The 70104-nt window shown below is 47.6% G+C and overlaps 5 protein-coding genes and 1 long non-coding RNA gene across 10 annotated transcripts; 2 read left to right on the forward strand and 4 right to left on the reverse strand.

The window, feature by feature from the left end:
* Positions 1–14133: 14133 nt before the first annotated feature.
* LOC112897260 (type IV inositol polyphosphate 5-phosphatase 9-like) lies at positions 14134–16246 on the reverse strand. Of its 2 annotated transcripts, XM_025965527.1 has the most exons (7): positions 16120–16246; positions 15914–16032; positions 15708–15815; positions 15302–15605; positions 15009–15205; positions 14628–14903; positions 14134–14541 (listed from the first exon to the last, which is right to left on the reverse strand). In XM_025965527.1, the coding sequence occupies exons 2-7, from the start codon at positions 16030–16032 to the stop codon at positions 14400–14402; spliced, it is 1146 nt and encodes a 381-aa protein (XP_025821312.1). In that variant the 5' UTR covers positions 16120–16246; the 3' UTR covers positions 14134–14399. The 2 variants fall into 2 exon arrangements, with proteins under 2 accessions (XP_025821312.1, XP_025821311.1); XM_025965526.1 differs by having other exon boundaries at positions 15914–16194.
* A 10472-nt stretch (positions 16247–26718) lies between these two features.
* On the reverse strand, positions 26719–28663 carry LOC112898472 (type IV inositol polyphosphate 5-phosphatase 9-like). Its single transcript, XM_025966805.1, has 7 exons — positions 28572–28663; positions 28370–28488; positions 28181–28288; positions 27776–28073; positions 27479–27681; positions 27056–27331; positions 26719–26934 (listed from the first exon to the last, which is right to left on the reverse strand). Exons 1-7 carry the CDS (start codon positions 28599–28601, stop codon positions 26748–26750), a joined length of 1221 nt encoding a protein of 406 aa, XP_025822590.1. The 5' UTR covers positions 28602–28663; the 3' UTR covers positions 26719–26747.
* Positions 28664–34547: 5884 nt separating this feature from the next.
* On the reverse strand, positions 34548–38359 carry LOC112896965 (heat shock protein 81-1-like). Its single transcript, XM_025965105.1, has 3 exons — positions 38097–38359; positions 36858–37280; positions 34548–36303 (listed from the first exon to the last, which is right to left on the reverse strand). Exons 1-3 carry the CDS (start codon positions 38220–38222, stop codon positions 34756–34758), a joined length of 2097 nt encoding a protein of 698 aa, XP_025820890.1. The 5' UTR covers positions 38223–38359; the 3' UTR covers positions 34548–34755.
* A 183-nt stretch (positions 38360–38542) lies between these two features.
* Positions 38543–40354, forward strand: LOC112896966 (annexin D5-like). The gene is made up of 3 exons (XM_025965106.1): positions 38543–38984; positions 39119–39789; positions 39908–40354. Exons 1-3 carry the CDS (start codon positions 38909–38911, stop codon positions 40118–40120), a joined length of 960 nt encoding a protein of 319 aa, XP_025820891.1. The 5' UTR covers positions 38543–38908; the 3' UTR covers positions 40121–40354.
* Positions 40355–40428: 74 nt separating this feature from the next.
* Positions 40429–43844, reverse strand: LOC112896967. The gene is made up of 3 exons (XM_025965107.1): positions 43462–43844; positions 42509–42746; positions 40429–40915 (listed from the first exon to the last, which is right to left on the reverse strand). The coding sequence occupies exons 1-3, from the start codon at positions 43762–43764 to the stop codon at positions 40776–40778; spliced, it is 681 nt and encodes a 226-aa protein (XP_025820892.1). The 5' UTR covers positions 43765–43844; the 3' UTR covers positions 40429–40775.
* Positions 43845–65492: 21648 nt separating this feature from the next.
* Positions 65493–69610, forward strand: LOC112897317. Of its 4 annotated transcripts, none has more exons than XR_003229635.1 (7): positions 65493–66162; positions 66289–66506; positions 67113–67216; positions 67308–67357; positions 67440–67533; positions 68853–69227; positions 69383–69610. It is a non-coding gene; the product is annotated as an uncharacterized LOC112897317 (long non-coding RNA). The 4 variants fall into 4 exon arrangements; XR_003229633.1 differs by having other exon boundaries at positions 67113–67169; positions 67256–67357; XR_003229634.1 differs by lacking the exon at positions 67113–67216 and adding an exon at positions 68430–68459 and having other exon boundaries at positions 67256–67357.
* Positions 69611–70104: the final 494 nt, after the last annotated feature.

Genomic DNA, 70104 nt, shown 5'->3' on the forward strand with positions numbered 1-70104 from the left:
ACTTGATTCCCTATCCCTATATCCCAAATCCACCCCTCACCCCTTCTCCCACGGGTGGCTAGGGAGGCCCTACTTTTCTTTTCTTCTACTACTGTTTCTCTCCCTCGCCTCGTGCGTTCACGAAGCTGCCGCACCAGTCCCCAAGCTCGAGCACCCCGCTACCTCCCGAGCCGCGGCACCAGCACCGTTGCCGACCCCCGAGCTGTGGCACCCGCGCCGCTGCCGTCCCCGAGCTCCGGCACCCCGCCACGCCCACGAGCTACGGCACCCCCTTCACTGCTGCCGCCCCCAAGCTCCAGCACTCGCTCCCCTGCGCTCCCACCCCGGAGCTGCAACACCTCGTCACCACCCTCGAGCTCGAGCTCCTTCGCCAAATTGAGAAGAGGCACAGTGCTTGTACTCTGAGCATCGTTTGAGCTGGGCCATGGAGCCACCGGCCGGCCTCAACTAGCTCTGGCCTGGAGATCCACTAGAGAGAGACGCGAGGTAGAGAGAGGAGAGATGCGTTGGGAAAGAGAGAAATGCCGATGCATTGATGTCTCGGGGGAGGGAGAGATGCGTTAGGGAGAGAGAGGGAGAGGGGAGAGAGAGGGAGAGACGTCAGGGAGAGGGATGCTCAGGAGAAAACAAAACAGAGATGCATCATGGAAGAGACGCATTAGGGAGAGAGATGCTCGGGAGAAAAAAATAAAAAAATCCTGACCGGTGGGTCCCAATTGTCATAAGAGAGTAGGGCTAAGATAAGGGCTGTCGTTGGAGTTGAGCATCAAAATCACAGTCTAGAAAAGCTATCGCTGGAGATGCTCTTACAGAAATGGCCTCGCGGTCTTGCCTGTGGGCCTTCAAGGCCCTGCTCGTGCAGCACCGGGCCGAGCCCGCTCGCATCCTGTCTGAATTCGGCCTCTCTGACGATTGCGGGTGTTAAGTGTAATAGCATCTCCGAACGTGCGGCTGACATCACCGTTGTCTTGGCGGAGATATGATTACTAGATTAGCCATCGAACTATTTGGCAGTTTCCGCTTAATTAGTGGATTGAAAATTCAGTTTGTTTGTAGCCCTGAAGCTGAACTCTGAAGACAAGTTGGGTAATTTATGCTCTGACTCTCTGAATTCAAGCATGCTGTCACGAGTTGAAGAATTGTTCTCTGAACTCCGAACTCTAGTGCAAGCTTTTCTTCTACTTCCTTCTTTTGTTTGAGACCCTTCCGTAGAAGATTGTATGCCTTTGTTACGGGAACCACGTGCTGCTGATGGATTCGGCTATTCTGGATGTTGATGTCGGGGTGCTCGCCGTCTGTTCTTGACGCACGGCCAGCACGCGGCCAGGTTTGCACACACCCACCCCAACACTTTGGGAGTGTGAAATTTCGCATGCCACGTTTGCGACAGGTACTGATGATTAAATGAAGAGGTTTGTTCCCAACAATTGATTCTCGGCATTTGCGCGACGAGCTAAAATTGAATGCTAAATTTTAGTATATATTAGCACTTGCACATATGCTAAAGTTTTTAATCTTGATTAAAGTTTAGCCCATCCCATCAGCACTTCCGTTTGGATGAGCTAGTGCTAACGTTTAGCACTTTTACTCTATTATCGAAAGTGCTAAATTTTAGCACTGGTCCATCCAAACAGAAGTGCTAATAGGATAGGTTAAACTTTAGTCAAGACTCAAAGAGCTTTTTACGGCTCGCGGTATATAGTACAGAGAAGATCTAATCTTTCATTAGCAAAGGTAATTTAGTAATTAACACCAAATTATAATTAGAAGGGAATTTTTTTCGTGCGGCACCCTACCCTCCTCCGAGCGCCCTTTTCTCTGCGTCGGGATGCCGACGGCCGGCCTCCTCCGCATGCATTTGATCAGCGATTGGCTCGTCTCCTCCTCCGCATGCAATTTGCTATTGGTCCATCGCCCAGGCTGCCTCCTCCCTGTGCTCGGAGTCGCGGACGGCGGCGTGCTGCCGTCAAAATCGCGGGAGGATAAAAAGAAATATGGATACTAATCTTTCCTATATTATCTTTATACGTAGCTATACTATTCTATAACACTAGTCAACGTTTTAGTAGTATAGAATAAATCTCGACCGTACGATGTTTATATACGAGTCATTTTCAGACAGCAGTATATGGTAGTATTATGCGCCGTAAAAGTTCTCGATTAAAAACTTTAGCATGGATCAGTGCTAATATGAGCTAAAGTTTAGCAATCAATTTTAGCTCCTTAAAACAGATCCAGTGGCTAGCGATGATGATAAGGGTACATGACTACTGCCATCTCCGTTCCGTCTCCGTTCCATCGACCCATGGCCGGCTCGAGGGGTGGGTGGGTGGGGCGGGGGGGGGGGGGGGGTTAAGGGGAAGCCAGTGCGACCGCTGGAGGCCTATGAAGTTGGGAGTCCAAGATCATATAGGTAATTAGTACGTATAATTTTCTACTTGGCATAATAAGTATTTGAAAGCCCGTCACAAACCTCATCATATCATAATAAGCCTTTGAAAGTCCATCACAAACCTTATGATGATTATTGTTTTTAGTTCTTTGTTACACTATTGTTATATATTTTATGAGCTATACATATATTGCAAAGTAATTTTTATTATTCGTACTGTATACTACAATTTTGTAACTAAAAATAAAAATTAATTCAACGAGCTCTTATCTTCTTGCTTGCCAAAAACCCTTAAAATTATAAAATTATAGAGCCGGCCCTGCATCGACCGGTCACCAGAGTCAGTCGGATCTCCATCAAGCACGCCAAGCTCCTTCTCCCTTCGATCCGCCGGCGCTCTACCAATTAAAACCAAGCACACCAGCAGCCCGTGACGCGAATCGATCGAGACAATGGAGGGATTCACATCCACACGCGCAAAATCAGCACCTGATGGCGGGCGCTGGATGCCTGGATCGTCGTTGCAATCAAGCAAGAAGCTCGTGGCTCGCGTCCCAGCACGGTGGCTCCACGCAGGACGCGGCGGCGTCGCCCGTCTGCCAACGCCAAGAGACGTTGCTTGGTTTCTTGGCTGCTGATGGGGCCTCCTCCAAGACGCGTGTCCGCAGCGCCTCGGTCTCGTCGACGGTCTCAGTGACCGGCCGGCGGCTGGCATGCATGGCGGTGCTCCGGCGGCGTTGCCGTGGTGGGGGCTCGATCTCCTCATGCATAATGCTTGATTGCCTCACTGTCCGGTTCCATGCCACGTAACGTACTAGCTACAATGTGCTGGTTGCTTGTGAAGCTCCTACTTCGATCTGAACGGAAACGTCTGGATGGAACAACCGAATCCCAGCCGGGTGGCCATGCCGGTCCTAAAGCTTCGAAGGTTTCCATCAAGCTTAGGGGTAGTAGTACCATTGACCTAACATCAGTAGACCCTGTACTGCAACAATTGGAACATCGTCAATTGCATGCCCACGAGACCCTAATAGAAAAGGCAGCCCTACTGTGCGAGCGAAAAGATGCCTCACAAGTCACACTGTATCAGTATCAGATCACATACTGCAACCACTGGTGGGTGCCCTAATAAGCGAGTGCTTGACAATTGGCATGTAAGCCTGCCATTGGACCGCCATCTACGCGCTGGCTCCACGGCACGTGTGTAGTCCATCCGGCATGTCAGTGGAGTCCGATGATTGTCGTCCCCGGCCCACCTCACGTACGGTCAGTGGTGGTCTCGTCGAGCAGCTTGTGCCTGACGGTTGCTGCAGGCACTATCTCAGCAGGGACAAACACGTGTCACCTCGAGATCAATCATCGCTGCCAATTCATCTCCGATAGATTGACATGGACATGGACAGAGCAACCATGGCAGGAGCATGACATCGTGGTCACTGGTCGTACAATGTGCGTGGCCTAGAAGTTGAGCCCACGCTTGATGGAACAGTGACAGTTACCTTGCTGCATCTCGGGCATGTAGCTGTTAGAATTAGAAATCGACTAAGTGTAAGCCGGTTCGGTGATTAGCTAAACACGACATTAGTTTAGGGGTAATCGAGAGAGTAACAGAGAGAAGAAGGGAGATGGATTAGATGTGCCATACCCTCAGTTGATGAGCCGGCTTCGCCGTTGTTAGCCATGGCGATGAAGAAGTTGAGCCGGAGTCGAGGATGAGGGTGAACGGGTGGCGGTGAAGTCGATCAGAGGCGGTGGCGCTTCCCGTCACTTCAGCGCCCCTTAGATCGGATCGGGTAGGGTTTTAGGTGGGCTACAGGCACGTCGGCGAACCTCGTGTCGCGTGCCCCGGCCCCCACCTCCTATTTATTTTGGCGCTGCGCGACGGGGGCCCACACGCCATTGACTTGGCTGTGCGCCCCCGATCGGGGCGCGTAACGGACTCCGGATCGGTCGTTGGACCGATCCGGGTCGAGATCAAGTTAATATTCTCCCCTTTGATCTCTACTAACGTACTCACTTCTTACGTCCGATTTCATTCAGATTAGTACATTGAGCATGTCTCGTCTCAACAGTTATTACTATTGGATTAACAGCCACAACACACCTTTCTGTTTGAAACAGAACCATACTTTTGGGCCCTTACTGTCCAGAAATCATAGACTTTCCCGTAAACCCATGCCGGCTAAGTGTTCTCTGAACACATTGGGCGGTAAGCCTTTTGTGAGCGGATCCGCTAACATCTTCTTTGTGCTCAAATACTCAAGACTGATTGTATGATCCTGGATTTGCTCTTTAACAACATAAAACTTTATGTCAATGTGTTTGGCAGCTCCACTTGACTTGTTATTGTGAGCGTAGAATACTGCTGGCTCATTGTCGCAGTACATCGTTAGTAGTTTTTCTATGCTGTCAACCACTCTTAATCCGGGTATGAATTTCTTTAGCCATTTAACCTGCCCCGATGCCTCGTAACAAGCTATAAATTCTGCATACATCGTAGACGATGCAGTGACTGTCTGTTTGGAGCTTTTCCACGATATAGCTCCACCTGCGAGAGTGAACACATAGCTGACGTGGATTTTCTATCATCCTTATCTCCCGCAAAGTCTGAGTCTGAATAACCCTCTATTACTAGAGATTCAGATCTCCTGTATGTTAGCATGAGGTCTTTTGTTCCTTGCACATAACGCAAGGCTTTCTTAACCATTTTCCAGTGTTCTATCATTGGATTACTCTGGAATCTGCCAAGTATCCCGGTGACAAAAGCTAAGTCAGGGCACGTACATACTTGAGCATACTGTAGGCTTCCGACAGCTGAAGCATATGGTTCCGCTTTCATCTGATCGATTTCATACTGATTTCTGGGACACTGAAATTTCCCATAACTATCGCCCTTGACTATAGGAGCAGGTGTTGGCTTACTCGCATGCATACCGTACTTCTTTAGTACCTTTTCTAGGTATGCTTTGTGCGATAATCCTAAAACCCCCTTGTTTCTCTCTCGGTGAATCTCAATTTCTAAAACGAATGAGGCTTCACCTAAATCTTTCATATCGAACTTTGAGGACAAGAATTTCTTTGTCTCTAATAGCAGATCAATATCACTGCTAGCAAGCAGAATATCATCCACATACAGAATAAGAAAAATGAATTTCCCATTCTTAAATTTTGCGTAAATGCAGTTGTCCTCCTCATTTTATTTGAAACCAAACTTTGTTACGGTTTCATCGAATTTCAAATACCACTGTCTGGAGGCTTGCTTTAATCCATAAATGGATTTCTTTAGACGACATCCCATCTTTTCTTTTCCTTCCACAACAAAACCTTTTGGCTATGCCATGTAAACATTCTCATAAAGGTCCCCATTTAGGAACGCTGTCTTTACATCCATCTGATGTAACTCTAAATTATAATGCGCCACTAACGCCATTATAATTCTGAAGGAGTCCTTGCATGAAACAGGAGAAAATGTCTCATTATAATCTATCCCTTCTCTTTGCGTAAAACCTTTCGCCACAAGTCGCGCTTTATATCTTTCTATATTCCCTTTGGAGTCACATTTTGTCTTGTAGACCCATTTACAGTCTACTGTTTTGGCTCCTTTAGAAATTTCTTTTAGATCCCAAACATCGTTGGTACTCATCGATTTCATTTCATCTTTCATGGCTTCCAACCATTCAGACGAATGAACGCTTCTCATGGCTTCTTCAAATGAAGTGGGGTCACCCTCCATCTGAATTTCCTCGCTATTATAGATTTGATAATCGCTTGAAATAGCGGGCTTTCTTGTTCTTTGAGACCTTCTCGGTGCCTCAGCTATCGGCACTTTTTCTACTTGGGGCTGCTGTTGCTCCCCTTGGTGTGCGGCTACCGGTTCTGTCGGATCCTGAAGGACAGGTTCCTGATTCTGACTCGTCGCCGCAGCTGGAGAACTAACAACAGGTGCTGGCACCGTAGGTGAAGCAGCAACTGGTGAAGAACTAACACCAGGTGCTGACACCGTAGGTGAAACAGCAATAGGCAACACGAAAAATGGATCTTGGATCATCGGAGTAGGTACGAAAACCCGCTTCTCCTCAAGGTCAATCTTTCGAGCTACCGTGCTCCCCCTCATCATCTGATCCTCCAAAAAGACAGCATGTCTCGTTTCTACGAATTTTGTATATCCATTAGGACAGTAGAAACGATAACCCTTCGACTTTTCTGGATAGCCAATAAAATGGCAACTTACTGTCTTAGGGTCTAACTTTCCGATATTTGGATTGAATACTTTCGCCTCAGCTGGACAGCCCCACACATGTAAATAATTTAGTGTGGGTTTTCTCCCTGTCCATAACTCATACGGTGTTTTAGGCACCGACTTACTTGGTACGCGATTAAGAATATAAATAGCGGTTTTTAACGCCTCCATCCATAGATTAACCGGTAATGTGGAGTAGCTTAACATACTTCTCACCATATCCATTAAGGTACGGTTACGTCTTTCAGCGACTCCATTTTGCTGAGGCTCGCCTAGTGTAGAGTACTGATCTACTATTCCATTTTCCTGTAGGAATCTTGCAAAGGGTCCAGGAATTTGGCCATACGGGGTGTGTCGACCGTAGTACTCACCTCCACCGTCAGATCTTACTATTTTTATCTTAAGATTTTGCTGATTTTCTACTTCAGCCTTAAAAATTTTGAATTTATCCAATGCTTCTGATCTTTTTTTAATTGGATAAATATAGCTATAACGCGAGTAATCATCTGTAAACGTTATGAACGAATCATAACCGTCTACAGACTTTATGGGAAATGGACCACAGATATCTGTGTGCACTATCTCCAAAACCCGTGAACTGTGTTTGGCTCCTTTCTTTATTTTCTTAACATACTTTCCTTTAACGCAATCGATGCAATATTCTTCATTTGAAAAATCTAACGGATGGAGAATATTTTCTTTAATTAATCTCTCAATTCTCCCCCTCGAAATATGGCCTAAACGACAGTGCCATAATTTCGCTGAATTTTCGTTGTCGCATCGTTTGCGCTTATTAATTGCGTCGTTAGTCGTGCGTTCAATACTCGTAGTATTGCTAACAGAATTCACAATCTCATGCATAGGCAACATATAAAGTTTGTCTTGTCGGATGGCAAGACCAACACACTGATTTTTAAAAATAATCTTACATTGTTCTTTGCCAAAATGACAATCATAACCATCATCTGCCAAACATGATACTGAAATTAAGTTTCTAGACAAAGAGGGTACATAAAGAACATTATGCAACTGGAGTCTAAAGCCGTTCTTTAATTCTAACGTGAATTGACAAACTACTTCAACGTCGGCTCTAACTCCATTGGCGACTTTCAGCCATCTATCCCCTCTTTGTAGCATCGTTCTTGTACTTATACCCTGCAAGGAATTAGCAACATGAACAGTCGCACCTGAGTCAATCCACCGAGTAGATTTAGAATAACTTACGTACAGGGTCTCATCTATAAATGTGATAACATCCTCACCTTTCTTAATTAAATGACTTAAAAAATCTGGGCAATCTTTCTTATAGTGTCCTGTCTTGTGACACCACATGCATTGATCTTTTTCAATGTGTGGTTGATCTTTCTTTGCACCCTTGCCTGGGTGAGTCGAAGAAGAAGAAGAAGTGGAACCTCGTTTGAACTGAGGTTTCCCTTGTGGCCTCGTGTATTTGTCAGAAGAGTTGTTTTGTTTGTTGTGCCTAACATAGTTGAGCGTGTCACCATGCGAGGCTTTAAGTCTTTCCTCTTCTTACACACACATCGCGATGAGCTTCTCTAGATCCCATGTCTCTGGGCTGATGTTGTAGTTAACAACAAAAGTCTCGAACTCTTTTGGCAGGGAAGCCAGAACCAAATGGACCACGAAAGCGTGAGGAAGCTCCATGTCCATAGGTTTGAGCTTAGATGCCATGTTGCTCATCTTCAGTATGTGCTCTCTCACACCACCGCCAGTGTACTTGTCATTTACTAACCTCTGGATCAGAGTTTGCGCATAAGCTTTTAAAGAGCCAACAAATTGACTCTCAACTTTCTTCAAGTACTCAACTGCGGTGGCGCAATCTGGGATTGCTCCCCTGATACTGTTTATAATGGAACTCTTGATGACCATCAAGCACTTTCTGTTGGAAGAGTTCCATTTTGCTCTCTCAAGATCATAGTTCATTTGAACATTTGCATGTTCTCTTTGACGAGCTTGCCAAGCGGCAGAGGTCTCTTCCGGGTCCCTCACCAGTTCCTCAGGACCAACGGGAAACGGTGAGGTGATGGCTAAGTCAATATCTGACAGTGCGAGAGCCACTTCTAGCTTCTGTGCCATATCCCATAGTTGGAACCATCCAACGGCGGTATAGCATTAATGAAGGTCATTGCGTTAGATCCTGAAATTTCAATCAAGAAAAGTGAGAACTGCTTTATAGAATGATGAGTGCATATCTTAATTCAACATTGGTCAATATTAAGACATACAAATATCTAGCTGCATTATTTCTAAAACACCGTTGGGCAGAATTAGAGCAAATGCATGGAAACTTACTTAAAAAATTATAATACTGTTATTATCAACGTTGGTCAGAAAATAATAATATTATAACAGAAGAAAAACTTAAAACTGACTCCTTTAATTATAATGTCTCGTTGGGTCTAAAATAATTAAAGGATATAACTTAATTAAATGTGCAGTGGAAAAAATAAACTGTGCTAACTTTCAGAAACATTCTAACTTACTGTCTCTCTATAGAAATTATCACGTTGGTGAAAATTAAAACAGAGATTAAACCATACATGAAATGTCGAAAAGTGTTTCTGAGAAAATACTAAAAGAGTTACTGTTTTTTTGGCCCAGAACGGCCCAAAACCGGCCCAGCCCAACGCGGCAACCGCGCGCGCAAGGCGCTGACCCGCGCACCAGGCCGCAACCTGGGCCTGGGCCAGGAAAGCGGCGTCCCGCCTGGGCCATAAGAGGCCCGCACGCCCGCGGATCGACCGCGACCGTCCAATCGTAATCGACGGTCGCGCGTCGATTTCGGCGGGTCAAAACCCCCGGGCGAGCGCGTCGCGCGAAACCCTAGCCCATTCACCTTCGCTCCCCTCAGCCGCTCCTCCTTCCTCCTCGCGACGGCAGCCGAGGCGATGGCGCCGCCGCGGGCCTCCTCGCCGGCGAGCGCGCTCGCCTGGACGTGAGCGCGCCGCCGTCGAGTGGGCTCGAGGTGGCTAGCTAGCCCGCGCACCACGGCACGGTGGAGATCTGGAGCTCGACGAGCTCGAGATGGCGCGGCTCGGGATGGAACCCGGAGCTGCTGAGCAAACGGCGTTGCTTCCCGTGGAGCAGGGGCTCCCGGCGGCGAGGTAAGTCTCCTCCTGTCTTGGCTGGTTAGGGTTAGGGTTAGGGTTAGGGTTAGGTTTTGCACGGGTTGGCTCGGGGTGCGTGGGTTCTTTCACCCCGAAGGGTTTGAATCGCTCTTTGCTTTCTTGCCTTGCAATTTCTCTCGGGTTGATTTGAAATCCTCTCCTTCTAATTGCTATTTCTTTCTTACCCGAGCCTAACTTCACTTAGTTAGGCTTACTGATACCATTGTTAGAATTAGAAATTGACTAAGTGTAAGCCGGCTCGGTGATTAGCTAAACACGACATTAGTTTAGGGGTAATCGAGAGAGTAACAGAGAGAAGAAGGGAGATGGATTAGATGTGCCATACCCCCAGTTGATGTGCCGGCTTCGCCGTTGTTAGCCATGGCGATGAAGAAGTTGAGCCGGAGTCGAGGACGAGGGTGAACGGGCGGCGGTGAAGTCGATCAGAGGCGGCGGCGCTTGGTGCAGAGGCGGCGGCGCTTCCCGTCACTTCAGCGCCCCCTTAGATCGGATCGGCTAGGGTTTTAGGTGGGCTACAGGCACGGCGGCGAACCTCGTGTCGCGTGCCCCGGCCCCCACCTCCTATTTATTTTGGCGCTGCGCGACGGGGGCCCACACGCCATTGACTTGACTGTGCGCCCCCGATCGGGGCGCGTAACGGACTCCGGATCGGTCGTTGGACCGATCCGGGTCGAGATCAAGTTAACAGTAGCTAGTGCCTAGTGGACTGTTTTAATTCTTCGAGATTTTATTTAGCAGTAAAATTCTCGATGGCCAACGCTCGGTGGACCAAGAAACCATGGGATCTGTTCATCAGGTCGGTAAGAAGAGAAAGGTTAATGCCTCACAGCATCTCATCTCTCACGAGTAAACGATTATTTCCATCGGTCACACTAGAACAGGTTTTGGAAACCAGCACAATCCTAACTTGTACATCGAGCAAAAGGGTTTTGAAAAGTTTGAGAGTTGGAATAGACGTAATGGCCAACTTGCAGAGTTGCGGTGTGGTACCACATTACCAGCAACTACTGTAGTTTGCTTCGAAAGCTTCTCGATCGATCTGAATGGAAGCGTCTAGAACCCAATCCCAGCACGGCGATCGATCATGCCAGCGGCCGGTCCCGGCCCAAATCTCTCAGCTGTTCCTCCTCGGACGGCGCCGATGACCTAAACCTAGCTAACACCAATGGGTGCGTAGGGCCCTGCACTGCACGAAACCATCGAGTGCACACTCATGAAACCCTAGAAATAAAGTAGCAGGCCCGGTGAATCGGGGAGGTGCCTCAACCCAAATAGAAGCTAGATAGCTACTGGCTGCTGTATCCACGAGCGCGCGATCGATACGTGGCGTGGCGTCGACGCCGATCGATGATTGCGCGGTCCCCTCTCCATGGACCATGGGAGAGCGAGCGAGGAAGGCACGCCATGGATCTGGTTGACGAGCAGCTAGCTAGCTTCTGAGGTGATGGCTGCAGCAGCAGCCCAACCGGGGTCCTGGGCTCACACGTGCCCTCCCGGCGTCTCCTTTCGTCGTACAGGCCGAATCATCTCAGGGACGATGGACCAACACGATGCGATCGATCTGACGTTGCACCGGTCCCTGGTGCGTACAATGCATCAAACGTGGCCACGAAACGAGCATGGTGTACTGTGACACCACGGCGCCATCGGCCGGTCGAACGGTGACCTAGCTAGCTACACGTCGTCGTCGTCAGTTGCACTTACTGATGAAACATACGTTCAGAACATGCAGTTTCACTTATAACGTGATCGAGTCTGATCGACTGTCTGCACAGGACAGGAGATGTGTTTTACACAAGATTCTGCGGCGTTAAAGTTTGATGGCGGAAGGTTGAGATCAAAACCATGCATGCTTATACACGGGTTCCATCATGAATGAGATGCGTCGACAGTATGTGCTCCATATTTCTGACTGTAGTTGTAGCAAAGCCAGCTACAATTTCTTTTGGGAGCCCTGTGTTTCTTTAAGTGGATCTTTTGCTCAATCAGCTGTGCATTTTCTTCTAATGTCTAGTCTTTTTTATTTGAAATATTATATTTCCATAGAAATTGCTAGTTCAAGTAGCAACCTGTAGGCATGTCGATGTCGTAAACAAAAACAACATGTATTCTTATCATTACAGTGCTCAACAATGTATCATAATACATATAAGTTGGGGTAGGCCATACACGCCCATAGATAAAAAGAAAATGATCCAGCTCTGTCGGTAGGGGTACCTCCTGCTAGTGTATCCAACCCGAGGGGCGCGAGATTATCCGTAACCTCGCACTAAGCCTTTAGGTGACGGGGCATACGGCCCGGACCTCACAGCTGGGGTCACGGTCTCCGGACCTCCCCCGTGCTCTAGCAGGTCCGGCGCCTCCACGTGCCCACGAGGACAAGACGCACAGGAACAGCTACCGCCGGCCTAGTCCACCGCGGGGTGGTCCGAGCCCCTACGTGTGGAAGCCGGACCCCAGGGGGCCTGCACACCTGCGCCAGATGGTGCGGCCCGGACCTCCCTTCCCATCGGGGAGGAGGAGGTCCGGTGCCGCCATGTGCCCCTGAGGAAGCAGCTGCTAAGCCAGTCCTGCCACATGTCCGGTGGCAGCCAGCCTTCTATGGGAAGCCAGCCCAACTACCGCATTAAATATGGGTAGGTGGGGTACGCGTGCCCGAGACAGGGCATGGGCTGCCCACTGATACATTGGGCAGGTATGCTGACACCATGGTAAGCCCGCCTGATACCGAGGCGGCGCGTCACATCACCACACTCTGTATGCAGACGGGGGGTGTGTAGTCACATCACAACGCCGCGCGCGTGAGCAAAGGGTAATTATGATCTGCTGCAGGAGGGCCACGGCGTACGCTGCTACAGTGCGCGCGGAGGCTACAGCACGGCAGGTCAACATAGTCCCTTCACTTGTCAGCGGGAACTGTGACCCAACAGTGTCAGCACGTCTCCCACTGTGCATGTCACTCGCACCAGGCTCTGTGCAGGCGAGACGGCACAAGACCAAATCCAGACGGAGGATACGCATGGGAGCCGAAGAGGAAGATTTCCGAATCTGTAGCATTTCAGACTCCAATATGTACGTTATTTAGTATATCGCCGGGTCCACCTATCGGGACCCCGCTCAGTGTACGCGCTCCCCTTGAGCCTGTAAAAGGGAGAACGCACACGTTAGGACACAAGCTTTCCAAAGTCCCAGAGACACTCAGACTCACAAGCAATACAACACACAGTGGACGTAGTATTTTACGCTCCAGTGGCCTGAACCACTCTAAATCCCTTGTGTGCTTTCCGAGTTCACACGCCTCTTAATCTAGCATTTCTTGGCTTCCCCCAAACTCATCCTAAACTAGGATTAGACGGGTACATTCCGCCACCTGGCTGGAGAATTCCTCCGACAAGCTCCTGATTAATGTTACGGTGCTCAACTACACTACAAATAGGGATGGTAAAGGGTCTTAAATTTTAGCTTAGACGAGGATCAAGTTAGATTGTGAAAAGAGCACTATGACCATGATCCATTACCATCCCCTAACCACAGATCCAACATGGAGCGCACATTCTCGCTCCATCATACACGCCATGGATGCCTTCGAAATTTTGTTCATTAGCCACACTGCTGGCATTTTTTCCATTGCCCATTCACTGATCAAACCAAATATGCTGTCAGTTTCTGTGTAGGACCTTACAGAATTATCAAATTAACAATATGTCAAAACATGATTAGTTTGCAGGTCGGCCAGGTCCTAAAACACATCGCAAGTGATGACAGATTAGTTAGAGCTAGCTGCCTGCTGCAGAAACATGTCAGCCAGCATGTGAACGCATGTTGCTATTCAATCATGCCTACTTGCACGGGCACGGCCCCATATGCTGAAACCTGAGGCCATGAATTGCTGCGCCTGAAAATATCTAGCAGCAGCTTCGTAACCACCAACAGTTTTGATGCGTGGCTGATGTTCCGTTAACATTGCTGATGCCGTAGGGCAGTTAGTATTCAGGGCAGTGCTTGTCTCTTATCTTCTGATTGATCTGTATATCTGAACACCCAAGACATCCAACAAGGTCAAGGCCAAGGCCAAGGCTAAGAAACGTCGTCATGGTTTCTGGATACATTTTAAAATGCATTGTCTGATGAGGGTTGACAAGTACCTAACGCCAATTGGAGCATTTAAAATCTGAAATATCTAACATTAACTTAAGTCGAGAATACTTCACAATATTATCATTGTATATCCTTTTTGTAGGTCTGATTAAACTTGAGCAGAGAAAGTGTGTCTTTAAGTTAATTCATGGTAACTGGCGTAACATTAAGAAAAAAATCATCGATTTAATCCGTAAAAGGTTGTATCCCATTGGTAAATGCATGAACCGAGTGGACAATGATCCTCGGATTCCATATCTTCAGCAGGGGAAAAGAACAGGAGATTTACATGAATTTTCCACCTGCAGATACAAAAAAAGGCGACAAGAGCCTTTCATCCTCAGGTAAATCATCGAGGGCCTATTTTGAAAGGGGACGCAGGAAACCAAGCTGTTGCGAAATTTCTCTGTTGTGAACACACTCTAAAATTTACAGTATCTCGTTTGTTAATTGTTTCAGAGGACAGAAGCCTGCAGCTAAGTTAATATTGCTTGCTTTCCACCACCTCACACACAGCGTGGAACACCGCCCTCACCGGCCGGTGATCGGAGAGCCGGTAGCCACCGCACCGCTCGTACCGGATCTGCCTCATCCCCTTCCCGCGCCAAAGGATCCGGTCGCACCTGCAAACAAATTGGCAGAAGCAAACAGCGTCAGAACGAAATCATCTGACTTGCAAGATCGATAGATTCAGTTGGGCGTGTCAGACCATGCCGGCGCGCGGTGCCGCTTCTTGTCGCGGCCGGCGATGGCGCTGCCGTCAGCGCACCAGCAGAACTGATCGGAGTTGCGGTGGTACTTGTAGGTCGGGGCGAAGGTGATGTGGCCCTCGCGCCAGCCGTCGAACTGCCGGCCCGCGGAGAGCTCGAGCAGCAGCTCGTCGCTCTCCAGCAGCATGCTCCATTTCCTGGCCCTCACCAGCTGCCGCGCCTCGGCGTCGTCCATGGCGATCCGGTAGTTGAGGTCGCCGAGCAGCACCACGCGGCTGCGAGTACACAGGAAAGGATTCGATCAGCGAGCTGTTGCCTGTTGTTTGTTGCCACTGGGAGGAGGTTCAGTGGTTCAGTGGTTCAGAGCTCTGGCAACCTACTCATGGTCAAGAATCTTCTTGGGCATTTCACCCGGTGCCCGCGCGCCGCCGGAGTAGAGGAAGCTCGTCCTCGAGAGGATGTCCGCCGCGTCGGCGTTCCGGCGTTGCGCGTCGCCGTCCTCGCCGCCGGAGGCCAGGTGGCAGCAGACGAAGCAGAAGCTCGTGTCGTGCAGCAAGAACCGGACCGACACCGCGCCCTGCGTAGGAGCGTACGCACGCCGTCAGGAGAGTGGCCTTGCTTCCTCTTCCTCCTCCGGTTTACCGTGCCCGTGCGTGGCGACTCCGCCGCTTACCTTGTTGCCGAGCCGGCCAAGGACGCCGGCGCCGACGGCGGAGACGCCGGGGTGGCGGACGTGCCGGCGGAGGCCGCTCCTCGCCCAGACGGAGACGAAGATGCCGACCATCTGCTTGCTCACGACGCACCTGAACACGCCCTGTCCGTGATCCATCGCTGCTCCTCGCGTCGCGTCTTCTCCATCCTGCACGCTCCTCCTGCTGTTCAGTGCGTCCTCGATGAGCCGCTGCCACTTCATGGCTGCCGATCTCTGCTTGGGGCCGAGCACGCTCCTCGCGTTCAGTGGCACGATCTCTTGGAACCTGCACCGTGCAGATCAGCGTCGCGAATCTTCACTGCAGCAACTTGACGACGACACTACTAAGAGATCTCATGATGGATCAGCAGGATCAATAGCGAACTACCCGAGAACGTAGATGTCGTGGGAGCCGGCCTTGGTGTCCAGCCAATCCTCCAGGTCAAGATCATCCGGCGGCGCCTCGCCGCCGACGTTCCACGTGCCGACGAACACCCTGCACCAACAGGTCGTGCTAAGATTCGTACACCATCGCATTTGGATTGACAAGCTAGCAAGCTCAATTCGACGCGAGGTGCTGCAATGGCCGCCCACCTGTAGTTGACGACGGTCTCGCTGTGCCCCTCTTGCATGCTGCTCTTCACCAAGCCTACGAACTCGGGGACGAATCGATGACCCGGCACCCTGCTCGCCGCCGATCTTGGCCAGATCATCTGGAACAGGGGAACGGCGATGAGTTCACGTCACTGGGACAAGTCAGCACAGGTTAGTGGCTCTTTCAGTGGGGAGTAGCAGGGAACCTTGAAGGACTAATGGGACGGCATGAGGGTGCAGGGATGGTTCAGGTTCAGGTTCAGGTATGCAGAAGTCTTGCTTGTGTATAAGATATATAGGTGAGGCAAGTTGGAGCTGGGACAGGGAGAGATCAGGCACAATAAGAATGGGCAGTGGGGCACTAGCATATGATTGTGGCAAGAGCAGGAGGTGCATGTTGAGCATCCACACATTTGGTAAGGAGCTGTCAAAGTCTCCGTGCCGGCAGGTTTAGTTAAGGAACCAAGACCTAACAAAATCTTCATTTTTTTTCATTTCCCAACAAAATTTGACTCTTTTATGACAGGGTGATAATCTCACACGTTAGATTTTGTTCAACTAGGTGTGTGCACTGCAGGCTTGACACGTCTCCATGACACAAAATTATGCCCATAGCTTGCTTGGACCGATTGTATGTGTGCGTCCATGACCTTCAACATATTTTAAGAACATGGCCATCCAAATTGTCTATTTGATGAGTGGTGTTAGTTTTACTAAGATAGTATGGACATTTTCCCCCTTTTTATTCCAACTGGTGTCATAAGATCTAGTTATTTTAGTGTGCACACTTACCAAGATTTATACCACAAATATATGCCTTTTTGCAATCTCAATGTTAGATTTCCTATTGTACACGTGCCAATTATCTTACTTCATATTTTACATGCAATATATAAAAGGCATTATATAGTTTTGTAAACTTGATTTTTTTGCAACTATATATGCATGGGTTTAAAATTTGTCTAAACCATTTGTTTATTACTTCTATATTCCTTGAAAGTGTGGCATGATGCACATGTGCTCCAAAACTGAACCCAATTATGCACATTATTAAATCATGTAAAATATGGAGCCTACAGAGTCATAAAGTACCTCTTTCCCAGATAACCACAATACTTCATCCTCTTCCTGGCATTGCCTGTTGTCATCCCCAACTCCGCACCTTCTTGTTTTTCACCAATTAATACGATAATTTCTAGAACTTAGAGTGAATGGGGTGGCTTCTTTCTTAACCTTGATTCAATTTTTTCATTATTTTTTAAAAAATTTTAGCTACCAGTTAGCTATATTTTACATGGTCACTAAGTATTCCTTTCCCAATGCATATGGAGTCAAATTTATTATTTATTTTAGAATTAATTATTTATAAATTGAATTAACCTAGACTCCTTATTTAGGTACTTCATTTCTCACGATCATATGAAAATGGAAATGCAATTTTTTATTTATTTTAATTCCCAACTTTGCTAAAAAGGTAATATCTAGACCTGGAGAGCAAATGAGGTGGCTTATTTTAACCTTGATCTAATTTTTTTCATGAGTTAATTTTGAATTTAGGTTGTAATTAACTGTATTTTATATAGATCTTTATTATTTAAGTATTGCATTTTCCAATGCATATGGAAGTCAAAGTAGTATCTTTATTATTATTAACCCCAATTTTTCCTATTTCTTAATTGTATTTAACTGGAATATATATTTTACATCCAAGTTGAGAGTTCATTTGGAATTCAAACTCCTAGTTTTCTCTTATTTAAAGTCGAAATCTAGTTAATTATCAAATGTGTTCGCACGAGAGGACCCTCAAAGTTGAGCAGCCGGGGAGGACAATTGCCGGGGAGGATGAGATACCAAAGCTACAGATGAGCAACTTGGGCATACCAAAATATTTATTGCTATCTGTTTGGCATGCTAGCTACCTAATGTTGTGCCAATGCAACCAACAAACCTGCAACTTGTATGCTTAGCTTGAACTTTGCCAGAACTTGGTTGACTCTTGTGCACGCCCACAGAAACTGAAGATCTATTAATCAAGCAAATGTCTTAGATTGCTAGCGCTGACAGTTTTATGTTTTCCATGACTACAAATATTTTTTCTTTCCATGTTCTGCTTCAGAAATATATATAATTGGCACTACTTCAGTCAATAGTAGCTCATGCTCGGATCTTTCGACTTTTTTTAGGTGAAATAGAGAATTTGGTCCCTCAACTTTATCCCAAGGGTCAAGTTCGTCTCTTAATTTTTAAATTGGCTAATATAGTTCCTCAACTTTTTTTTTAGGTTAAACTTGTTATTGTACTGATATTACACTCTATAATAATATGAGATAAATGCAAAAGGTCTTTTTTACCCTTATTTTTCCCCTCCTCAATTTCAACTGTTTTGTGTCACATTTTCGCTCAACTTTTAACAATATTTTATATGGTGGTATGTAGTTATGCAATAAGCAGCTTTAATTTTACTCTCTATACGTTTGCAATATAATACGATGCATGGATAAATAAAATTCTATGTTCCAAATTAAACACTTTTAATATTTAGCTCTTCAATGAATTTAGAAATGAATTTAGAAGGGAACGAGATAAAAGTAAAGAGGACTTTTTGCATAAATATCATATTATTATGGAGTATAATATCAGCATACGGATGGGTTTGACTCAAAAATAAAAGTTGAGAGATTATATTGACCAATCTGAAAGTTGAAAGATTAACTTGACACTTCGCTCAAAGTTGAGGGATTAAAACGTCTATTTTACCTTTTTTTTACCTTTGTTTCAGCGAGGCTCTGTGTCCTTGCTTGCGCCTGTGTGGGCGATTGACCAAGGCAGCTTCATCGCCTCTCCTTTCGTCTCCCCCTGCCACGCACTAGGTTTCTGGAGCTAGCCCAGCGGACAGCGGTGGCATGCAGCAGTGGGTCTGTGGCTGGGTGGGGCGGTGGTTGTTGCTCAAGGCTCACCTAAGATTCCTGTCTGGTATACATCGTACCTCCTCCACTGCCATTCGGTCGCAAAGTTCACTTCCATCGGAATGCATGGAAGCGTCTAGAACCGAGACCCGACGGGGTGATCATGCCGGCCGGCGGCCCCAACCTCGATCTACTAACTCTGAATTTTTCCTTCAAGCCGCACCATGTTCTGCTAACCTACCCTAAGGGGACCGACCCTTCAGCCCCGTGTAACCCTGCCATTGGCTGTGCCGTCGATCGTCTCCTCTCGTAGGACCATGGGTGTTGGGTGGTAATGGTAGGATAGCTAGGCATCAGGCAGCACCGATCTTGTGCACGACGCGTGTGCTGCGCACCGGATCTCAGCAGGGATTCGTCACACGTGGCCTCCCGGGGTCGCTGCTAATTCAGCTCGAGCTGATGAAAGCTACCGGGCAACCATGGATGATGACATGGATCATCGGAGCCCCGGAGGTCGCCGTCCATGTCCGTACGACGCGCCCGCGGTGGTGGGGTTCGAAGCCGATCGAGGCCACCGCTACTGCACAAAGGGTCATCACCGCCGGTTGAAAAAACGCATCACCACCGGTTTCCAGACCTGTTGGATTAAAATCGATGTTAAGCTATCACCGCCGACTCTCCAACCGGCGGTGATACTCTTTCAAAAAATAAAAAAAAATGAAACATGCCTGCTCGTTGCGCATCCACGCCGCCGCCCCTGGCTCGCTGCGCCCCTTGCTTCGCGCCGCCGCCCTACATCCACACCGCTGCTCAGCAGCCATGCTCGCCGCGGATACGCGCCGCCACCCCAGCTCCACGCCGCTGCCCCGCTCCCCACACCGCGCCGCTGCCCCACTGGCCGCGCCACGCTGTCACCTCGTGTGGGACGGGAGGCTCCGCCCCGCTTTCGCCGCGCCACCCCGCGTGGTAGGAGAAGGGAGGCTCCGCCCCGCTCGCCGCACCGCAGCCTGACGTTGGAGGGGAGGGGAGGCACGCCGCCACGCGGCAGGGGAGGGAGGCGTGGGACTGTGCCCCTAGCGCCACCGAGCGGCAGGGGAGGACGGTGGGGGAGTGGCTGCAGAGGGAGGGGAGGGGAATGCCCGCGAGGAGAGAGAGGAGGGGAAGGCTGGCGGGGGAGAGAGGACAAGGGCGGTAGGGAGATGACGGGAGGTGATGAGCAGCAGGGGGAGAGGAAGAAGGAGATGTGAGAATGAGAAGGAGAGGGTAGCGGAGGAAGGGTGTACGGGGAGAGAGATAGGATAAAATGGGAGAGGAGTGATATGAAAATAATATAGAGGATCAAGGGGGGCATCACCGTCGGTTGGTAACTCGATCCGACGGTGATAATAGGCATCACCGTCAGATCATATTACGAACCGCCGGTGACGACCGTCAAGCCTATCACCGTCGGATCGTATTACGAATCGGCTGTGATGCTTACTATCACCGTTGGTGTGATAGACTATCAGCTAGGGTGTTTGCAATGACCCTATGTGTAGTAGTACCATGATCTATGTGTTGATGGTAGGAATAGCTAATTGCTTCGGCAGTTGCTTCCAATGCGAAAGATGGCGTCGCCGTCTGCGCGACGCGTTTCGAAGAAGATTCCGGCCACTAAATTCTGAACGCGAATCTGCATGGTGGAGGAACCTCAGCTAGCTCCTGGCTAGCTCAAAATTCAGGAGCCAAGTAGGACCACCACGTTGGCTTTGGCTATTTGTCCGGTAAATGTTTTAGGCCAATCTTTTTCTCTTTGTTTTTGCTTTGCATGTTCACAAGAGAATTACATAGCTCAGCATACAAATACACAACTGAATTGAATTTGCAGTTTTCAGTTCCTTTAATTATAAGTCTGTTAGAAGATGATTCCAATAGCCCTGCTCACTCTCTGACTTAGATTCTACAATATTGCTTATTTAGGGAACGGCATAAAATTAGCGATGTCGTCGAAGAAACGATATGCGAGTCCTAAACTGCATCACGGAATTAATCCATGATAGAAGTAGCTAATAAGCTGCTTCAGGTAAAATTGTCAACAAACATGAACGCATGGTGAGTGCAACCTGACATGCCTATTTGGCCTTGGCCCCATGCTAAAACCAGAGGCTGAGAGTATATGCAATTATTGCAAAATATCTCTCAGCTTCATAACCACTCTCAATCTCATATGTGGCTGATGTTTTCTGTGGGCAGAGCTGATGTACTTGTAGGGGATGGAGTCAATTTAGAAACAGTACTCGTGTCTTTATCTTACAATTGATCTTTTATTCGGAACCAAAACATAACCCTAGAACAATAAGGTTGATCATGAAGCGTCACTAATTACGAATGAGGGTGGTATTTTGAAGTGTATTTTCATGTGAGCGTTTGTTTTAGGACCTTTGTTTATGAGAGTTGGTAAATAGCTAATGCTGAAAATTGAAATAGCTCTGCTGCTGACTTATTATGATATAACTAGTACATACACTACTAGAATTGCAACAATTGCCAATGGTTTTTGAACCGTTGCCCATCTATCTATACAGTCGGAAAAATAATTAGCCGAGGGTATACCGCAGGCCATCTCCCGTCGGCCATTCGTGGTCGGGCATTCGACCAATAGCCGAGCGGATGTCGGTCACTAAATTCTCAACGGTGGAAGACCAACAGTCCACTTTCAACCATTTGATGCCCACGCTAACAGGAAATAGGAAAAATATATTTCTCATCCTTGAAGTACTAGCATTCATCCCTCATGTTTTATTGGATGCAAATTAACCCCTTAACTAACTAAATTGGTGCATTTATTATCCCCACCTTAGTTTAACAATGGTTCAATGCTATCAAATAGTGGTTTATGACATGCAATCATTTAACTAATTACTGCTTAGCAATGTAATATGCTGAGTTGAAGACATAAAGCCCACAAAAAAATCAATAAATCCTCTAAATTAGATACCATAAAATTTTATCCAAAAAATTAACAGAACCAATTCACATCAAACTATATTATAGGGATTAATTAACATTAGATGTGGCTAGACAATGATTAGTAAGATAATTACATGACCTAAACCAATATTATTTGACACAAACTATTGTAAATTAAGGTGGGATGATAAATACACTAGTTTAGTTAGTTAAAGGGTTAATTTGCACGAAATGAAACATGAGGGATAAATATCACACTTTTGTAATACTTGAGGGACGAAAAATACACTTTTTCCCAGGAAATATGAACAACCATTCCATTCTCCGACGGTTTTGATACTGTAGGTCATATGTTTTAGCTTTTTAAATAGAATAATTCTTTTAGTATACTTATTTTGTTTATTTTTGTATTTGGGCAATATTTAAGTGTAACTCTACGTAAATGAACTCTCACAGCTATATTGATTGCATTGGACACATCAAGATAGAGAAATATTAACATAATACATATAGGGCTTAAACATAGAGAAATATTAATATAATACATATAGCTCTGGAATATGCTTCTCTGCTGCAATGTTCTCTGATATATAACAAGTACACAGTTACTCATGTTCTGAGGGATGAAAATCAGTACATGTTTCGAACATACATATTTCTCACGTACTATACAAAATCTACAGAAAATAAAACTTCGTGCAAATCCATCTTTTTGGGTGCTCCTTTCAGGAAGTGTTGAATGCTTCGTACCTTGAGATAAGACTAATCTGGATTCAGAGAATATTAAGATTAAACAATGACAAGCTGATTTCAGGGAGCTGTAATAGGAAATAATTAAAGAGAACGGCGGAAGATAACTAAAGGAAGAGAATATTGAATAAACTTGGTAATGCCTTTCCAGCATTGTAGATGTTTGGCCGAATCTAGTATCATGTTATCAAAAGAAAATTACTCTGAAAAGACAAACAAAAAGATGACTAGTTTAGAATTTAGATTAGAAGAGAATGCATTTTGAAGCCGTTTCTGACCTTGAAGCCACGATGTGTACTATGCCCTTGCCCCTTGTGTGCATGTCGTCTCTTGGAGGAGATGGGCAACACTACAAACAGGAAAACGAAAGTAGATTGCACGGTTGGGAACTACCAAACCGTCGGCCAACATTGTTTTTTCCAAGGGGCCGTCTGTCAGATCCGGGGCCACCGGGCTGGGTACATAACGTAGTTTAAAGAGGTCTAAGGGATTAATTCCGTCTTATCTCTTATTCATCTTGTTTATCTCTTATTTATTCCGTTTAAATAAGAGATAAGTCTAACCGATACAGGGGGAATCTACTCGAGATATGTTCTGGTACGATTCGTTAGCTGGTATTGGTTAGTATCTTTGTAACCCTGGCCTCTCGGATATATAAGGGAGGTCAGGGACCCCTCTCAAAACAGAAGATCATTAGGTCATTCTACACCAAAGGGAATACAAACCACCATACAGGACGTAGGGTGTTACGCTCCGTGCGGCCCGAACCTGTCTAAAAGTCTTGTGTTCCTTGCACCTTCGAGTTTCTGATCTCGGCGTCTCCTCACCCAAAACTTACCACCTTGGGTATATCCCTCGATGGGCAGCCGGTTAAACACCGACAGCTGGCGCGCCAGGTAGGGGAGCGCGTCGAAGATCCACCGGCGAACTCGATGCATCTTTCTAGTTCACAAGGTGGTGGATTGCTACCTTCACGCATGTGCATCGACGGATCGATTCATCGAGTTCGAGATCGGATCCTTCGGCGAACGGCTACATCGATCTCGACTACTCGGCTCGACTTCACCTTGCGCTGCAACGTTGATGCACCGCGGCCGTCGACCTCGACGACCCGGCTCAACTTCGGCTTGTGCCGCAATATCCGCGCGCGGCAGCAACGTGTCCGACTACTTCGAATTCGCGAGGACGATCGGCAGCTCGTCGACGACTACATCAACTACTCGTCTCGACTTGAAAACTAGTCGGAATCGGTTCCCACTAGTCGAGCTTCATCAACAAATCGTCGCAGCTTCATCAACGAGCTCCACGGCTTCGTCGACATTCGTCCACGAATCGAGCTAAGTGATTTATACCTTTTCCGACTTGTTTTTCACAAGATCGGCTATCTTTTTTGGTACGCCTCTCGACGGGCATGAAACCCTCGGGTGCTACACCATGATCGATTACTTGTCCGTGTACGTCTCTCGGTGGGCATGAAACCCTCCAGAGCTACACTTCACCGACTACTTATCCGTGTACGACTCTCGATGGGCATGAAACCCTCCAGAGCTACACTTCGCCGACTATCTTTGCGCACTGCGCATTCTCTTTATCGCATGACGACTTCTTTGTCTTCTCTTAACGGTTGCTAAAGTACTCGGGTAGCACACGCCTTAATCCGTGAAATCTCGACTCTTCTGTAAGCCTATGCTCCTACGCGTGCATGCGGCTAAGCTCCCTACGCTATGGTCTACGGCCATCAGGGATCAGGTGCTTAAACGTAACAGGCTAACTGCCCTGGGAAATTACATGGCCTAGCAAGAGCAAGACGCGAAATTTTTACACCGAATAAATTTTGGTATCTTTGTATTATTACTGAGTACTACTCGGTATCTTCGCATTATGCTACATAATGTGTGCATTGTCTTTTTTCAAGTCAAGCTTCAGCAACAACCCTCCAGGCAGCGCGGCGTGCCATCGCAGTTTTGCTAGTTCCCAGGCTTGGGGGCTGGGCGATGCGCACTACTCGACATGACTCATTCGGCTCTCCTGGCTTGTAAGCTCGGGGGCTGGACGCCGCAAAACTATTCGAATACGACTCATATGAAGACTGAGAGTGCAGAAGAAACTCTAAGCCACCGCGCGGTTAAATAAACCAGCGGGAGGCTTAATTTCACTATGCAGAGGCGAAGAGTTTTTCTCAGAATTCCAGAGTAACACCAATGGCACGGTTTTTGGACCCTTATCTCCAATTTTGTGGGATTTGGATTCAAGGCTCGGGGGCTGCGGGATACGTGGCATCGACTACTTATTTTTCAAATTTCTTTGAAGGATAAGCAGGATTACAGACAAATGGGACCCTCAGCCTGATTCTCTGATTCAACCTAAGGCTCGGGGGCTACTCCATATGGAGTGCGATTTTTAAATCGCACACATAATAAAAATTCGAGGCATGAGCACCTCATAGCTTCGATGCAGCCAAGCAAATACTCGAACAAGGGCTTCAAGACGAAGTTCCAGAAGAAGTCGAAGACTGCTTCGAAAGTACTCGATAAGCCTGCAGTACTCAGCTACGAAGAGCTCGGGGGCTTGTCAGACCCGGGGCCACCGGGATGGGCACATAACGTAGTTTAAAGAGGTCTAAGGGATTAAGTCCGTCTTATCTCTTATTCATCTTGTTTATCTCTTATTTATTCCGTTTAAATAAAAGATAAGGCTAACCGATACAGGGGGAATCTACTCGAGATATGTTCTGGTACGATTCGTTAGCTGGTATTGGTTAGTATCTTTGTAACCCTGGCCTCTCGGATATATAAGGGAGGTCAGGGACCCCTCTCAAAACAGAAGATCATTAGGTCATTCTACACCAAAGGGAATACAAACCACCATACAGGACGTAGGGTGTTACGCTCCGTGCGGCCCGAACCTGTCTAAAAGTCTTGTGTTCCTTGCACCTTCGAGTTTCTGATCTCGGCGTCTCCTCACCCAAAACTTACCACCTTGGGTATATCCCTCGATGGGCAGCCGGTTAAACACCGACACTGTCGGCAAGTCATACAAACGCTCTGCTTAGGTTAGGATTCTAGTAGTTATAATAGTAATTCGGTTAGTGCAAATATCTTACATTCACTTGCAATTGACCACTTCAAGGGATTTCTTATAATAATGGTTTTTTCAAGTTCTTCAGCGCATTTACATGGTTTTTAAGCTCAGGGGATCTAAGCACTCATCAATTGTTGAAAAGATCTTTGCAAGCAAACTCTTTGGCAATGTCCTTCAAAGGTATTATCTCTATTCTTGAAATATGATAGTATGACACCATTGACTTCTTTTTGTTAATTTGACTTTTCATCTTTTCTATAAGTATTTATGCAAACACATAAATATACAAGTCCAACCTAAAGTGCATCGGATGATATACCTAGTGGTACTTATGTTACTTTATTTAACTAATTGAGTAAGTAAATATTGTTGGTCAAAATTTGAGTAAAAGGTAAATGATGTCATGTATTGATGAACAAGGGAGGAAAAAGTATCTTGTAATAAATCTAGGAGCTTCCCTCCCCTCCCATCCAAATTCTGCATTATCCAATTCTGTTTAGCACAGAGTACAGGTAGGTTGAAAGGAAAAGTCCATTTCACTAAGGAACAATCCACTGCACCTTGCACGTTGAACCCCCTGAACAAAAAAATAGCTCAATTTACTGTTTCAAACAATCTTAATTGGTCCAACATTGTTAACAATAAGATTTATCTTTTTTTTCTCTGCATGCAATTTGAATGTTAACTTCAAATTTTGTGAATGATAGAGTATGTCTCAAGTTATGTTAAAAAATACAATAATAACTTTTCATTAATATTTCCATAGGTTTCGCCAGTATGAAAATGACCATGAAAAAGTCTTAAAATATTTTTCTAACATATGATACATGTCCTGTATCAGCCTACAATATTTGAACTTGAAATTCAATTTTGTACATGGAAGAACAAAAATATAAATCTCATTAGAGTGTAGATTGGAGAAATTGTGAAATACTATGAGTAAGTAATTTTTTCAGAATAGTACAATGAACTTTCTCCAAAAGAAACTTGTGCAAGATGATCACCATAACTATATTTCTTTGAACTATATATTCTTCTCTCCTGGGCTGTTTGAGCTGTTTCATGCGAAAACTTATGAAATTATCTCTGAAATTTCTGTTATCAAACCAACACGCCCTTAAATTTACAATGTCTCGTTGCCTCGTGTGTTAGCTGACCATTTCAGAGCACAGAATATCTGCGTGCTTAACCATCTTACTATCTACACCTTCCGCAACCTCGCACACGGCGTGGAACACCGCCCTCACCGGCCGGTGGTCGGAGAGCCGGTAGCCGCGGCAGCTCTCGTACCGGGTCTGCCGCATCCCCTTCCCGCGCCAAAGGATACGGTGGCACCTGCAAACGACAACAGCAACAGCGTTGTCACAACAAAACAACCTTCACTCCCATGGCAAAACAACCTTCACTCCCATGGCCGATTAGCTTCAGGAATCGATGCTTGTTTCCGTCATCAGACCATGCCGGCGCGCGGTGCTGCTTCTGATGGCCGGCGATGGCGCTGTCGTCGTCGGTGCGCCAGTAGAACCATTCGGAGTTGGGTTTGTACTTGTAGGTCGGGGCGAAGGTGACAAGGCCCTCGCGCCAGCCGTCGAACCGCCGGCCCCTGGAGAGCTCCAGCAGCAGCTCGTCGTTCCCCAGCAGCATGCCCCACTTCCTCGCCCTCACCAGCTGCAGCGCCTCGGCGCCGTCTATGGCGACCCGGTAGTTGAGGTCGCCGAGCAGCACCATGCGGCTGTCAGAAGTCGAACACGGGCAAAAAAAAAGAGAGACATGCCCAAATTCCTTTTGGGGGGCCGGGGGGGGGGGGGGGGGGGGGGCTGTTCTTAATTAGATTCCTGCTGCCTTTCTAGGATGGACAAAATTCGCACGATGGACCTACTCGTGGTCAAAGATCTTCCTGGGCAGCTGCAGCTCCTCCTGTGTCAACCCGTCGCGGCGGCCGGAGAAGCTCGTCCTGGAGACGATGCCCGCCGCGTCGGCGTTCCGGCGTAGCGCGTCGCCGTCCTCGCCGCCGGAGGCCAGGTGGCAGCAGACGAAGCAGAAGCTCGTGCCGTGCAGCAAGAACCGGACCGACACGGCGCCCTGCGTAGCGCACCTACGGCGTCAGGCGAGTGTTGCTTCTTCAGTTCTTCTTCTTCCCGTGTCTGGCGTGCGTGAGATTCCGGTAGGTTCTTACCTTGTTGCCGAGCCGGCCGAGGACGCCGGCGCCGATGCGGGAGGCGCCGGTGTGGCGGACGTGGCGGCGGAGGCCGCTCCTCGCCCAGACCGAGACGAGGATGCCGACCATCTGCTCGCTCATGACGCACCTGAACTCCTCGTCGTCTTGGCGCCATTGCCGCTGTGGTGCCATGGTGTCGTGTCTTCTTCTTCTGTTGTTCAGCGCGTCACCGATGAGCGCGTCCCACCTCGTGGCTGCCGATCTCTGCTTGGGGCCAAGCACGTTCCTCGCGTTTAGCGGCACGATCTCTTGGAACCTGCAGTATGCGAACGGCACAAATCTTATCTTAAAACAACTTGATGGAAATGATGCTGATCAGAAGACAGACCAGCAGTGTTAGACTGTTAGTTAAGAACAACCTACCCGAGAACATAGATGTCGTAGTAATCCGTCGCTGTGTCCAACAATTCCTTCAGGTCCAGATCATCCGGCGGCGCAATGCCGCCGATGTTCCATCTACTGCCAAACACCCTGCATCATCACATCATGGTGTAAGTAAAAAAAAAACTCGCATACCGATTGCAGTTGGAGTTGCAAGGGATGCTCACTCACTTGTACTTGACGGTCCCGTTCTGCCCCTCTTGCGGTTGCTTCTCCACACCAGTAAGCTCGGAGACGAATCCATGGCTGAGCCACTTCCGTGCCTCCAATCTTGACCAGATCATCTGGAACTGGAACAAAGCTAGGACAGTTTCATGCTACTGATGCACATATCCAGAAATGAACACAAGTACAGAGATGGAAGAGTGCTGACTTGTGCTGACTTTGGGCTCTCCCCCATCATGCAGCACTAACAAGGAAACGAGTGTCTGACAGTTTGCCAATTGGCAGTATGGAGCACTGAAGAATGGAGGGCATGAGCAGGGAAGGTTCAGCTCAGGTCTGCAGAACCCTTGCAGAGTTATATATACAGGTGCTACATGATGGTGACCAGACGGGGAGATACATGTCGATCGAGCATCCAGCCACACATTTGGTCAGGAGCTAGCTTTTATTTTCCCAATAAAAACATACATACAACTAATAAATAATAAAAACATACATACAACTAATAAATAATGTTAAAGGTACGGGAAACTGAAGTCTGAAGGTTAATGCAGTTTAGAATGTTCTGACTGGGATGTCACACTTCCACGCGTAAAATGTTTCAGGGTTTGGCCAGGGAAGGGGTTCTGTTCAGAGTGCTACCTTATGCTGTGCCAATACAACCAAAGTTGTGCCTTTTTCCCCTACCATGACAAAAAAAGTAAAAAAATAAATGCAAAAGTCAGTAATAGCTGGGTATGTAACTCAAATGCTCAATTGGTCGAGCGTTGATTGAACGCTGGTTTACGGTTCGATCCTTGACACCTCAAATAAAACATCTTTTTATTTATTTTCCATGGCAAAACAATTAATAAATAATATTTCCGGACGAAACTTGAGGATGTAGCTCAATTGATAGAGCATTTCCTTGCATCTCCTATAAAAACCTTTTTATTATTTCCATGGCAAAAAAATTAATAAATAATGTATAGGGCGAAATAAGACAACAATTGGGGATGTAAGCGTTAATCAAAGCATGATAAAAGGTACGGGGTTCAATTCCTCGCATCTCCAAAAAAATATTTTTTATTTATTTCCACGACAAAACAAGAACCAAAATTATATACAGCAAAGTTAAATAAAACTTGGGGATGTAGCTCAATTGGTAGAGCGTTGATCAAAGCATGATAAAGGTACGGGGTTCGATTCCTCGCATCTCCAATGAAAGTTTTTTATTTTTACCACGAAACAATTAGTAAAATATATGGCAAAATTTAACAAAACTTGGGGATGGAGTTCAATTGGCACAGCATTTATCTTCTAAAAGGGAACAACCGAACAAATCTATGAATTTTATCTACAATTTTAAAAAGGAATCGGTCCTTTTTTTGATAAGCAAGCTAAGGCTTACATCAATCACAATACCAGAAAATATGAGCAATCTCTTAGAAAATGCACATGCTTATAACCTCAAACTAGCAAAATCTCTTAGAAAATGCCCATCCTTATCTCAAACTAGACGCTGACGGCCAGTAGTTGCAAACTAGATACTGGCGGGCAACAGTTGCAAGAGCTGATGTTTTCCTGTTCCTGATCTTATTTTGATAATTTTTCCCCTTCCCGAACAGATTAGTCTTACTTTCAAGTACTGAAGACTATAATGAGGGTTGAAATAACTCAGCAGTAGGGCTTAAGGAGTACAGAGCTCATCATAACAGCACGCAAGATTTGGCAGAAGAATCACCTGAGAACGTTGACTGACAACCGAAGTGTTGGTTGCCCTGGTTCTGCATGTCCAAATCAAACCTGAAACTGCAGGTCGATGCTGCTGATCGTGCACGTTGTTTCTCCTCCTGCGCGTGGAATCTGGAGGGAGCAGACGTCAGATTGGAAGCATCGAGAATGGCATCCATCAGCCTTGAACAGCTTTTTTTTGGAGCTCCAGATCAGCATTGAGCAACTGGAATCTGACAGTCGTCGCGGAAGCCGCAAATTCTATTCAGCGACCTAACTGACGATGGTGAGATTCGGGGTCCATGGGAATTATGAATGCCGAAATTGTTGACGAGATCAATGAGTCCATTGACTTCGAAGCTGCAGAACCCGTGAAACAAAAATGAACAAAAAAAAAGTAGATAACGCCCATGTTTTCAGTTCTAGTAAGTTGATGTTGCTTGCTTGTATTTTAGTAAGTTGCTTCCAGGCCTGCAAGCTCGGAGACGAATGCATGACGGAGCTGCTTCCGTGCCTCCAATCTTGACCAGACCATCTGAAACTGGAACTGGAACAGAGCCGGGACAATTTCATGCTACTGATGCATATACCCATTGAATGAACAGAAGTACAGAGATGGGAGAGTGGCAGAGTACTGGCTCAGACTTTGGACTCTCCCCCCATAATGCATGCGCCCTAATAACAAGGAAGCGTCTGACAGTTTGACAATTGGCAGTATGGAGCACTGAAGAATGGAGGGCATGAGCAGGGAAGGTTCAGTTCAGGTTTGCAGAACTCTTGCAGAGTTATATACAGGTGAGGCAATCAGGTGCTAGACATGATGGTGACCAGTGGTGGAGATACATGTCGAGCATCCATCCACACATTTGGTCAGGAACTAGCTTTTAGTTTTAAAATCATACATACAAATAATAAATACTCCCTCCATTTTTATTTACATATCGTATTAGGTTTGTTCTAAGTCAAAGTTAGCTAACTTTAACCAAATCTATAGAAAAATATAGCAACAACTATACTATCCAACATATGCACTATCAACATATAGGTGGATTCAATGAAACAAATTTGGTATTATAAATGTTATTATTTTTTCTATAAATTTGATTAAAGTTGGCCAAGTTTGACTTATGATAAATCTAATACTTCATGTAAATAAAAACAGAAAGAGTAATGTTAGAGGTACGGAAAAGTGAAGTCTGAAAGTATGCACAGAATGTTATGACTGGGATGTCACACTTTCACAGGTAACATGTTTCATGGTTTGGCCAGGAAGGGGTTTCTGTAAGAAGTGCTACCTTATGCTGTGCCAACGCAACCAAAGTTCTCTTCTTTTTCCTCTACCATGATAAAAAGAAAATATAAAACACAATAAGAGGTTCAGGGTTTGATCCCCAACATCTCAAATAAATCTTCTTCTTATTTATTTTCTATGAAAAACAATTAATAAAAAATATTCCCTCCGTTCTAAAACATAGATCGTAAACTTAGATTGGATTCGAAAAGGCTTTAGCATCTTAGATTGGATTGCATTCTTTACCAGCAAATGCGCACGTGTGTAGCCCCAATAGTCCGTTTTTGTGGAGATAAACTAAGTGAAATGTAGAGATAGAATTATAGAACTAACTTTTAGTTGTCCTCGACCATGTATGCTTCACTGGAGTCTAAGATCACTATTGCATGTACGTGCATCGACTTCATATCTCAAATTGAAGTCGATTGGTGTTGTAGCCTAAGAGGGGCAAGGCGTGAATTAGACAAATTAAAAACTTTAACCTATACCTCAAACTAAATTGCACAAAATATAATTTAGAACTATGGTTCATATAATGTGAAACCCTCATCTCAAAATAAATTTTGGTATCTATAATCAAAGTAAAGGCACAAAGGTTGCAAGTATGAAATACGGAAATTTAAAGTAGGGGACGAGAGAAAGCAAATTCTTGGCGCAAGGATTTATCCCGTGGTATCGATAGGCACTAAACCATCTCTAGTCCACGTTGTTGAAGCACTCACAAAGAGTATTGCTTTCCGGTCACCAAGTCTCTTTCGGGACTCCCATTAATTTGCCATAAAGGTTCGGCCACTAAGGCTCATGCCAAGTCCCCCAGTCACCTTGATGCCGTTTTTACTATAGAGTTTCCCACGAAGGAGGGATCTCTTCGTCCCCGGAATAAAACCGTCGTCCCCGCTCCACACCAAGCCGAAGAGTCGAAGACTTGCCGACGAGCCACAAAAACTCAAGGGGCAGACACACCAAGGTTACAGCTGTGGTTCACTCTAGAACCATGAACAATGCAGTAACACCTTGCTCTCTCATTCTCTCTAGAGCTTAGCCTAGCACTAACACTCTTATAGCATGTGCTAAAGCCTATGGATGTAATCAATAAGCACTTGGGTGGCTTGAAGAACTTCTTCAGAATCCAGTTGCTTCTCACAAACTCCAGCAGCCTCAAATAATCCGGGATGAGATTTATATAGGCTAGAGATCCACTCCTAGCCGTATCATGCTTTTTCCCTAAAAAGCTTAAAGCGTCGGTTAATCCGGTCACATGCGTCGGTATAACCGGTCACTCTGAAGTTACTGCTAACTGTTGATCTCCTTTCTGCCACGTCTTCTTTTGCTTGTGTCATTACACCGACGACTTCAACCAACGCATCGTCGGTTCAATGCTTTCATCATTCTACCACGCCTTCTACCGACGCACCATCGGTTCAACCAGTGCTGATAACTTTTACTGAAGTAATCATCTCCAATTTCAAAAACCGTTCCGCAACATTGAAGTACCAATACAACGACGTCTTCTTTTTGACCGTCCGTTCAACCAGTGCTGAAAGCACTTTTGCCCAAACCCTTCTGGAGCTTCTGTGCACATCACCAGAGCAAATCTGATATTGCACCGACGCTTAATGTCCATAGCGTCGGTTTAACTGGTGGTACTGAGTTTTCCTGCATTTGATCGCCGTTGCAATTTCCAATGCACCTGTCAGTTGCCGTCGGTTTAACCGGTCGGATGATTTCTACTGACACTTGTCTAAAATGTCGCTGCGGTCATTTGTACACCCTAAATATATTATCTGATTTTTCACTATAACTTGAACACCTTGACAGCGATTTGGACACCTTAACTATAGATTGGACTTCATCCATAGGACCTAGAAATCCTACAAATGTGATCTTATAAACTTGTTAGTCCCATTGACTATGTTGTCACACAATCACCAAAATTACAATAATAATCTAATGGAGCCATGTTTCTTACACAAATGCCTGTCTTATGGTTGTTCTTGGTGATAGAATATAACTTTAATCACCAGCACTTACTCAGGTGATCTCCTCTCAAGATATGCATTACAGTTAAATCTTGGTGTAACGTCTGCAAATTTCAGCTGATGGGCAACATGTTTTGATTTATTCTTTTCCTTATCAGGAGCCTGGTGCGTTCTTGGTGTAGATACATAACCTCCTCAGGATGCTGCTCTAGAGGAGCAAATACTCACCAGGGTTGTGAATGTACACATCATGTGTTTCTTAAGATGGTGTGTTTGAAAAGATCGACAAATACTCAAAGTGTGCTTACACAATTTAGAAAATGGACCACACGTGTTTGCATAATCTTAACTATTCCTCTATCCATCAATGTAAGGTGTATTTTGTTAGGCAAAAAAAAAAAGCCTTCTAAAGTAGAGATTGACTCTCAGTTTCTCTTGCAACGGTTTGGCAATCCCTGCAAAAATTACTTTCATCTAAAGCCAATCTGTGACATACATAGAATTTGACAAGTGTCCATGACTTTTCACCCAACTCCTGTTGCCTTCAGTTTTTGGGCCATCAAGCACATTTTGATAAATAAAATTAGATACACATTATCAGAAATCAGTTCTACTAAAACTGCTGAAAATTGCTGCATCATGCATGTATGCGTATACCCCCTATTAACATAGCTAAGTTTTGCTGCGTCATGCAGCTTAGTATGGTCAAGTTTGCCCCGTGAAGTGAAAATGTTACGTCAGACATTGTGCAGCACCCTGTATGCATATAACTCCCAGTAAAATGAATTTGCTGTGGTTTTTCAAAAAAAAAAGTTTGCTGTGTACTACCATGCTTATTTTCCCCCATTAGCATAGCTGAGTCACAATGTGTTCGATGGCTGGAATACTGGATTTACGCGTTAACTGCCACAAGCAGATTTCCGAGTACCAAGCTGTGGAGCTCCCTAATATGTGTCACAAGTCCAAACCACTGTCTGTATATCAGTGCAGAGGCTGTGGGTCCACAACAGCAGAGAGAACAGAACAGAAGTTGCCCATCTCTTGCAATTTTTATTAACCTGCCAGCCTGCCAAGTCAGACACATTCGCAAAACAAACGAATCCAGGCAATGATGGCCGATGCGAAATCAGCTGGTGGGAAAAAGCTGAGATCCTGAAAAAAAAGAATCAAAACGACAAACACCACTTGAAGAAATTGGAAGACAGGAGGATAATAATAATACTATTATACCACCGACGATTAACGTAAGCAGTTCGATAATCCACGGCACCACAGCATCTAGCCACATGCATTGCAGGCTAGGAAAAGTTAACACCACACAAAATAAACCGACAACTCGAGGCTCAGAGACTGGTAACCCGAATAGCTATGCTAACTCAACTTAAACGTAAAAAACCATCGCGCAGCGCTTAGTCAACCTCCTCCATCTTGCTCTCGCCAGCGTCGTCCTCCAGCGGGGGCATGCTTGTGTCAGCCTCCGGGGTCTCGTCCTCATCGATGCTCAGGCCCAGCTTGAGCATGCGGTGGATGCGGCTGCCGAAGGTGTTGGGGTCATCGAGGCTGAAGCCAGAGGTGAGGAGTGCGGTCTCGAACAGCAGCATGACAAGGTCCTTGACAGACTTGTCATTCTTGTCAGCCTCAGCACGCTTGCGGAGCTCCTCCATGATGGTATTCTCAGGGTTGATCTCCATGGTCTTCTTGGAGGACATGTATCCGGCCATGCTGGAGTCCCTCAGCGCCTGGGCCTTCATGATCCTCTCCATGTTGGCGGTCCAGCCATACTCACCAGTGACGAGACAGCAAGGGGAGTCCACCACACGGTCAGAGACAACAACCTTCTCGACCTTGTCACCCAGCACCTCCTTGATAACCTTGCAGAGGCCCTCAAACTTCTCCTTGAGCTCCTCCTTCCTCCTCTTCTCATCCTCGCTCTCATCAAGCTTCAGGCCCTCCTTGGTGGCAGAGACAAGCTTCTTGCCCTCAAACTCCTTCAGCTGACCAATGGCATACTCATCAATGGCATCCACCATGTACAGGACTTCATAGCCCTTCTTCTTCAGCTTCTCAAGGAAGGGGGAGTTCTCCACAGCCTTCTTGCTCTCGCCGGTGATGTAATAGATGTCACTCTGGCCCTCCTTCATCCTGGTCACGTAGTCCTTGAGGCTGGTCAGCTCATCACCACTCTTGGTGGAGTGGTACCTCAGGAGCTCAGCAATCTTGTTCCTGTTCTGGGAGTCCTCGTGGATGCCAAGCTTGAGGTTCTTGGAGAATGCCTCGTAGAACTTGTTGTAATCCTCTTTGTTCTCAGCGATCTCAAAGAAGAGCTCAACGCACTTCTTGACCAGGTTCTTGCGGATGACCTTGAGGATCTTGTTCTGCTGGAGGGTCTCACGGGAGATGTTGAGGGGAAGGTCCTCAGAGTCAACAATGCCCTTGACAAAGCTCAGCCACTCTGGGATCAGCTCCTCACAGTTGTCCATGATGAAGACACGGCGGACATAGAGCTTGATGTTGTTCTGCTTCTTCCTAGTGTCAAAGAGGTCGAAGGGGGCCCTCTTGGGTACAAAGAGGACAGCCTTGAATTCAAGCTGACCCTCAACAGAGAAGTGCTTCACAGCAAGATGCTCCTCCCAGTCATTGGTCAAGCTCTTGTAGAAAGCAGCATATTCTTCCTTGGTAATCTCCTCAGGCTTCCTCATCCAAATAGGCTTCTGCTTGTTGACCAATTGCCACTCGTGAGAAACCTCCTTGATCTTTTTCTTTTTCTTCTCCTTCTCTTCCTTCTCCTCATCAACATCCTCAACCTTGCCCTCCTCATCCTTCTTATCTTCCTCACACTCATCATCAGATATCTCCTTCTCAGTGGTCTTCTCTGTCCAGAGAGAGATTGGGTAGCTGATGAACTCAGAATGCTTCTTGATCAGATCCTTGAGGCGGCGCTCCTCAAGGTACTCCAACTGCAGAAAATAAGAGCAAATCATGAGCAAGATGATGGAAATACTTTCAGGTATTCTAAACATACATTAACAAACTTTTAAATGTTCACCAGAACTTTATTTTCATTATCATGTTACTTCAGCCATTCCAGAATAAGAAGCATGGCAATGATTAAAAGGAATAATAAAGAAAGGCATCATTTAACAGAAATATCTCGAAAGCCTATAAAACTTGTTCTAAATGATCGTAGAGTGAATCAAGCCCAGCCTAATAATCAAGTTCCTAATCATTCCCTAACCATCCACATTTCCAATCAGTTAAACAACAAATTGATGTCATATATGCTATCAATTTAGCCATAAACCAACAGAACATCACCACAAGTTACAAAACAGCACAAAACTTGAAACCAATTATTAACATAATAGAGCCATGTGGTTTCAACAAAGATAATAGCCAAATCGCATCAGAACTATCTAAATAGTCCTATAGGTTAAACAGCAAATAATTGACCATGGCATCATCACAGTAATAACACACACTAACCACAATAATTCTGGAAATTTTTATATACCTGATCATCCTTGAGGTAGAGGGTCATCTTGGTACCCCTGCCAAGGGGCTCCCCAGAGGTATCACGCGTGACAGTGAAGGAGCCACCAGCCTGAGACTCCCACACATACTGCTCATCATCGTTGTGCTTGGTGGTCACAACGACTCTCTCAGCAACCAGGTAGGCAGAGTAGAAACCAACACCAAATTGACCAATCATAGAAACATCAGCACCAGCAGCCAGAGCCTCCATGAACTCCTTTGTGCCTGACCGTGCAATGGTACCAAGGTTGTTCACGAGATCTGACTTGGTCATACCAATACCACTGTCAATGATTGTCAGAGTGTTGGAGGCCTTGTCAGGAACAATGTGGATGAACAGCTCTGGCTGGGCATCCAGCTTGCTCTTGTCTGTCAAGCTCTCGAACCTGATCTTGTCCAAGGCCTGTCAAAACCCACAAAAAAATTGTTCAGTTGTTGGATCCATGCATCATAGTATCATAGTAGAATATAAAGAGTTGAAAAGTAATTAAATGAACTTGCACAGCTTTATGTGTCATCAGGAGGCTATTCCCCTAAAGTATGGTAACCAACTACTCAGGTTAGCATGGCACTAAACACAACTAACTGCATTAACACAACCAATTTAACCATGTAGCAGTTAAAGCATGTTACAAAGCCTTCTACCTTCCCAGCACAAACTAACCCTTCTAATCACCAAAGACTACATAAGGTTTATCAAGCCCAATCACGCATGTACATTCTAAATTAGCACTGGAATAAACACGATTAACAGCCTCAAAAAACAATCAATTTAACCATGTAGCCGATGAAGCATGTACTACGAAGCCTTCTACGTTCCCTACATAAACCAGCCATTCTATTCTAATCTAGCAAGCACTATATAAAGTTTATCAAGACCAACCATGCTTTCATAGCTCTCACTTGGGTATCAGATCGTCCAGATAATAAACCCTACAAGTTTTCAGATGCCACATACACAACCGAGATCCAACAAAATTTGTTGCCTATATTTACTACTTCAGAAGTACAGATTGAACTCCGCGGATTTAAGCTGAATAGTCAACAGCGAACTAGCGCAAAACCCTACATAACCCATCACCAGATTCAAAGCACGATGCGGAACCCACCGATCCATTAAACGACGACGCGAGGGTTTATCTCACAGATCTAGAACCGCAAACAGAAGAGCAAGAGCGGGTCCGCGGGGGGGGGGGGGGGGGGGGTGGGCTGGGCTCACATCGGAGGAGTTGGAGATGAGCTCCCTGAGGAAGATCTCCTTGTTGGAGTAGAAGGTGTTGATGATGAGGGAGAGCAGCTGGTTGATCTCCGCCTGGAAGGCGAACGTCTCCGTCTCCATGGCCATGGCGAGGCCCTTCCCGAACGCGAGGAGAGGAGGCGGCGGCGGCGCGAGGGAAGAGGCGAGGAGGGTTTCTGCGGAGTGCGTGGGAAGCGTGGGACGAGATGGGGAGGCCCGTGGGGTGTGGGGGGATCTTTTGGGGAGAGGGGAGAGGAGGGGTTCTGGAATGTTCTACCATATCCCAGATCCCCTGTTATGTCCGGCCCAACCATCTTTGGGCCCATGAAAGCCTGAGAAGCAGCTGCCAAACAGACACGGGTCCGTGATCGTGCTCGTGCTCGCGCATCACGCCCATGGCCGGCACGTCTCGATCACAAGACGCAAGCTTTGCTCGGCGCGAGCAAAATACTGGATGGAATCATGGCCGCGCGGCTCCAAGCTCCGTCAAGCAAGCACCAACCGAAAGGGAAAGGAGATGCTCCGGATAAAGAGGCATCCATCTGCTCCGGCGATTCCGTGATGGTGGCGTGGGGGCGCCCACCGCCCGCGTCGATCGGACGCGGTCGTCCGTCCCGTCCCCACGGCCGCCATTCATGTTCCCCAAGTCCCCATCGCCATCGGTGTTCGCCCCTTTAAAGGCCCCGCACCCCCGCGCGAGGAGGGCGATCACCGGAGACGGCGGCGTCGCTTATTGCCCCCCGCGCGGCTGAACAAGAGCTCACAACGAGTCGCGACACGCACGAGCGGGCCCGATGGCTAGCCTGACCGTGCCGCCGGTGCCGACGTGGCCCCGGCAGGATGCCATCGACCTCCACAGGGCGTTCAAAGGTCGTCGTCGCGGGCTCTATCATCCGGCCGCCATGGCGGCTCGGCACCACCACCAGCTCTGATTCTGAGCGCTGTTCCAACTCCCATGACCTGAACACTTTAACACTGAAACCGAGCTGCTGCTGCTGCTGCAGGGTTTGGGTGCGACAGCACGACGGTGATCAGCATCCTGGCGCACCGCGACGCGACGCAGCGCGCGCTCATCCAGCAGGAGTACCGCGCCGTGTTCAACCAGGACCTCGCCCGCCGCATCGCCTCCGAGCTCAGCGGCCACCACAAGCGCGGCATGCTGCTGTGGATCCTGGACCCGGCCGCCCGCGACGCGACGATCCTGAAGCAGGCGCTCACCGGCGACATCACCGACCTCCGCGCCGCCACGGAGATCGTCTGCTCCCGGACCCCGTCGCAGCTCCACATCATGCGGCAGACCTACCGCGCCCGGTTCGGCTGCCACGTCGAGCACGACGTCACCGAGCGCACCTCCGGCGACCACCAGCGGCTGCTGCTGGCGTACCTCGCGATCCCGCGGTGCGAGGGGGCCGCGGCGGACCAGGCGGCGGCGGCGCTGGACGCGCGGGACCTGTACCGCGCCGGCGAGCGGCGGCTGGGCACCGACGAGCGCGCCTTCATCCGCGTGTTCAGCGAGCGCGGGTGGGCGCACCTGGCCGCCGTGGCGCGCGCGTACCGCCACATGTACGACCGGTCCCTGGAGGAGGCCGTCAAGGGCGAGACGTCGGGCAGCTTCGGCTTCGGCCTCCTCACCATCCTCCGCTGCGCCGACAGCCCCGCGAGGTACTTCGCCAAGGTAGGCTCTTTCTTGCTCAGCGACATTGCAGTCCATCACCGCACCTCACTTGCATATAGTTCGCCATGGTTGTTCTTGTTCTTGCTTCTGATGACCGGTGGTGGGAGACTCGCTGTAGGTGCTGCACAAGGCGATGAAGGGGCTGGGCACGAGCGACTCGGCGCTGATCCGGGTGGTGGTGACGCGGGCGGAGATCGACATGCAGTACATCAAGGCGGAGTACCACAGGATGTACAAGCGCTCGCTCGCCGACGCCATCCACTCGGAGACCTCAGGGAACTACCGCACCTTCCTCCTCTCCCTCGTCGGGAGCGACCGCGCCTACTACTGATCACCGTCATGTCGCAGATGGGACTCCACGGCTGCCCTGCTCCGTCCAGGCAGAGCTCACTCTGCCTCCGTCAGCGAAGCAACCGCCATTGCCATCGTTGTGTCCCAGTGCATCGTTTCAGGATTCTTCTGTGTAATCTTCTGTAACATGTACCTGCGCATGATGATTCTTCTGTGTAATCTTCTGTAACATGTACCTGCGCATGATGAAGCTTTGGCGTATCGCAGCGATCAATCTTCGTGCACATTGCGCTGAACTGATTTTCTTCGGTTCTGCTTCACAGTTTCAGTATCTTCGTCCAAATTCCAAACCAAAAAAAGCATCCATTTGTTCATTTCCGATGTTATTTATGGTCATGTACATACAACATAGCCACTTTCACAGCGTAAACATAAGTGCTGTATGGACAAGCAGCGGTGGCTATTCACTACAAGTTCAGCTGTTCACATGCCATACTGAAGAACAACATATATTAGGCGCCATGGCACACGTACATGCTGCCACAAAGCTCTGAGCTATTATACACCGAGTCACCGGGAGAAACAGAGCTGCTGTAACAGGCGTGGAGTCCTCTACAATCTTACAAACTGGCAATCTGTAATTCACATAGATCAAAAGCTCCATACAGGACGTGACCAAACTGGAGCTAGCCTCCTCAGTCTACGGGCTTCTGGTTCGCATGCCGGGATGCAGAGTACGACTGGATTGCCGAGCTCGTCATGCCGATGGAGTGCTTTGTCAGGTCCATGCTCTTCCTCGCGGCGAACCAGATCATCCAGAAGAATCCGACCCAGCCTGCAGCAGAATGCGTTTTCTGAACATTAGCACACGTGAAAAGAACAGGTTCTTGGGAGGTGAAGATCTGCTTTTGGACCTAACAAATCTGAGAAAAAAGAGTATTCTCGCTGCAAGGAACCCGCTTTGTCAAAACAGATTATTCCGTGTTTACATTTCTATATATGGAGCATCACGACTTCCATGACATTTCTAAAGAGAATCATAACAGTAGCTATTTTTGCTAAAGTTGCGCCACTTTATTCCCCATTATCCCAGTCTAGTTTCGAGCCTACTTATTCTCCACAAAGTTATGTAAGTAGTGCCATGCTGAATCATTCCCAAAGGTAAAACTAGAAATTGACAACAGATTCTAGACTATTGGTCAGTTTCAACTTCACATTTCAAAAAGTCTCTAACATGAAGTAACATCTAGGAGAAGAAACTTTTTCTTTTTGATGGCTCTAAGAGATGTAAGATGATAATCACTGCTACGGCTGTGAATTGATCTCATCAACCTACTTGATCACACGATTTAAACTAAGGCTATTGCACTCATAGTTTCCAGTACTTCAGTTCTACAACTTTCTGTTGATGTTTATCCCTTCATTTCTTCTGTCATCGAAATTCTTCATATTGAAATTCTTCTCACTTTTCACCACATCTTAAAGGCTGACTATGCATTAAAGCAGGACGCAGTGGAAGAATTTGCATTTCACAGTGAAATTTCCTGAACTTTAAACTATCTAGCTGACACTCTTTTTTCAAACATACTGTGAAGAAGTTTCTCAACTTTGCAAGGACTAGTTCAAACCCTCTAAATGGTTCTCCTTAATAATTCGCCAAAATTACATAGTAGATATCTACACGATTCTCCTGACTGATAGAAAACATAACATCGCAATCAGGACTAATTATTCACCAAATTAGATATTTTTTTTGAAGGGTAAACTGTGGGGGAGTTCCCCACAACACTTCATTTTCATTTTATAAGAGAGAAAAAAGGCAGATATTTGAAGGGGGTGTGAAAGGAAACACCAAATTAGATGTTATAGATGGATGCCTCTACATGGTTGTCCAAACATATTAGGAAACAATGCCAAAGTAAACACAGCAATCTGTATTAAATTGTTATTAAATGATTCAGTGAAATGGCATGCCACAATATGCATAGTTTTCCTTTCCATGTTCCTCCAGTATTAGTAGTTACTCTTCGAAAATATTCAAATAAAAGAGTAACACTATTCAAAAATTACTTTTACAAGTATATTAGTGAGCACACATGGTTCCGCTAATTCAATTTAGTGCACAATCCTATTGCTCCTTAGAAGAACGCAGAGAGACAGCAAGAACAGGAAACCAATTTCTAATATAATTTCATTTTACAGGCAAGAGTAAGAATTTGAGATAATTCAGTTGAAACAATAAAGGTTTGCCATACGTTCAACATAATAACACACTCTAAATTTACTTAAGATGCCGAAGCGCAGAACGACTTCAATACTGGTTGGCACTACGCAGTTAAGGTCTTAAGGCCATTGCGCCTGAAGGTGGTTTGCATAGTAACATATCAACAGCACCTGAATCTTTTACAGGGAAAGAGAGATGACTTACCAGTAGCAATCATTACTCCAACAATTGCCGAGATAACCGTGGCAGAAATGGCGAAGACAGCAACTGACACTGCTCCAATATACACTGCAACTACGCAAGCAAAGAAGATAGCCAAAAACCCTCCAGCAGCCGCCAATGACATCAGGACCGAGACAATGACGGCATTAGCGGTCGCAACCAGCAGGAAGAACATGAAAATGAGGAGGCCAGTCAATGCTATGAGCGTGGTGCTCCCAACCTGCCACATTAGGAGCAGACGAAGTCAGGATAATTAAATCCCTGAGAAATTTCAGTTTTTCCTAAAGATGATGCAACCGAGGAAGCATGTGAGGAAGCACAAAATAAATGCCACCTCAAATTATGGTAACGATGGACAAATCAGGCTCTGATGGGTTGAGGTAACAATGAGATCTCCATGCACTTTGAGCACTTTGACTTGAAACTTAGACCAGTCCCCGTGCATAGTTTCATAGCACAATTAACAAGATTGAGAACTAGATAACTGTACTGCGTTTCACATGATGAAACTCCTCTCTCACACATGAAACTCCCTCCTTCTCTCTCATCGCCATCGCCATGTCAGCAAAACTGACTGACGAGATGGCATAGAATTTAATGCCATGAAACTATGAAACTCCTGTTGGAACTTCCAATGGCCTTAGAACTCAACCGATTCTTTATTTCTCTCCACAGGACTTACACAATAACAGAATTTAGCATTGCAAAAGGGCAAGTTGACAACTGTGACATCAAAGGCTACAAATCTAGAGCAAGATCGTTACTACTAGGCAACCGTCTGTAAGGCTAGTATTTAAGTTGCGCGCACCAATTACAAAACCCAGTCAATCAAATCTAGTGAAAAGAGGCAGGGAAACCTATGCTCATTGGACGGATCAGTCAGGGAAGTCGCCAGCGAATGGGCGCACGCGGTGGGGGGGGGGGGGGGTGCTCACCGAGATGACGAAGATGGCGCGGAGTCCGCTGCCGCGCCTGGTCCACTCGAGCAGGTCCCGCGCCGAGTTCCGCGACGCCCCCCGCAGCCGCGGGGCCGCCTCGCAGGACGCCGCCCGCAGCCGCCCGAGCAGCGGCTCGCCGCCGCCCGGGGACGACCAGACCCCGTCGAGGAAGCCGCGGACCACCTCGGGGAGCGTGTCCTCCCCCTCCTCCTCGCCGCCGCCGGATACGACGTCCACGGGGCGCGCGGCGGAGGCGGCCTCGCCGTTGGCCGCGGGCTTGGCGGGCCCGTCCACATCCATCTGGTTGGGCGGTGAGGGGGGAGTCAATGCCACTGGTCGGTCGGCGTCGGCGAGACGAGGGGGCAGACGGATTGGGGGAGGAGATGCGCTGGATTTTAACTGGACGGGGGTTTGGGGGACACGTGGCGGGTGGAGTGGCCGGCCGCGCGCCACGTAGGCTGCTCGGTGGGGCCACGCCTCGGCTCGCGTCACGCATTGAAGCTGAAGGCAAGGCTGAAGTGACCCGAACTGATGGACTGGGCCGGGTGGGACGTTCCTACTGGCCGAGGGAGCGCGTTTCGAGCGTTCGCTGTGACGTGTGGCCGCCGCTTGCGGCTCGGATCAGGTCGAGCTGAATTATTCGGCGGAGACGTTTGTGAGTGGCCAGATTACGAACGAATGAGGCGAGAAGTGTCGGCAGCGTCTTCAATTTTTGTGACCGCGACATTATTAACGTATCGGAATTTCTACTTAATGATGTATGTATTAATTTTTGTCGATAGATTTGACATTGAATTAGGTTCAATACCAAAATATCTATGGTACTAAAATGGCCAGAAATTGAATTATTTGGATGACCATTACATTGGACCTTGGAATCCTAAGAAGCAAAACAATTCAATTCCTGTTTAGATGTATAAATATGGAATTGAAAGAGGAAGGGGGTAGAAGAGGACATCGCCGCCCACCGAGGAGAGGCCGCCGCCCGTCGTCGACCTCGAGGCCGAATCAATCTCCGTCGCGCCGCGTTGAGGGGAGGGCTCGGTGGACGAGGCAAGAGCAGCGTGCAGGAGTGCCATGCCAGGCCGGTGGTGGCGGAGCAGGACGCGGCGGTGGAGAGGAGCAGAGCAGAGTGGAGGGACCAACGCGGCGGCGAAAGGACCGGTGTGGTGGCTTTGTGGCGCGGAGAAGCAGGAGGGGACCGGTGCAGTGGCTTCAGCGCGCGAGAAAGAGGGAGAGGGAGAGGCGGCGGCGGTCTTGGGGGCGGCTGGACCCGGCAGAGGGCCGGTGGGCGCTGCTGCCGGTGCCGCCCGGGCCGGTGGAGAAGGGGAGGAGCGGGGATCTGTAGGAGCGGAGGTGCAGGACCTGTAGGAGCGGCGGGGCGCAGGTGATGCAGGATCGGTACGAGCGGCGGTGCAGGACCTGCAGGAGCGGCAGGGCACAAGTGATGCAGGAGCGGCGGTGCAGGACCTACAAGTGGCTGCCGTGGGCGGGGAGCGGGGAGCAGGGAGGTTGGAGCGGGGAGGAAGAGGAAGCGGGGAGCAGGGAGAGAGGCGTGAGGAGGAAGAAAGATGCGGAGAGGGAAGGAGGGTGATTCTAGTCAATACGGAGGGGGAGCGCTCGGCATTCTGAGAGAGGCTGCGGTTGGACGCCGAATACTGTTCGGTATTGGAGCAAATTTTCAATACCAATTTCTAAAGCACCCAAACAGCTAATATTCGGTGCTTTCAATGCCAATTCCAAATTCTAGGCTACAATGTCTACATTCAAATAGGGCATTACAATGTTTGGCCACCAGCCATCGCAACATCACAACACCCAGAATCACACTAGGAAGTCCTATTAAAGCGAAAGTTAAAACTGCAGGTTCCACATAAACGGAACGAGCCCACCGAGCATTCCAGCTCCTGCTTCATCAGAAGTTGTCCCCCACCTTGGTGTACTGGTTCGAGGCGTGATCCAGGAAGCCCTCCTTGTCGATGTAGCGCATCATCCTTCAGAGGCTTCCACAATGTCCAGCTCTAGTTGTGATGGCGCTAGTAGGCCACCCATTCCATGGGCATGCCATGCTTCAGCCACAAATTCTCCCAGGTCGCTATTTGGTTTAGCTTGCCTATACAGCCATCAATATTGCTCCTCTCCTTCTCCAGGCACAAAACTGTCCAGTTCTGTGCCATAATAGATATTCTCATCAGCACCAGCCTGATATTCCTCCAGGAAGCATTCTAAAAGCATAACTCAGTTTCCAAATACCCCACAAGGTGGCAGAAGCAAGAACAGTATGAACTAGAAACCTTTTATTACTCAACCACGTTCTATCAATAGATTCAAAGCCATTTCCCACCTCAAAATCAAAACACTCAGCGATGCGGGTCCAAACTTGCTTGGCTACTACACAATCGAAGAACAGATGATGAATCGACTCTATCAGAGCAAAATAAGCAAGATATATCATCAAGTTTTTCATGATACTTAGGTTATCTCTCGCTAACACTTTGTTTCTAGACAACAACCAAAGGAAAAAAAATGCACCCCGGGGGTATTTTCAGCGATCAAATAGTAGGAACATGAACTGGAGTGACACCCCTAAAGTTAATAATTCTGTAGAGAAGCATACACACCATTTGAAGAGAACTGAGCATTCTCTTCAAAAGAGAAATTGATGGTTGAAGCAAGCTGAACTACTTCCAGCCACTCATTCATCAACTTCTCATTTATTGTTCTTCTAAAAGTACATTCAAGGTTGACCCATCCCAATCTTCACGAACAGTGCTTGACTTTTCATTAACTATCTCATATAAACTCCAAAATTGAATGGCCAAGCTGGAAGACCCAAGCCAGTTGTCTTCCCAAAACTTGTCCTTTTGTTATTCCCAATTTTCCACCTATATCCTAGTCTCGCAGCACTAGCTGCTCATATTACCCCATTAAAGAAATTTGAAGCTCCACTAGTATTTGTTTGCAAAATATTATGCTAGCAAGTTTTATACTTAAAGTCCATTATCTCTTTCTGGAGTTTATTGTTGTCAGGTTGATATCTACGCAGTCAGGAACCTAGCAAATACAAGTTCAAATCTCTCAAGTTAGGTATACCTACACCACCAAACTCCTTGCACATGGACACTGTCTCCCAGTTAACAAAATGATATCTATATTTCTCAACTGAGTTATCCCATAAGCAATTGGCCATTTGGATGTTTAACATCTGCAAAACCTATTTAGAAAATTTTAAAAAAGACAAAAGGTAAACCGGAATGCTTGCTAGGCGGGTTTTAATTAGCACCACTCTTGTAGCTGAAGAGAGAAGCCTCCCTTCCCAGCTAGCGAACTTCTTAAGGATCTTATCCACCAGAGGGTACACATCCTCCCTTCTAAGTTTATCATAATGCAGGGGCACATCTAAGTACCTCATAGGGAAAGAACCTATAGGACACCCAAAAAAATGAGAAATGCAATGAGCTTGATCCTCCTCTAATTTCATTGGACCAACGCACTTTTGTGGAAATTTATCCTCATACTAGAGAGCTGTTCAAATAACTCTAGACATCACTTCAAGTTTCTAAGGTGACTTATAGTATCATCAGCATATTGTAAAAAAATGATCCCACCACGTGTAAACTCAGTTTGAAGACCTTTAATCAAGCTACTACTAGCTCCTCTATCCAGCATCCTTGTCGAGATACTAACCACTAGATTGAAAAGAAGTGGTGAGATGGGGTCTCCTTGGCTTACACCCTTGACAGGGCTAAAGAAGGAGCTCTCCTCCCCTTTCAGATTTACCCCCACAGAACCTCCCTTCACTAATTGCTCAAACCAATTAATACATATGGGACTAAAGTTTCTAGATCTCAAAACTTCAAAAAGAAAATCCCAATTAACTCTATCATAAGCTTTTTCATAATCAAGCTTGAGAACCACGCCTGGCTGGTTAGAAGCATTAATGCTATGAACTATTTCATGAGCCACTACTAACTCTTTAGAATATACCTACCTTTAATGAAAGTACTTTTATTAGTAGCCACCAACCTTGTGCACATTTTTTCTAATCTCAGGGTCAGGAGCTTGAAAAAGATCTTTGTAACGCCCTGAAAAATTCACCCAAAATAATCACGCGCTAGAGTGTTCCGTTTAAAAGTCATCCGTCACCGAAACCCTAACCCTAGCCCGTTTCGACCGACGGCAGGCTCGACCGCCGCCCCATCCTGCACCGCTCACGCGCGACCACTGCCCGCGATTAGCGCCGGCGCTCCTCGTGCGGCGCGCGAATCCCGCGCGCGCGCGGCCGACCGGCCGCGGCTGCGGCCGCGAATGGCGCCGACGCGCCTTCCTTTTCCCCCTCGCTGTTCCCCTCGCGCTACGCGCTTCCCCGCGCGTGGCCGACCGGCCGCGGTCACCGCCGCGACCGGCGCCGGCACCCCTCCCTCCCTCTTTTTCTTTTCTCTTTTTCTCTCTATTCCTTTTCTCTTTTCCCTTCCTTTTTTTTTCTTTTCTTTTTCTTTTTTCCTTCCTTCCCTTCCTTTCTTTTCTCCTTTCTTCCTTCCTGTTTTCCCTTTCCCTTGCTCCCGAGCACAGCACGGCCGTGCGCCGGCCCTGTGCGCCGCGCCCGCGCTGCCCCGGCCGTGCCGCGTGCACGCGCTCGCCCCGCATGCCCGCGTGCCCCGCGTGCCCCGCGTGACCGCGCCCCGCGCCGCGCCGCTCGCCGCCGCGCCCTCGCCCCGGACCCGCGACACGCCGCGCCGCGCGCGCCCTGCACCCGCGCGTGCCGCGCCGCTCGCCGCTGCCGCGTCCTGCCCGCGCGCGCGCCGTCGCTTCCCGTCCCGCATCCACGCCGCGCGCCACGTCGCGACGGCCACAAGCGGCCGGGATGCCATTAATGGCGCCCGCACCGCCCGCCGGCCGCCCCAATCTCCTCCGCCTCACCGCCCCCCCCCTCGGCCTATAAATAGGCCGCCCGCGCGGCTCACCCCCACCACGACCACCACCACCGCCCTACTCACCTTCCCCCTGCCCCTAGCGCCACCGCCGCGCACCCCACCGCCGGCCGCCGCCCCCCACCGTGGGCCCGCTCCCTCACCGCGCCCCAAGCCGAGGTGAGGCCGGGAACTAGTCCCCCGCGACTCCCTCTCTCTTTTCCCCTCTCACCCGAGCCACCCCGGGCCCTAGGCCGCCGGACTGGCCGGGCGCCGGCGCCCCACCTCCCCTCCTCTGCTCTGTGCGGGAGGAAGGAGGAAGAAAGGGGCATTTTGCCCATAACCCCCTGGCCTCCCCTGTATTTCCCCAAAGAAACCCCTTTATCTATCCCCTTTTGCAAAAATAGCCCTACCTTTTCCGTTAATTCAAATCAAACCCCTCGGAACATAAACCTAAACACATTCGACACCTTTTAGCATGCTTAGGGTATTTCTAGGATTTACAAATAGGTCCACACTCTTTCCGGATATTTACGAACAAGCCCTCGAACCCCGTTTAACCACTGAAACCATCTTTAGCGCGTCATTTTATGTGCGAGACGACCTCCGATCGACCCGAAACTTTACCACTCCATTTCTAGCATAGTTCTAGCCGCGCCACTAAGAAACCACCCAAAGATATTACCCCTAACTCCGTAATTAAATTATTTCCGATTCAAGCCCAACGGTAAAAGCTTTTAGTTCTTCCGCTTGATTGTGTGCCTGTTTGTTTGCGTCGTAGGACACGGAGTGAACGAGGAAGGTTCCGACTGTGACCAAGCGAACGAGGACCAGTTCCGCGACCCCGAGCCCGAGGGACAGTGCTACGATCAGGACTTCTCGCAAGAGTTTGACGATGGCAAGTTCAATCCCGCCCTTTGATGCATGTTTCTGTCCTAGTTTTTATAAACACAACCCAGTGGCCTGTTTTATAAAATTGCATGGTTTTGCGTGCTGAAAACATGGTAGGATAGCCACCCTGGTTTGAGATAACCCTACCTTGACCACCTGATTTTATAAAGAAAATGTGTGTGTGTGGGAAGGGATACAATGTGGTTTTGAAAGACGAGTTAGACGGGATGGATGGCATTTCTGTGTGAATTGCCGTTGGTGTGCTCGTACCTGTGTGGTTGAGCGAGGAAGGGAGATATCCATCCTGTCACCCCTAAGGACCGAGTTGATGTGACATCTCACCTAGCTTCTTGTCGTGCGAACCACTTGACCGTTGTATGGGCAACGGCTTAGCATAAACCCCACTAGTTAGTCTGATAGCCATCAGGAGAGCTGAGAGCAACGGGTGATCAAGGAAAAGGGATAAGCTCTGTGTGACTTATGCCCCGGTTAAACCTCGGTGGTAGGTCGAATGACCCCTTGATGGATCCCGTGATGGCTAGTCAGGTCTAGCTAAGGTGGGTAATGGCTTCGATGGGATCTGCACCGGCACTAAGGTGTTCGTGCTGTGGTACCCCACCTGTGGGTAAAGTTGCACACCTCTGCAGAGTTAAAATCTATTCGAATAGCCGTGCCCACGGTATTGGGCAGGTTACGGTGTGGTCACATAACTAGTGTTTATCTTGGGAATGGATGGGCTAGTGTGAGTTGTTTGGAAAGTGTCCGGCAGTTGTGCCGCGTGCTACGGCGGACGGGGAGTCCGGTAGCAGTTTAAAACTTGGATCCTGTGTGGATCAACACTGTGTGCTCTTGATACAAGAAAAACCGTTTTAAAAGTGCTTTTAAAACAAACCCCTGCATACCATAGAGTTTTCCGCAAAAGAACCCTAACCTATCCTTGGATTGTCCCGTGCATATGATTACTGTTATACCCCCCTCCGTGGGTGTGATTGGACTTGCTGAGTACGTTTGTACTCACCCCTCTCTTACTTTTACAGTGGAAGACCCAGACTACGTCCCCAAAGACAACGAGTAGGGTTTCGTCCTGCACCCAGTCTTGCCTGTGGTTGAGGCCACCGTTGGATTCCGCATGGCGCAAGACTCTGATGATCCTTTGTTCGTCGCTAGTGTAGTTGTGTGGGTTCTGGTTGTAATCCTTGCGATAGTGGCGCTTCACTGCCCATTACCGCGTAGAGTTGTACGGTGATGTACCATCTGATGTAATAAAAGTGTTATCAGCCTCCTGGGACTGATAAAGCAACACTTTTAAGTCTTCCCTGATGGGGGGACGCTTCAGGTGGTATCAGAGCCGTAGACTGGCCGTAGGACGTGACCCTAGGAGCGAAACCCCTTTTCAGGCCCTAGGTCTGGTTCTGACTTAGATGTTTATCTGCACAAACGCTGATCTTTGCCCTGTTTCAGATGGCTGAGGAAGGATGGACCCAGGGCGATTGCCAAGCTGCACCTGCCTTCCCCAGCCTCTTGATCAACACACTGGAAGGCCTTGGCGTTACGAAACGCCCAAGGTACTACAGCCGAGAGTACGAACACCATGGTACCCTTCGCTGCAGGGTGATCCTGGTCATCGCCAGGAGCAACCGCTACCCCGACATCCAACCTTGGCGAGTGACCGCCACAGGGTTTAGACACCAAGACACCTACCCCTTGGCCATCAGAAAGACACTCCGTTATTTGTGCCGGATCTTTGAAGAACACCTCGCCCCCACACCAGCAAAGTTCTTCCCGCCGGCCATCAGAACCCCAGTTTGGGAAGCACGCATGAGAAACCTGGAACGACGCCGCCACGAAGAAAGCCCCCTGTACCAAGTGACTACTTACCTAGCCGCCCTGGATCAACTCTTTGACGAGCAAGCCAACCTTCTGAGGGAGCAGACCCATCGAGCCGAGCAAGCAGAGCTCGCAGTGAGACTGCAGCAGATCCGAGCCGCCCATGCTGAGGCAAGAGCCGCAGCCGCGGTTAGCAGCGAAGCAGTAGCCCAAGAGAGCCTCAGGCAAGCACGAGACCGGCGTATGCAAGATTGGACCCGAAGTGGAACCCCAGTCCCGGCGATCGGAGAAGACCATGTTCTACTCGGGACGCCTGTCATAGGATGGGGAACGCTCTTTGGGAACACCCAAGCCCCATCCGGGAACCCTGAAGGCTCTGCTGCCGCCGTCGAGGGAGATGCTGCAGCGCAACCCTTGACCAATGGAAATCCAGAGGACGGCGAGCAAGGATCACTCACGCCCTCCGCCCCAGAAGAAGGCCTGCCCCGCGAGTAGAATGACTGACGCCACCCTAGCAGTGTACACCCCAGCCCCGTTTGTTTAAATCGTGCCCTCGGGCATGACCCTGGACGAGTAGTGCGAGACCTAGCCCTACCCCAAGCTGTACCCCCTTTTCGCAGTAATAAAGTTGTTTGTGCCTGTTGTTTGTGATGATTGTGTTGTTGTGTGCTGCTTGTTTATATAACTACTGGCAGGAAGTAGATTCCGCCGTATATACGTATTAAACAACTTAAACATCACCTAATCGTAACCCCACCCTAACCAATCAACAGATGATTCCCCGGAGCGTCACGAGGGCCTCCCGTAGCCGGAACCCCGTAGCCGCTAGTGTCGGAGTACATCCCGTTGAACAAGATCTTCCCCAAGGAGAACAAGAAGTAAGCCAGAACCGAGGGGGAAGTCAAGAAGGAGAACAACTACCACCACCCCCACCCCTCGGAGACCTGGCGCAGATCATCCATAACCAGACCCTCATACTGGAGACTCTGGCGAATGCCCTCATTAACCGGCAGCCACGAGGGCAGAATATGAACGACAAGCTGACGGCCTTTCTAAGGACTAAGCCACCTACCTTCGCCGGATCATGCAACCCATTGGATGCTGACGACTGGTTGCGAGTAATTCAGAGGAAGCTCGAACCATTCGAATGCCAGGACCGGGATAAAGTCCTTCTGGCAGCCCACCAACTCACCGGAACAGCATTATCCTGGTGGGAAAACTATTGTGCCGCAGCCGAAGATGCCTCTACCATCACCTGGGGAGAATTCGTAAGGGAGTTCCGCCGCTACCACATCCCTTCAGCCACTATGAAGCGCAAGGCGGATGAATTCCGCGCACTACAACAGGGAAGCATGACGGTGGAAGAATACACCCACCGGTTCATAGAATTGGCCCGGTACGCGCCGGAGGAAGTAAACGACGACGATAAGAAGCAAGACATGTTCAAGAAAGGGTTAAGCCCAGAACTCCGGACCTTGCTTACTCCCCAGATCTATCCGGACTTTAACACCCTGATGAACAAGGCTATCCTCACAGAAAGGGCCAAAGCTGAAGAGAGAAAGGATAATAAACGCAAATTCCTGGAAAGTAAGGCCCGCCAACAGGACCGCTTCCAAAAGCCGAGGAACTCCAACTACACTACACCAAGATCTCAGGCCCCAATGCAGTATAGGACTCAGTCGCAAGTGACAGGGCCACAGGCCCCGCCCAGGAGCCAGAATACCACGAGGGCCCCGCAGAACAACACAAGCCTGGCCGCCTCCGACAACAACAATGTTAGGGCTTGTTTCAACTGCCGCGAGACAGGGCACTTCATCGCCAATTGCCCCTACGCCAAGAATAAGCCGGCAACGTCGGCCTTCTCCAACACGGTGAATGGGCCCAGACCAGCCCTGACCGGTGCCAACCGAGTGCCCGTCCGCAACAATGACGGCAGCCAGCAGGGGAAGCAGCAATCATTTGGACGAGCCCGCGTCAATCACATCGACGCGCAGGAGGCTCAAGAAGCTCAGGGCGTAGTGCTCGGTGAGTACTTAGTCAACTCAGCCCTGGCAACAGTACTATTTGATTCTGGAGCATCGCACTCGTTTATATCCTCGAGCTATGTGGAGAAACACAAAACACCTACAGTATTACTAAAAACACCCCTATTAACCCGGACGCCTGGAGGCGACATAAATTGTCAATTAGGTTGTCCACGGGTAAAGATCAATTTAAGTGGGGTAGACTTTCTAGCAGATTTGGTAGTACTTAAGCCTGGGGGAATAGATGTAATCCTTGGGATGGATTGGTTAAGCCGACACAATGGTCTCATAGGCTGCACTGACAAAGTGGTGCACCTAACAAACCCCGAAGGAATACAAGTGATCTGCCATACCCGGGATAGTAAGTTTGACCCAATGATGTTTAGCATGGAAGCCAAGCCCTTAGAAGGAGTCCCGGTAGTAAATGAATACCCAGATGTTTTTCCCGAGGAACTCCCCGGTATGCCACCAGACAGGGATATAGAATTCGTCATCGACCTTATCCCCGGAACCTCCCCCATAGCCAAGAGACCCTATAGGATGGCAGCCTCGGAATTGACGGAGTTAAAGAAGCAACTAGAAGAATTGCAACGAATTGGTTTTATCAGACCAAGCTCGTCGCCATGGGGAGCCCCAGTGCTGTTTGTCAAGAAGAAAGATGGGAGTATGAGGTTGTGTGTAGATTACCGGGCACTGAATGAAGTTACCATTAAGAATAAGTACCCCCTCCCCAGGATTGATGACCTGTTCGATCAGCTTAAGGGAGCCAAGCACTTTTCCAAGATCGATTTAAGGTCAGGGTACTTCCAACTCAAGATTAGAGAAAGTGACATCCCTAAGACAGCTTTTGTCACCCGCTACGGGCAGTTTGAGTTCACCGTAATGTCCTTCGGACTAACCAATGCCCCTGCCTATTTTATGAACCTCATGAACAAAGTATTTATGGACGAGCTGGATAAGTTTGTCGTAGTCTTTATCGACGACATACTTATCTACTCCAAGAGTATTCAGGAACATGAGCAACATCTGCGGGTAGTATTGAAAAAGCTGAGAACACATAGGTTATATGCCAAGTTCAGCAAGTGCGAATTCTGGCTGGAGCGAGTAGCTTTCCTTGGTCACATTCTGAACGCGGAAGGTGTAGCAGTGGACCCAGAGAAGGTCGAAGCAGTTTCCAACTGGCAGCGACCGACTAATGTTAGTGAAATCAGAAGTTTTCTTGGATTAGCTGGGTACTATCGGAGGTTTATTGAGGGATTCTCCAAGATAGCCCGACCCATGACGGAACTTCTCAAGAAGGAGAAGAAGTTCGCCTGGACGGAACCTTGTGAAAGAAGTTTTCAAGAGTTGAAACAAAGGCTGACAACCGCCCCAGTACTGACCCTACCGGACATTCACCGGGACTTTGTCATCTATTGCGACGCGTCCCGACAAGGATTAGGGTGTGTGTTGATGCAAGACGGGAAAGTCGTTGCATATGCTTCCCGCCAACTCCGGACCCATGAGCAGAACTATCCGACCCATGATTTGGAACTTGCAGCCGTAGTGCATGCCCTTAAGATTTGGAGGCATTATTTGATTGGAAATAAGTGTGAGATTTACACCGACCATAAGAGTTTGAAATATATCTTCACCCAACCGGATTTGAACCTAAGACAGAGGAGATGGTTGGAGTTGGTTAAGGACTATAATTTAGAGATCCATTACCACCCCGGAAAGGCGAACGTGGTAGCCGATGCCTTAAGCCGGAAATCCTATGGACCCAAGGATGACAATCTGCGCGAGGAAATGGCACGATTAAACGTGCACATTGTGCCTCGAGGTTCCAGCCATGTGCTAAGCGTCCAATCAACACTAGAGGATAGAATTAGAGAAGCCCAGAGCTCGGATCAGGAGTTAATGAAGATCCGCAAACAAACTGGAGAAAACAAAGCACCGGGCTTCAGAGTAGACGATAAGGGGACATTATGGTACGAGGATAGGATTTGTGTGCCCCAGAGTGGAGACTTCCAGCAGATAATCATGGACGAAACCCATAACTCGGCCTACTCCATTCACCCGGGATCCACCAAAATGTATATGGACATAAGGCAAAAGTATTGGTGGAATGGAATGAAAGCGGATGTTGCACGATTCGTGGCCCATTGTGATACTTGTCAAAGGGTTAAGGCCGAACATCAGAAACCAGCCGGATTATTGCAACCCTTGCCTATCCCGGTTTGGAAATGGGATGAGATAGGAATGGACTTTGTAGTGGGTCTGCCTAGAACACAGAAGGGACACGATTCCATATGGGTAATAGTGGACAGACTCACTAAGTCGGCTCATTTCATACCTGTACGAACCACTTACGGTGGAGAAAAGCTGGCAAAGCTTTATGTGGAGAACATAGTAAAGTTACATGGAGTGCCTAGCAGAATTGTCTCAGATAGAGGGACCCAATTTACGTCTAGGTTTTGGAAAAGCTTGCATAAAGCTATGGGTACTAAGCTAGACTTTAGCTCCGCATACCACCCACAGACGGATGGTCAAACCGAAAGGGTGAACCAGATTATGGAAGATATGCTGAGAGCATGTGTCCTGACCTATGGAAATGATTGGGAGCAGAGTCTGCCTTATGCAGAATTTTCGTACAATAATAGTTACCAAGCCAGCTTGGGCATGTCGCCATTCGAAGCCCTCTATGGAGAAAGTGTAAAACTCCCTTGATGTGGTCGGAAGTTGGAGAACGTGCGCTAGTAGGGCCCGTACTAATAAAGGAAGCAGAAGAAAAAGTAGCGGAAATCCGCGAGAAGTTGAAAGCGGCTCAGTCCCGACAAAAGAGTTACGCAGACAAAAGAGGCGGGAAATAAGTTTCAACCCAGGAGATTTTGTTTATCTCAAGGTCTCGCCTATCCGAGGAACGCGGAGATTTCAGGTACAGGGAAAATTGGCCCCTCGGTACATTGGACCGTATCGAGTTCTGAAGAAACCGGAGCAGTGGCATACCAACTAGAGTTACCAGAAGAAATGTCAGATATACACCCAGTATTTCATGTTTCGCATTGAGAAGATGTCTGAGAGTGCCCGAGGGAGAACATGTGCCAGTGGAAACCATAGACTTGCAGCCGGATTTGCGATACCAGGAAGTACCGGTCAAATTCTGGACATTGTCACTAGGCGGACAGGAACTCCGAAGTACGGATATGCAGAGTTCAATGGAGCAGACACGGAGTAGAAGAGGCACCTGGGAACGCGAGGAGGCTCTAAAGAAGGAATTTCCCCATCTATTTAGGAGCCAGCCGAATCTCGAGGACGAGATTCATTTAAGTGGGGTAGGTTTGTAACGCCCTGAAAATTCACCCAAAATAATCACGCGCTAGAGTGTTCCGTTTAAAAGTCATCCGTCACCGAAACCCTAACCCTAGCCCGTTTCGACCGACGGCAGGCTCGACCGCCGCCCCCATCCTGCACCGCTCACGCGCGACCACTGCCCGCGATTAGCGCCGGCGCTCTCGTGCGGCGCGCGAATCCCGGCGCGGCGCCGCCGACCGGCCGCGGCTGCGGCGCGAATGGCGCCGACGCGCCTTCCTTTTCCCCCTCGCTGTTCCCTCGCGCTACGCGCTTCCCCGCGCGTGGCCGACCGGCCGCGGTTACCGCCGCGACCGGCGCCGGCACCCTCCCTCCCTCTTTTTCTTTTCTCTTTTTCTCTCTATTCCTTTTCTCTTTCCCTTCCTTTTTTTTTCTTTTCTTTTCTTTTTTCCTTCCTTCCCTTCCTTTCTTTTCTCCTTTCTTCCTTCCTGTTTTCCCTTTCCCTGCTCCCGAGCACAGCACGGCCGTGCGCCGGCCTGTGCGCCGCGCCCGCCGCTGCCCCGGCCGTGCCGCGTGCACGCGCTCGCCCCGCATGCCCGCGTGCCCCGCGTGCCCCGCGTGACGCGCCCCGCGCCGCGGCCGCTCGCCGCCGCGCCCTCGCCCCGGACCCGCGACACGCCGTGCCGCGCGCGCCCTGCACCCGCGCGTGCCGCGCCGCTCGCCGCTGGCCGCGTCCTGCCCGCGCCGCGCGCCGTCGCTTCCCGTCCCGCATCCACGCCGCGCGCCACGTCGCGACGGCCACAAGCGGCCGGGATGCCATTAATGGCCCCGCACCGCCCGCCGCCGGCCGCCCCAATCTCCTCCGCCTCACCGCCCCCCCCTCGGCCTATAAATAGGCCGCCCGCGCGGCTCACCCCCACCACGACCACCACCACCGCCCTACTCACCTTCCCCCTGCCCCTAGCGCCACCGCCGCGCACCCCACCGCCGGCCGCCGCCCCCCCACCGTGGGCCCGCTCCCTCACCGCGCCCCAAGCCGAGGTGAGGCCGGGAACTAGTCCCCGCGACTCCCTCTCTCTTTTCCCCTCTCACCCGAGCCACCCCGGGCCCTAGGCCGCCGGACTGGCCGGGCGCCGGCCCCCACCTCCCCTCCTCTGCTCTGTGCGGGAGGAAGGAGGAAGAAAGGGGCATTTTGCCCATAACCCCCTGGCCTCCCCTGTATTTCCCAAAGAAACCCTTTATCTATCCCCTTTTGCAAAAATAGCCCTACCTTTTCCGTTAATTCAAATCAAACCCCTCGGAACATAAACCTAAACACATTCGACACCTTTTAGCATGCTTAGGGTATTTCTAGGATTTACAAATAGGTCCACACTCTTTCCGGATATTTACGAACAAGCCTCGAACCCCGTTTAACCACTGAAACCATCTTTAGCGCGTCATTTTATGTGCGAGACGACCTCCGATCGACCCGAAACTTTACCACTCCATTTCTAGCATAGTTCTAGCCGCGCCACTAAGAAACCACCCAAAGATATTACCCTAACTCCGTAATTAAATTATTTCCGATTCAAGCCAACGGTAAAAGCTTTTAGTTCTTCCGCTTGATTGTGTGCCTGTTTGTTTGCGTCGTAGGACACGGAGTGAACGAGGAAGGTTCCGACTGTGACCAAGCGAACGAGGACCAGTTCCGCGACCCCGAGCCCGAGGGACAGTGCTACGATCAGGACTTCTCGCAAGAGTTTGACGATGGCAAGTTCAATCCCGCCCTTTGATGCATGTTTCTGTCCTAGTTTTTATAAACACAACCCAGTGGCCTGTTTTATAAAAAATTGCATGGTTTTGCGTGCTGAAAACATGGTAGGATAGCCACCCTGGTTTGAGATAACCCTACCTTGACCACCTGATTTTATAAAGAAAATGTGTGTGTGTGGGAAGGGATACAATGTGGTTTTGAAAGACGAGTTAGACGGGATGGATGGCATTTCTGTGTGAATTGCCGTTGGTGTGCTCGTACCTGTGTGGTTGAGCGAGGAAGGGAGATATCCATCCTGTCACCCCTAAGGACCGAGTTGATGTGACATCTCACCTAGCTTCTTGTCGTGCGAACCACTTGACCGTTGTATGGGCAACGGCTTAGCATAAACCCCACTAGTTAGTCTGATAGCCATCAGGAGAGCTGAGAGCAACGGGTGATCAAGGAAAAGGGATAAGCTCTGTGTGACTTATGCCCCGGTTAAACCTCGGTGGTAGGTCGAATGACCCCTTGATGGATCCCGTGATGGCTAGTCAGGTCTAGCTAAGGTGGGTAATGGCTTCGATGGGATCTGCACCGGCACTAAGGTGTTCGTGCTGTGGTACCCCACCTGTGGGTAAAGTTGCACACCTCTGCAGAGTTAAAATCTATTCGAATAGCCGTGCCCACGGTATTGGGCAGGTTACGGTGTGGTCACATAACTAGTGTTTATCTTGGGAATGGATGGGCTAGTGTGAGTTGTTTGGAAAGTGTCCGGCAGTTGTGCGCGTGCTACGGCGGACGGGGAGTCCGGTAGCAGTTTAAAACTTGGATCCTGTGTGGATCAACACTGTGTGCTCTTGATACAAGAAAAACCATTTTAAAAGTGCTTTTAAAACAAACCCCTGCATACCATAGAGTTTTCCGCAAAAGAACCCTAACCTATCCTTGGATTGTCCCGTGCATATGATTACTGTTATACCCCCCTCCGTGGGTGTGATTGGACTTGCTGAGTACGTTTGTACTCACCCCTCTCTTACTTTTACAGTGGAAGACCCAGACTACGTCCCCAAAGACAACGAGTAGGGTTTCGTCCTGCACCCAGTCTTGCTGTGGTTGAGGCCACCGTTGGATTCCGCATGGCGCAAGACTCTGATGATCCTTTGTTCGTCGCTAGTGTAGTTGTGTGGGTTCTGGTTGTAATCCTTGCGATAGTGGCGCTTCACTGCCATTACCGCGTAGAGTTGTACGGTGATGTACCATCTGATGTAATAAAAGTGTTATCAGCCTCCTGGGACTGATAAAGCAACACTTTTAAGTCTTCCCTGATGGGGGGACGCTTCAATCTTGAAGCCACAATTAATTAAACTAATAGGCCTAAAAAACTTTATGGAATCAGCATTATCTATTTTTGGAATTAAGGTAAGCACATCCAAGTTAAGCCTACAGAGGCTCAGCTCTCCCTTATGAAAATCATGAAACATATTGACTAAGTCAGTTTTAATTAACTCCCAAAATTTTTGAAAAAATATGAAAGGAAGACCGTTAGGGCCTGAGCCTCTTCAGCATAATAGCTGAAAATAGCACTGTTCACCTCTTCCTCAGTAAAGGGTGCTGTCAACTTATTGTTTTCCTTTATGGAAACCTTATCTTTTTCATCCCAGAAATTTTCCACCAGCCCAAAAGTATTTCTATCCTCTTTGCCAAACAGGTTTTTTATAAAAATCCAAAGCTATCTTCATCGTACCATGTTGGTCAAGAACTAAGCCATTAGGACCCATCAAGGCTTCTACTTTTTTCTTCCTACTTCTAGCATTAGCTACAGTTTGAAAGTAAGCAATATTTCTATCCCCCTCAAGGATGTCCCTATCCCTCAATCTCTATCTAGCTTTTATCTCCTCTAAACCCCAAATTTTATCTAAATCTCCAGCAAGAAACTCCATCCTCTTCTGTTCCACCTCTTCCAACACCCTACCCTCTGATTTTTTATCAAAAAAGTTAATTCAAGGACCAATTCTACTCTCTCCTTATTCATGCAGCCACCTCATTGGCTGCCCAACCCCTCACCATCTTCCTAAAAAGCCTAATTTTGAATTTCCAAACATCTATGCTTTTCCTCTCAACACAAGGAGCATTCCAAACTTTCCTAACTATATTGTAAAAGGAATCCTTCTCTAGCCACCACTTTTCAAATCTAAAGGGTTTCTTTCCAAAAGATATGTTACTGCCGGAATCCAGCACTAAAGGAGTATGATCACTAGGTAACCTTTCCAAAGCCTTGATTCTAACTAGGGGAAAGCCTTGATTCTAACTAGGGGGAAGGTTGTCGCCCAGTTGGTAGCTACAAAAATTCTATCAGTTTTAGCCATGACTAAGTTATCTTGATTATTTGACCAAGTATACAATCTATTGTGGGGATTTAACTCAATCAGAGCCCGCACGCTCACCCAATCATTGAAAGCATCTGCTCATCTGTAATTAATGGCGCCATTACTTTTATCACTACTAAACCTAACTAGATTGAAGTCCCCTCCAATCAGGGTTAGGCCATCCCATTTAGACATTAGCTCATGCAACTTATCTAAAAAAGCCTATTTACATTCCTCATAGGGAGACCCATAAACCACTATGAACTTCCAACTAAAATCCATTTTTTTATCCAAGAGCATAACACTAACAGAAAAATTTAGCATCTCATCAACACACATAGAGAAGGTTTTTGAGTTGGCTCCTACCAAGATGCCCCAAGCAGAACCTCTAGCAGTTAAATAAGTCCAATCAAAGGGAACAGTCCCATCAGAGCTCTAAGATAACCAGGACTAAAACTCTCTTTTTTAGTCTCCATGATACCTACAAAATCAGCATGTGTATATCTAATTCTACTAACTAAAGCAGGGAATCTACCAATTTTACTCAACCCTATCACTTGACAACCTTCTTAGATTTTTTCCTACCTCCTCCAACCTCCTCTACTATACCAGAATTCTTATTAGCAGATATGCTAGGAACTATATTAGTGACACAAGAATTTGAGTGAGGGACACCTTCCTCCTCACCTTGAGATTGGCTAATCTCCATTTGTCCACTACCACTATCAGGTTGAGATTCTTTGCTACAAACAGAATAATTATGCATAAAATTATCTTCCCTCTTAGTTTCCCTATCTTCTAGATCTACAATTCTAGATCTACAAAAGTAGCACTCATCTCTAAACTATCATCTCCTATAGAAACACCAATCTTACATCTTTAACTAGAGATTTGAGGTTAGAGTGTTTTTTTTTACCTTTGATAGCCTCAGGTTCCCATTTCTTCTTAGATTCCTGCACCCTCTCAAAGATAGGCCTATTATCATTTACATTTCTTTTGCGTTTTCTCTCAGCCTAAATCGGCCCCCAAATGACTCCCTTCTTTTTCTTCCTCTTTGAGTCAATTTGCATTGTCTCCTCTGCCATTTATGTTGCTATATCTGTTCTAGCTTGTGTAGACTGTATATCTTCCTCATGCTCTACACCCTTGTCAGCTTCTTTGTTGAGAGAATAAACCCAATCATAAGGTAGGCAAATTATCGTCAGCACCCACTTCACCAGCAGATTTATCCGTAGCATCCTCCAGTTCATTATCCTTAAGTTCTATTGCATGAAGTAAGTTGTAACATTCAGAAAAGATAGAGTCATGGGATTTCAGTATATCTTAGTTCATCTCATGGAAAAAACGTAAATAGTCTTTGGAAAAAAAGAGAGGGAGAAACGTATATCTCACTTAGGTCGGCTCTTGGAAACATAGAAAATTGGCATGCGCATATCTTCCTCCCTCCTGCCAATACGACGAGATTCTTTCTTTCTACTCCTAGGAGCAAAATGGGCCTTCAAACTTATGGCCCAGTAAACTTGGTGGCCCAGGTGCAGCCCTCAGATTCTCCCTCGCTTGAGAATTCGCGCGCGCCGAGACTGCACGCGGTGCGTGGTGATGTCAGGAAGAACGGGTTGTACTGTCCGGCTGCGTTGGCACGTGTAGCATACACCGGTCAGTGACACGCTACGTACAGTACGGTATTCTTGAGCATGGGTTATCCGAATCACTTGGCATCCGTCACTGCTACCGTGCATCCTTAGCTTCCTTCTAACCAAAACCTGTACGGGCCCAAGTGTAAGTGCTGCTAGCTAGGGGGATTCATTCCACAGGCTCCGAATTATTTCCTTTAATTTTTTTTCCACCCACGAACGATCAGATCACCTATTATCTGATTTATTCTCTCATTGCTCGCATCTGTTCATCAATGCCGCTGCCGGACATTGTGAGGCGGCGGTTGCCGATGCAAGGTTCACGGCTGAGCCACGTCGCCGGCCGGCGAACCTGGAGCCCAGCTGCCAGAGGGTGACCGGTGCCCGTCACGACGACGCACGCGTCCAGTGTATCTCCAGCGGCGGAACCCTCGACTGCTACACGACCAAATTAAAGGTGGCGATCAGACGCAAAAGAACCAACGGAATTCCGCCGGTCAGTTTAATTAAATCTAAGCTAGGCAGAGCAAGGACTCCTAGTTCAATTCAACAGCAGTGCAAGCGTCACTTCGTCAGCAGATAGCTTGACGACGATCGATTTCGTCATTACGCCAGGTGGGATCCACTAAATGATGTACGCAGTACGGCGCATACTCTTCATGCTTTCTCATCGATCATCGATCATCGGTTGCGTGTCAGCAGGTTGATCGGCCGGTCATGCAGCAGCCAGCCAGCCATAGCAAGTGAACACTGAAGCACATGGCTTCGGGACATTTAATTTTTTTTACCACTCTTACGAGTGGTCACTCTTCGAATGCCAGCTTTAGAAATAGTTCTACAAATTTGGAAGAGAGATAATTTCTTACATTCTCACCATTTTCATCTCCGTCGTCCCAACCCAACTTATTAAGCAGTCATGCACCAGACTGTTTATTTGTCTTGAAGATATTCAACTTAGCCAAACCTTCGAACCCCATCTATCTTAGCAGGCCAAGTCTGTGGTCATCCAGACCGTCGAAAATATCAGAAATAATTCCAGAATAACACCTGGTAGCTACTTTTGCTTTACTTATTTTTCCACGACTGCACCTCTATGCACTGCTTCGTTTGATCCCTGAACCTTGTGCATGTTGAACACCTTTTTTGAGCCAGACAGCATGCAAAGCCTTTGCAAAGGCTGACTTGGAGCCTGAACCGCCTCCAGCATACATGGCTTTCGGGTATTTTCCCATCTACATGGCAAATAAACAAATCGTTGGTCTATGTATAAATAGATTGATCACCAGTTCACCACAGTACCCTTTTCCAAAAAAAATAAGGTGTCAGAAAGCAGAGCACGCATAATCCAATGTTGAATGACAGAGTATAAATGGAAGCAGAACATGCATGAGAAGCAGCATATTCTAATAGATTGAAACGAGGTATGGGCACATAGTTGTCCAGAACGGAGTTCCTAAGCCACGGATGCATGAGAGCAGTGCTACGGGCAGACCCTCACCGCTGACAGCTCTGGGAAGTAGGGTCGATGAGCTATGCTAGGGCGAGCATCGTTTGCTTTTACGGTTGAATGATTCTTCCAATATTCAGAAAAATATAGGCTCGCACCTCATCACCGCCGCCTGGCTAGAGAGCCAAATGCCGGGCGGATCGCAACGTAGCTCATCGCCACCGCTGATAGATGAGACCGCAGAGAAGAAGCGTCGTATGCGCCAGACGCCGGTGACGCTACGAACTAATTGCTTATTCTGTTGTCAACATCCTGATATCTCTCCAACAAAAATGAGTTTGAAATCGTGATCCTCAGCAACAGCCCACCTCGATGGATAATGATGCTGCCGATGGATAATTACCGTATAAAAAATTAATTTATTTGGTGTGCCCTATATACACATCGGGAGAGACAGCGGGTATACGCATGGGGTAGCGCTGGACGCGGCTAACGGGTCTGGTGGTTCGTGACCCGATAATGTGACAGTCCAATAGAGTTCCATGATGGATACTATATAGGAGCAGGTACAAACGCATGTAGAATAAATTTTTCCTATATATATATATACCACAAGACTAAAATGCAACAAGGCGCACAGACCCTCCGTCAGTCTCGTATACCTACTTCTCCATACTCATGCATGCAAAATTAGATGGAGGCAATCAACCACAGGTTACCCCTCCGCCACCCACCAGGAAGCATACATGCAGAGAATCTTTTCTTGATTCGGATCAAAAAATGCAATATCTCCTAAACCGTAGCTTTGATTTCAAACCCATTTGCATCAAGTTGTTGGAAAAAATATGCTTAACAAACCGAGATCCATGAAGACTATTTTCGATGAGTTTTTTAAATACGTAATTGCAACTTAACTGTACTATGAGTTGCTATCACAGCTACAATACGATTGCAACTTGGTTGTACCACAATTAGCGCTTATTGCAACCATTTAGAACCTAGTTCTTACCCAATTGCTACTGGTTACAGCCTATTTGAAAGCCTAGTTAGTGAAAGTGTAACCTGTTACTACCCAATTACTACTTGTGCAACTGATTACTACTTATTACAAGCCAGTTAGTATAAGTTGCAATCGGTTACTACTGGTTGCAATCATTACTACTCTTTTGCAACCCAACTACTACTAGTTGCAATCAGTTACTAGTCAATTGCAACCAGCAACCAGGTACTACTAGTTGCAACCTCTAATTACGTTCTAGTTGCAACCTAATTACTACTAGTTGCAATCCAGTTAAGTTGCAATTCAGTTGCTACTCTGGTTGCATCGAGAATTACAGATGAACCTAATTATAGAGATTAGATGCAAATAGTACATATAGTTATAACTATTGCAACTCGATAATATATAGAGTTGCAATCGGTGGTACACAGAGATGCAATTCGCACAAAAAAATATATTAATATTGGATCTAGTTTTGTTAAGCACATTTTTTTCAAGTAAGATGTAACAAACGGTTTGTCAATCGGAGCTACGATTTAGGAGGATTTTTGTTTTAAAGAACCAAAGCAATAAAAGATTTCATCCATGCATGGATGCAGTCTGGTGGGATTACTGTGATACACGGCTCCGCATGGTAAGTAGGTGGTAAAAGTTAATATAGGAAGCATGCACGTATATGCGGTTAGGTGCGTCGGTTGGTCCAATTTGACGCATCCACCGGCCTGGGTGCATTGTATGAAAACAACATATATATATATATATATATATATATATATATTCTCTATTTAACAGATTAGGTGTTAAATAAGTATTGAACGCACCGGTCTAACCACCGTCCCACCGAACCGGCTCGGGATGCACCCTTGACCGACACTCACCTTGGTACTCGACTATCCGCAACCGGAAAATCTATCCTCCTGACCGGAAAAAGTTCACCGCATTTTTCTCGGATCGTGGTCCCTAGTTGCACCCACTAATTGCAAAATTTTCGCCTTCCTTCTCTCATTGCAGATCTGGATTAGTAGCGGTGAAGGCGATTCGTCGTGCCGTGAATTCCACCGTCGTGCCGCGCTCGATCCCCTCATGCGCCGGTGCTGCTCTATCCCGGCGCGGCGGTGCGGGGGCCTAGATCCGGCGCTGCCCCTTGCTCGCGCAGATCTCGCCACGGGGCGACCTCCTCCCTCCTCACGGCGGCAGCCCACGTCTAGGCCGCGTGGACGACGATGGTCCTTGTATGACGGGGCCACGAGTCCGCGAACGGGGGTGCGCGACCTCTTCCCTCCACAATGGCTTGTCGCCGTCCGTCGCCATGTGGGGCCGCGATCTCCATCCCCATGCAGCGCCTGCTCCGGGTTAGGCATGGCGAAGCAGCTGGCCCGGGACTGCGGGAACCTCAACGGCAGCTGACGCTGCCACCGGCCACTCGACCCCGCCCCCAAACGCACGGCTCAACACCCAGCCTGCACCCCGAGCCACGAAGCCGGCCAGTCGCTCACCTGCATCCTAAGCTCCACCTGGAAACGGCGGTGCGGCGGCGGCCGTGTGCTCCCCTACTGGATCTATGTGGCAGGTAGGCATTACGGTGATGTCGATGGCTAGTGTGGTCCTAAAAATTTCGATTTTTCTGTAAAAAATCTCATCTGTATCATCTTGTTGCTTGCAATGGATGGATCCACCCGTTCTCCTCCAAAATCAGGTCAGGTTCGGATCTATGTCCGCCTACAAACTCCCTTGTGTTAGCGCGAGCGGCCAGCGCGACAAGGACGACGTCACGGCCACTGGTGGCTGGAGCTCCCTCGTCGCAAGTGTCCTCGTCGATCTGCTGCACACATCTTGGATGCAGTTCTTTGGGTGGCAACGGAGCTGCAACAACAATGGGCCAGGCAGCAATAAGAGGCCAAAACTCACACCGAGGTAAACTATCCAATTTCTCTTCTGGGTACAATGTTTTGTAGATTAATCAAGCAGTGTAAATTGATCAGTTCCTGCCTCCATGCGTGCTGTTCTTATGGTGGTACCTCCGTTGATCTATTTCTTGTGCATAAATATCACACTCTTTTCATTGTTGTGGGGCTATTACTGTACAGAGATTGTTTCATATTTTTGTCTTGCAGTGCTGAAATTTATTTTGTTGGTTTCCTCTGCTTGTTTACTCCTCACTTTACTGAAGAAATTCCTTGAATTTGAAGTGGAGATACTCTGACAGCTTGACTACAGTTCACTTGAAATGAGGCAAATACACCATTGTTGCTATCAGTTATCTAGGATAGGTGGTGTAATCATATTACTCGAATTTTCCTTTGTTCACGTGTGTAAATTATTCCTGATTCCATGCATTCTGTTTTAGCTTACGAAGTTCATTTTACAAGGATGTTTCATTCTGAAATTATTGTATTTATTTGTACGTATAAATATCTTCTACATGATGGTGTATAAGGGAAACATGGGATATTTTGAGTTTCTCAGTGCAAGAAAACTAAATTTGTGTTATTAAAACTATTTTCCGGTTTCAAATGGCAGCCAACGAGATTTTCCGGTTCCGAATAATCTCTCCTTCCATGACGCTGGCAATTTGTTGTAGGTTTCGTATTTCTAACATGTTCTTTCGTGACTCGTGAGATCTGGTGAGTAAGATTTATCTGAATAAATTCTTGTTTCCGTAGGAGATTAACCCTGAATTTTCCCACTACCTCCGTTTGAATTGGCCACCTGCAGATGAGCCTGCAACCACAAATTTTGACGGTTGATAATCCCCAATTTTGTTGGTAAGTACTCCCTTGCTCAGTTTGTTTTTCTTTTCTGCTCACGCTTCCTTCCTGGGAATTGAAAATCGATTTATTCATGTAGATCTGTTGGGCAAATGAGTTTATGATCCACAGCGGCGACCTGCCAATTGTTTTGGCTGCTCCTCGTGCAGGCCCACGGAGACAAGGATTCTGAGGTGAGGAGCCACAAAAATCCATATTATTTGAATTGATCTGGTTACCTTTGGGTTAGCAGCCGATTCTCTCTAGATTAACAGCTAATTACTATTGGATTAGATTTTTTTTCCTTCACTGTTCATCAAAAAATTTCAGTGCTTTTCCGTTGGTCTCAAATGGCAGCCGCTAAATTCCGCCTTACTAATTCAAGACAATCCGTTTCCGTTGGGTTAGCAGCGAATTCCCTCAGATTAGCAGTCGACTCCTCTTTGATTAGATTTATTCCTTCACTGTACATCCGTTTTTTAAGTGATTTTCCCTTGTTGATTTCCCACAAGGAATTGGTAATTGCTGCATCCATACCAACTAAATTTGACTGCAGCACGCACCAGTTTGTATAGCATTGTTTTGATCCTATCGATTTTAAGTAAGCATGTAAGAATTAACAATATAGCAGTAATTTAACCAAATGATTTCATTCAAAAAAATTGGCTGCTAAAAGACAATTGGCTGCATGCTTTACAAGCCACTGAGCATGATCAAGAAGCTTTCTGCCTGATAATGCCGACAGGCCTTGATATGTATAGCTGATGAAAATATGTGTCAAAAATATATATAGGCGATTCTGGCTTGGTGTTTATTTTCTTGTACTTGTTTTTGTTTACTCGATGCACAAATGCATCAGTGTGTTATGTGCTATAAAGCTCGATGCGCAAATCTGGTAAACCATTTACAAATTAAATACTCGTACACCACCATTGAATTGTGGGATTTACAAATGTAGTTGGTATAGATTCTAGTAATTCATATGCAAGGGGCGTAGAATGCAGTAAATAGTTATAGTTTTTCATGAAACTTAATGGAAAGATTAATTAGTTTCATGGTAAACTAGTTTCGCTAATAACTGATTTTTCAGAACATCATGGTGCATTGACGATGAATTCTGGTAATTCTCTTGTTCTATTTGTCATCTTGAGCCATCCGAGTGAATATATCTATTTTATGGTAAATTAGTATCTTCATTTGAAGATCATGATGCCATTTGTAGTACGAAAGTTACAACTGTTCTGTATATTAGTCCCAAATTGATGCCAGAATCGTCTCACGACATTTGAATTATGGAAACAAGTTTACCATATATTAGAATAAACTATTCTGTAAGCCGGCTACGGAGTATACTCTCTGTGTATAATATATATACATATATATATATATATATATACTCTCTGTGTATAATTCAAATGTCGTGAGACGATTTTGGCATCAATATATATATATATATATATATATATATATATATGTAGAAACTAACCTGAAATTTGAACATATATTCTTGCAGTAATAGAAGCAATACGTTGGACACATATTGAGCGCAGTCCAGATCTGCATAGAGAAGCCAAACCGGCTTATGGAGTGATAACTTTGGCGTGTTTGCTAAGAAGAAAATGCAGACTGTTTACTGCTGGCACAGATAATATATATATATCACTTGTGCATGCTTTGGGACGTTAGAACACTTATCGGCTTGGCTGATGTGATTCTGGGACACTCGATCCACCTATACATTTGTGTGAAGAAGTGGTGCATATGTCTTATTTTGTTGCCCCTCAACTTTGAACCAGCAAGATCTGATGAAGGTCTGTGAGGCATGCCACAAATCTATCAACAAGACGCGGAGATAATATCTCCATGTCTCCTGGAGGTGGACGGATTGGTTAGTTCTTTCAACTTGACACTAATTCCTGCTTTGTCTTCTCTGCCTTTCGTGCATAAATCAGAAGTCTTTCTATTTCTACTTATCACCATGCCCTTCATGTATGAATCACGCAAGTCTTGTATTACTGCTTATTATTAACCATGTCTCTGCAGGAACAACTGCAATGACAACTAGAGGTCGAGAGGATGACTTCGAGGTGACCGCACACAGATCGCTCGCAGTATTCTTAAAAACATGGAAGGAATGCAAAAGGAATACCTTCTTGATTAGGGATTTTTCTGTGTAATCAATTAAACAACTTTGGTTCCTCTTACTAATTAGATTATGAAAGGAGACATGTTCCAGGGCACACTACAATTTTACAGAGATCATATATATAATATGTTACTCATTTTCTTTTAGTGAAACGTACTCATATGTTGGAAATAGCAATCCAACAGAACAAAGAGAGTGGCGCGCCATGGTCGCGCCCCAGCTTCTAGTATATCTAGAGGGTAACATGAAGTTAGGCAAAATTGCTTTGCCTTTTTTATTGTTGAATTAGTGCTTGGTCATGTACGCAGCAAGCCAGCAATGACGATCTACCCTGAACGGAGTTGCTTTTTGTTCTCCCTCGTCGCTTGCGGGCTCATCTCCTTCGTGCCACGGATAGGAAACACACCATCTCTCTCCCGTGGTAAAAATGTAAAATGCAGGGACATTTGTAAAGCTGACATTGGAATGTTGGCGCTTCCCATAGCTACACCAACAATAATGTGCAAGGCTTGATATGGGGCGTCTGAGCGAGGCACGGTCCGATCCGATCCGATGGCTCAGCGGTCGGCCTACCATATACAGTAGTTGTCAGTTGTCTGGCCCATATCTATCTCAGATA

The sequence above is a fragment of the Panicum hallii genome, chromosome 6, assembly GCF_002211085.1.
Source record: "Panicum hallii strain FIL2 chromosome 6, PHallii_v3.1, whole genome shotgun sequence".
NCBI classification, from domain to species: Eukaryota; Viridiplantae; Streptophyta; class Magnoliopsida; order Poales; family Poaceae; genus Panicum; species Panicum hallii.

Coding starts and splice junctions, on each gene's coding strand:
- LOC112896965 (XM_025965105.1), bottom strand. CDS start 38,222: ATGGCCATGGAGACGGAGACGTTCGCCTTCCAGGCGGAGATCAACCAG. Junction 37,281..38,096: donor TCATCTCCAACTCCTCCGAT/GTGAGCCCAGCC, acceptor GGGTTTTGACAG/GCCTTGGACAAGATCAGGTT. Junction 36,304..36,857: donor TCTACCTCAAGGATGATCAG/GTATATAAAAAT, acceptor TATTTTCTGCAG/TTGGAGTACCTTGAGGAGCG.
- LOC112898472 (XM_025966805.1), bottom strand. CDS start 28,601: ATGATGGGGGAGAGCCCAAAGTCAGCACAA. Junction 28,074..28,180: donor TACGACATCTATGTTCTCGG/GTAGGTTGTTCT, acceptor CGCATACTGCAG/GTTCCAAGAGATCGTGCCGC. Junction 26,935..27,055: donor CAGCACCGCGCGCCGGCATG/GTCTGATGACGG, acceptor TGTCGTTTGCAG/GTGCCACCGTATCCTTTGGC.
- LOC112897260 (XM_025965527.1), bottom strand. CDS start 16,032: ATGATCTGGCCAAGATCGGCGGCGAGCAGGGTGCCGGGTCATCGATTC. Junction 15,816..15,913: donor GAGACCGTCGTCAACTACAG/GTGGGCGGCCAT, acceptor CTGTTGGTGCAG/GGTGTTCGTCGGCACGTGGA. Junction 15,606..15,707: donor CACGACATCTACGTTCTCGG/GTAGTTCGCTAT, acceptor TGCACGGTGCAG/GTTCCAAGAGATCGTGCCAC.
- LOC112896967 (XM_025965107.1), bottom strand. CDS start 43,764: ATGGATGTGGACGGGCCCGCCAAGCCCGCGGCCAACGGCGAGGCCGCC. Junction 42,747..43,461: donor GCGCCATCTTCGTCATCTCG/GTGAGCACCCCC, acceptor CTAATGTGGCAG/GTTGGGAGCACCACGCTCAT. Junction 40,916..42,508: donor TGGAGTAATGATTGCTACTG/GTAAGTCATCTC, acceptor ATTCTGCTGCAG/GCTGGGTCGGATTCTTCTGG.
- LOC112896966 (XM_025965106.1), top strand. CDS start 38,909: ATGGCTAGCCTGACCGTGCCGCCGGTGCCGACGTGGCCCCGGCAGGAT. Junction 38,985..39,118: donor CCTCCACAGGGCGTTCAAAG/GTCGTCGTCGCG, acceptor CTGCTGCTGCAG/GGTTTGGGTGCGACAGCACG. Junction 39,790..39,907: donor CCGCGAGGTACTTCGCCAAG/GTAGGCTCTTTC, acceptor GACTCGCTGTAG/GTGCTGCACAAGGCGATGAA.